The 72,089-nt window shown below is 36.6% G+C and overlaps 1 protein-coding gene across 2 annotated transcripts; it reads left to right on the plus strand.

Annotated features, from left to right (window-relative positions):
• Nucleotides 1–624: 624 nt before the first annotated feature.
• On the plus strand, nucleotides 625–59,916 carry AHR (aryl hydrocarbon receptor). 2 transcript variants are annotated; one of them, XM_027877918.1, is made up of 11 exons: nucleotides 625–781; nucleotides 8,401–8,588; nucleotides 37,096–37,211; nucleotides 40,573–40,662; nucleotides 42,448–42,571; nucleotides 46,830–46,960; nucleotides 47,807–48,009; nucleotides 49,824–49,933; nucleotides 51,426–51,567; nucleotides 52,344–53,622; nucleotides 56,865–59,916. In XM_027877918.1, the coding sequence occupies exons 1-11, from the start codon at nucleotides 726–728 to the stop codon at nucleotides 57,018–57,020; spliced, it is 2,595 nt and encodes an 864-aa protein (XP_027733719.1). In that variant the 5' UTR covers nucleotides 625–725; the 3' UTR covers nucleotides 57,021–59,916. The 2 variants fall into 2 exon arrangements, with proteins under 2 accessions (XP_027733719.1, XP_027733720.1); XM_027877919.1 differs by lacking the exon at nucleotides 8,401–8,588 and having other exon boundaries at nucleotides 656–781; nucleotides 56,865–57,331.
• The last annotated feature ends 12,173 nt before the right edge of the window (nucleotides 59,917–72,089 follow it).

The raw sequence follows: 72,089 nt of genomic DNA on the forward strand, positions 1-72,089 counted from the left end.
CATCAGAAGGTCGTGGGTTTTCCCTCTCCCCAGCCCATCCCCATCCCCATCCCGGAGCACTCCCGGCGCTACCCCTGCTGCCGCTTCTGTGCTCCCTTTCCTCGCCTGACCTTCCCAACATGGCGGCTCGGCCGCCCCCTCCTCCCCCGCCCCGCCGCCGCCGCGAGGGGCCTCCCCGGCCAGGGGGCGGCGGCGCTGTCAGCCGGGCGGGGCGGGGCCCGGCCGGGAGCGGGCGCGGGGCAGGGCCGGGCCGGGCGGGGCGGTCCCGGCGCCGCGCACACTGACAGGCGCTCGGCCAGCAGACGGCGGCCGCGTTGGGGTGCAGAGCCGGCCGTGCACCCTCCCGCCGCCGCAAAGGGAACCGGCATCGCTTCGGCGAGGAGACGCGGGGCGAACGGCGCTGGAAAGCCCCGACCGCCCCCGTACCTGTGCCCTCCGGGGGCGGTGAGTGGGTGTAGCCGCCGCCGATCACCTGGGATCCCGCCCCGCAGCGCCTCCGCCTCCCGTCCTCTCCCGGCCGGGGAAGGCGCCACCGCCACTGCGAGCAAGCGAGCGCACTCCGGGCGGCCGCGGGCAGCAGGAGCGGGGCCCGCAGGCAAAGGGAGGCGAGCGCTGCGGCGCCGGTGGGGCTCGCCCGCTCCCGGCAGCCGGGGCGAGGCGGGCGGGAGGGGCGGCGGCCCCCGGCCGGCGGCGCCCGCGGCGCGGGGCGCTACAGCCGCGGCAGGATGAACCCCAATGTCACCTACGCCAGTCGCAAGCGGCGGAAACCTGTGCAGAAAATGTAAGCGGCCCCGCGGGCGGGCGGGGGGCGAGGCGGGGAGGGCGGTGGGAATGTCGGGCTTCCCGGGGCCGCGCCGTCCTGCCGCGGAGGCCCGGCGGGGGCGGCCGGCGGGGCCGTGCGGGGCAGGGGCGCCCGGGAGAGGGGGTGCCGCGAGGTCCTGGCAGGGTTCTTACTGTTTTTAGGGGGAGGTTCCCCCCAAAAAAAACAAGGGAGTGCTGGGGCGCGGAGGGTCGCGGAGGGTCGCGGCGGGGGAAGCAGGGAGCGGTGCCGGCAGCGCGGCGCAGCCGGCTGACCTAGATTGGGAGGCATCTGAGGTGACGGCTCCGCGCGGTGGCTGCACTCGCCCCGCCGGAGCGGGTCCCGCGGGTGGTGCCGCGGTGGATGCTCGCTTCCCCCGCACCGCGCCCGCACTGCGCCCGCACCGCTCAGGTGTCTGCGCGGAGCGAATGGTCGGAGCCGGGAATGGCTTGGCCAGTTCCCACCGTGTAGGGCTGAACCCTCAGCATTAACCCTCCAGTACTGCATGAGATGCGTTTTTTTGCCAGAGAAACCCAAGTGCTGCAGAGTGGTCGAAAGAGGGGGAAAAAAAAAAAGTCTAGTTTATGGTATCTTTTTGTTTATTAATTTATCTTACTGAAACTGTGGGTTAGTAGCTGAGTAATTTTCTACGATGCACCTGCTTTAGGTTTGCATCCGAGGCTTTGTATGCTCCACTAAAAGGCTGCTCTCATGAGAGGGGAATTTTCAGGCTAGAGGAGATGCTTAACTTGCACTTTCGACCGAAAGTCAAGAATCTATAGGTCATAAAAAGTAGCAAAGCTAGACTATTGAGTTAAAAGAAAAATTAGCAAAGCTAAAACGGTCTTTATGCATTTCAGAGGGGTATTTTTGTAGATGTAAAATAACTGCCAGAACTACAAAAGCACTAAAGGAGAGAATGACAAATATTTAATGAAATCCTATTGTGAATGATATGTTTTTAGATTCACAGCAGACAACTGTCTTGGGGGGAAGGGAATTAGCTTGAGCACTTGCTTCATTATGGTTGGCATTGTTAGAATGGATGCATGTAACCCGACAAGTTAGCACAGAAAGTCTAAAAATGTATCTTTTTTTTTTTTTCTTAATTCCCTTACTAGAAAATGCTTTAGTTATCAAAAGAGCAGTGCTTTCTTCTTTGACCTTTCTTTTCCAAATAAAAATGTAAAGGTACTTAGATAAATTCACACTGTAGATTTGGACTTTTAAGAATGAAATCAGTGTTTTTTCATGAGGAAATGGCATGTATTTGTAGGCTATTAATAGCTAAAGGCAAATAGTTCTGATTGTGTAAGGGCGAGGTGTTCTGCCTTGCCTGGTAAGATAGCTTAATGTCTGGCTTGCTATTAATTTCTGGGTAGCCTTGGCTAGAAGATGTGAAACCTTGTATTTTACCATACTGTGATGTCTACATAAGTAATCCTTTTCCCTGTATCTCCTCGTTATGTAAGTTGTCTGAGCTGCTGTGATTAGTTGAACTTGAAGCCTTTTTTTTTTTTTTTTTTTACTAATGGGAACTGTTTATCTATTGAGGGACTGTGCACTTTAGGACCGGAGGGAAAAGTTTCTTCTCAAAATAAAAGTATTTATGTTGAAATAGTATGCTCACCCATAATCGAAGTGGAGGCTGATTATTAACTTACCTTGCTTGGGTTACTGGAAATTATTTTTATGCAAGACATTTATCTCACATGTGATGTTTACGTGTTTCTTTTCTTCTCAAAATGCCTATGCTCTTTGGCTGCTGCTTCTGTTAGGCCAACCTTGCAGAACATTTCTAGTGGGTCAGAGGGCTCCGATTTCTCACATAACTAGTTACGGACCACACCTTTAGGTCAAAAAAAAAAAAAAAAGAGACAGGTAATAAGGTTCTTTTTTAACCGATTGAGGGAGAGAAGAAAGATGTATTGGTGCTGGTTAATAAAGCTTTGACACTACTGTCATTTCAATCTGTTTGAAGTTGATAATGATATTTCCTACCCTCAGTAGAATTCACAGCTCTTAAAAAAAAAAAAAAGTGATACATTACTGGGACTAGTATCTTTTATAGAAGAGATTGTTTCTGTTGATAGTTGTAATGTTTTGTTTGCCATACATGTAACTCTGAATGGCACATAATAATTGGTAACCTGTGGTGACAGGCAGATAGTCTTTAGAAATGGAAGGAGGTCTTAATATAATGCCATAGTTGCCATTGAAAAAAAATTAATTGAAGAAATACTTCTTACTTCAGGTGCAAGTAACTTGTGAAAGCCATGGTGGTAACTCAAAACCAGTTTAAGAAACATCCCTTTTGCAACTCTCCCTTTTTATTATCTGCCATGTAAAGAACTGAACTTGAAAGGGAATCACAGGCTATTGCCTGACAGTGCCAAGTGTTGAAATGTGCTTTTTTGATTCAGTAGGGAATTACGGTATCACAGCTGAAAAAGAAAAGCAATCATGGAGGAACATAATAGGCAACTGTTCCTGCAATTCATCTTATCTTGTCATGTAGAGAAAAAAAAAAGGAGTATGCTAAACATGTGCACTCCAATTGCTTGTAGTATGTTACAGAAATCACTTTCCTAATACATTGGAGTCTTTCAATTTCCTCCCTATTTAGTGTTTGAACCCTGCGAGTCCCCCTGGTGGTAGCAGGGCTGGGGGGTGTTTCTCTCCCCACTGAGACTTGGGGAGCAATGGGTGACCCCTGACTTTGCTTTTTTTCAAGACTTACATTTCTTTTATCTAGCGATTATTATGTGAACTAATATAGTAGCATTGTAGTAGGAAAGATAAAATGCAAATTTTATGGAAATGAGGTTTACTGCAAATAGATTGTAACATGAGGTGAAGAGTATTATGTAAGTACAGCTCCAACTTGCAGTTTTTATGTCTTTTTTCCTACTGTCTCTGATTTGGGTTGTTTTCTTTTTTTTTTTTTCCGATGTTTGGATAGGAATTGTTTTGTATAACTGGATAAATGTAATACACAAAGAATGGGGTGGGGATTTCTAAATGTTTCATACTATGCAGATGCAAAAAGCATAATGTCTTGTTTCTTTAGTAGACTGAATAAAAAATTATGATAGGGTTTTGTTCTGTGTTATCTTAATATTTATGATATTAAGTACTCCAGAGGTTTGACTCTATCCTTAGTGATGAGTAGTCCTAGTAATGTAAGAAAGCAGAGCAGAGATATTTTCATTTAAAACATTGAAACAGTTTATGTATTCTTTCAAGGCAAACAAACAAAAAGTGCCAGAACAAGCTTTCAAAAAGGAAGTTCATCAGAAAAGAAAAATAATCATTGAAATATTCCTTTGTGTAAAGCAGTATTGGCTACAAACAGCAGTTTACACCTTTTATTTGAAATGAATGCAGTATAAGGCTGTAATTGTATGCTGAATAAACTTCTTATATATATTTGTCAGTCTGTATATTTGTCAGGTGTAGCTATACGTTACCTGTGGACTGCTATTTAAAATGCACTTGTTTTAAGGTTTATGGGTTCTTTTGGTTTGATTTTGTTCAATGTTTCTTGCAAAAGCATACATTTTAGGAAAGAATCTGCAGCAAATGGAGGTATAGGTATGTAGGTAACATGGTCAGTAGACAGGAATGTAGTTTTGTTTCTTTTTATTCAAGTAGGATTGGCTTGTTATCTTAAATAATAGTGAAATATTTTAAAACTAGGTGTTAAACTTTCATTCTTGATTGGTGTTCTGGATGTCTCTATTACTCTGCTTGAGTCCTTCATGCACCAAAATAACCTGAACAAACTAACTCTATTTTCTACTGGAGGACAAGCAGTAGCCCAGCATTGGACAAGTAGCATGCAACTGTTTGAGGTTTTTTTAGTAAATTGACTTTATCCCTTCAGCAGTATGAATCTTTGCTGGTTTCAGTCTCTGCTGAAAGAGCCGCTGGAAAGAGTATCTCGCTCCTTCAAGATTCGTTGATGACAACTTTAGATCTCAGAGCTTGGTAGTCTGTGTCATATCTGTTGCTTCCAAAGGAATCATCGGCTGAATTTACAGTAATCATAAATTTGGTGTGGGAAATAAGACTAATGCTTAAAAGTATTTTTCAGGTCTTAAAGTAAATAGGGAATTTTTTAGGATTGTAATACTTAGTGGTAACTGATGCATTTCATATACCCGAACTACACTGAATTAAATCATATGCGGATTTACTTTTAAATATGAGATGAAAAATATACATAGCTGAGAAGATTAAATCCATTCGCTAGGTGACTTGTATGTTCTTTCTTATGTCCTTTTTTCCTCAGCAATAAAACTGTTCTGATGAAATTCTAATTAGTTTTTTTAAGAAAATTTAGGTTTCTTTTAAACGTGTCACTGTATCTTTAGTGCTCTTCTTGTACATTCTTTTATTTTTTTGACTTCATTTCGTGGTTCTGTCTTGTTAATAAGGTGTCGTGCTTTTCAGTGCTTTGTTGTTGGATTTTTTCCTTTTTTTCCCCTCAAAGTTTATGTTGTCATATTGTAAAGAAAACAAACTTGTGCTTTCTTTGCATTTTCTCAAAAACTGCTTCAGTTTTCCTTTAAAATGATAAAATTAGCATGTAAATATTGAACTCAATTCGACCTTTTGATAATGATTAGAATTGGGTACGTGTGCACTTTCTAATAATTTATTACTGTTAATGTCTGTGAAGGGACACATGATAAACATGTCTAAGGGAAATTTCTGATTGAGCAGGCTGTAGAAGACCAGTGAAAACAGTAGTTTGCTTGTGCTGTGGCGGCAAATGCTTTAAAATTGTAAATTAAAAATAAAGTGTGCTTGCTTGTCCTGCAGTTGTTGGATGATAAGGGTTGTAGCTTAGTTCAGAGGTACTGAGTGTACAGGGACTTCTGGCCTTTGATTAGGGAATTCAGATTTCCTGTGGAAGGTAAAAGATTAAGAACTGAAAGATCAGCTTAAAATATGTTCCCTCCTTTAGTGCTTTTTTCTTCTTTTAAATAAAACACATGCATGGATTTAATCTTGACATAGTACATAATTTGCCTTGGAGATAATTTTCTGCAGTGAAGCTAGGGCTGTCTTTAGCATCGAGGGTTTATATAAGTGGATGGAAAATGGTTTAGCTTGCTGCTTATGCCCCTGGCGCTTCCGCCCTTATTCCCTTCGTCACTGAAGGATCCATTTTTATATAATGGCTTTTAGTTGGGTGACAAAGGGGAAAATTAGGGATAATCACTGTTTGATTTGGAAGGAGAGAATATGGCAAGATTTATGCTGGAAATAGTAGTAACGTAATATTCAGAAATACTTTCCACTAGTTAAAAGTAAAAAAGAGAAATCATTACAAAGTCAATGTAAATTAGAAAAACAATCAACAGCTAATAACCTGATGAGATGACTGCACAGTTGCACATAGTTTCAACTACTTTGTCAAAGTGTAAGTTTGAAGCAAACCAGTGGAAAGTTGTTTAAATAGAAAAGTCTGTTATTTAGTTCTGATTTAGTTTGAAAAGTTTGTGTGTGTTGAATGGTTTCTATGGGGTCCTCCACTTTTCAGGAGCAGACCAGTTTAATTGGATATTAGTTAGCCATTCCCTGATTGTTATACAACTGATACCTGCTTAAAGTTCGGAATTTATTATTCAGACATTTATGACAGTCTAATATGTAAAAAAAAAAAAAAAAAGAAGCAAACATTAGCAGTGAATTAAAAGTTGGTGATTTTGAACTTTATTTTGTTAGGGTTATACCTAAATTGTGTAATCCTATGACTTGTACAAGTTAGTATTCTGCCAACATAAGAGAATATGAAGAAAGCTTTGCTAAATTGTTTCAAGTTTAATATTCACTTGGGAATATAGTGAACTGCCAGTGTCAAACTCAGGACTTGTGACCAAAGCATACATCTAACCAAATAGCTTGCCATCCATGACCACTTATGATAAAGCTATGGGGTTTTTTCAAGAGAAAGACTTTTCATATTTCTTGATTCATTTTGCCCACTGTTCGAATGTATTTAGGATAAGGCTCTACTAAAACTGTGTCCTAGACAATATTTACCCTGCAACAAGTTAAACTTTATCTGTGGAGTAAGTTATTGCTGCTGATATATTATATTTTTTGTCTATTAATGGCATTTTGTATTATGGCACCTTTATGTTACCAGGCCCTTCATAAGACATGTGCCTCCTTTAATGTGCAAAAGGACAGTCATAGTGGTGGGGAGCAGGCAGCCAGGCTTAAGTGCAAGTTTTTGACAAGTGGCACTTGAATAAGCAATGGCTGGGAAAAAAAGGGCTTGAATTTAAACTAACAAGAAGTGTAATTGAGACATAAAGTAAAACTAAGCAAAAATTAAGGATATCCATTCTATCATTACTCATTTGGCTGGAAACATAAGATAAAATTATTTTTCTGTATGGTTTACTTTAGGCAGTGGCAAAAATAACTATTCATACTTTTGCATTTTCTCATCATAAAATTGATGTAAATATGACAGTTGGAAGCAGACTAAACGAAATACTAAAGAAATTAGCTGCTGAATGTCTTTATGCTCAGTATTTTGAGTGATGAATATTGCAGAACAAACATTCCTGTGAGAGGAGCACAAATTGATAACTGCTGCAGATCTCATGTAGAACCTCAATACTGGAAAAGTGAGAATGAATCACTCTTTAATTAGAAAACTGTTTAATAAAGATCATAAAACCTACTATGGCTTGTGAAGATAAATTAATTGGTTTCAGTATTGGCTTGTAATGACTAATTGTAATTCGAAGGAGTAGGGGCTTAAATTTGTTCCCAGACTTCTGTGTGCATGGTGCGGTGTGAGTATCCAAATATCTGGAATTGGAGCTTGGGGTGGATATGAATGGAAAATAGCAAGTTTATAAAAACTTCATTATGTAATTCATAACAAGAAAAGCTTTTGAAATTGTTCTTTGTAAGGTACAAAGGCATCCCTTTGTCATGCTGTACTCAAAATGCCTTCAGCTGAGAGGTGACTCAAAGGATGAGCTCAGTAGTGTTTGCTACAAAGATTTTATGTGCTGACCAACTGTATCTCAGGGGGGATTTTTGTGCAGTTTTGGATCCTTCATTATCTAGCACGTTACTAAAACTTTGGTTGTATTCAGTTGAAAATAGCCTAATCCGAACATTGACAAAAATTAGGGACATTTGTGAGAAATAATTATTCAAGTTAAAAAGTGTACTTTTGAATGTATTTGTACACAGATGCTACTAAAATTTATCAAATTATTATAATAATTATTATTTATTATAATACTAACATTTGGACGAATAAGTGACTGAAGATGTAGGAAGCTTTTTATAAAAAAACCCTGAATCTCAAAGGTTTCAAATGTTCATTGCACGTTCAAATAGACATTGTAGCTCAAACTGCTTCGTTTAACAGTATGTGTGTGTTGGAGGGGAGGTTAAGCCATCTTAGGTTATTTTTTTTTTTCTGATGGGAAACAAAATCACTTGGGAAAACATTTTGGTTGTTAAAGTTTGAGACAATTTGTAATCTTAACCTTGGTGAGTATTTGTCTTCATTTTGGAAAGGAACTTGTATTTATACTGTGTTTGTTTTATTGCCACAGAGTAAAGCCGTCCCCAGCTGAAGGAGTCAAGTCCAATCCATCCAAGAGACACAGGGACCGCTTGAATGCGGAGCTGGACCGCTTGGCTAGCCTCCTGCCTTTCCCTCAAGATGTTATCGCCAAATTGGATAAGCTGTCTGTGCTTAGGCTTAGCGTCAGTTACCTGAGAGCCAAAAGTTTTTTTGATGGTAAGCGTTGGGAATTTATTTGGTTTTGAACTGCTTGTAAAATTCAGTTTATACTGTATGTTGATTTCAGCTGTTCAAGTGCTTGAAACTGTTAAATTTATCTGTATTTTAATGGAACCTCCAGTTTTGTGGATATGTGCAATGTAACTGTATAAAGTAAGCTTTCCAGTTTCTTGAAACCAAATGTAACTACTTATATTTCACTTTCAAAGGTTTTCAAAGGTTTGCATTTGGAATTGATATTGCCTTTAATGAGTCCTCCAGTCCTTTTCATCAGACTATCAAAAATACCCATGAGATTTCTCTTTTCCCCCTCTGAAAATTGCCTTTGTAGAACTATTACTGTTCAAAATGTGTCATGTGAGTTCCCATCAGCTATATATTTTGCTTAATGATACATCAAAAATAACTTTGATGTAAAGTAATTGCTACTGCCTCTTCCTATAGTTTATTGCAAAGGTGACTTGTAAAGAATAGAGACAAAGTCTTTCCTGGGTCCATGCCCTGATTAATGCAGGATGTGAGGCATTAAGATGACATTTAAGGTTCTCCAGTTGTGTGGGCAGGTTTTCACTGACCCCAGCCCTGGCAAGGGTAATACAGCAGCACTTGGAATAGTCATCAGGCCGGAAGTGGGTGTCCTTGGCCACCTCAGAGCTGGAGTCCTACCCCACTCCATCACTACCTGAGCTGCTCTGTAGAGTGAGATATGCTAGCTGGCTTCATGCCAGTTTTCTCAAAGGCGGAAATAGCCTGATCCTTTTCATTGCTGGAATAAAGCAATGAACTTGTGTTGAATTAATTGTCCTTTTCTTGAACCAATCAATCAGATTTTACAATATTATATTAAAGATGAAATTCTGTTGATCAGCTGTAGCTGAAAGGATTAAAGAAACCTAAGATAGTTCCACTTTTTTTCTGCAGCAATACAGAACATTTATTTTCATTTATTGTGTCAACTGACTTCAATTTATTAATGCTCATAAATTCACATTCTGTGTTTTATTGCTTGAAGAATATATGCAAGTGTCTTGATTTCTGTGCTTGTCCAGGACAGTTCTTAATATGGAATCCACTCTAAGGCTAGAGTTGGGCAAATATTTCTGGCAGTGTTTTTTCACATGAAAAGGTTTTCTCCCATCAAATGAGAGAAATCTTTTGGCACATCAGTTTCATGAAAATCTTTGCAAGATATCTCAGGGGACTTGCTTTAAAAGGAATTATTTTGCTTGTCTGTGCTCTCCTGGTGAGCTGAAGTAGTTCTAGTCTCAATGAAATGTGTTTTGTTGTGGCTTTTAATATTATGATTTCTGAAATAACCCCAAGATTGCAAATTTTTGTTTTGCTTGGGATGGAGTGATAATAACAAATCCTAATTTCTCATGCAATGGAAATGCTGATTTTTATTCTTCCTGCCTCTTCCCTCCAGTTTACGCTTGAAGGTCATGTAATAAGGGGTTTAAGGCTATGATTTCTGTATAGGAAAAAAAATAAAAATCATGCCTTTAGCTGTAAAGAGACATTCAGAATTCTTTCACACCAAAATTTACATCAGTTGCTTGTTTTTAATTTGAACATATGGTTACTTTCAGCCATTTAGAGTAGTGTTGAATTAGATGTGTGTTAGTGGCACAGAAGTTGTATTTGCATTTCAAGTTGCAGTTTAACTACTGTGGATCTGGAATTGAGGCAAACAACCTGTGTTTTTAACTTAGTAGCATAGCACTAGGATTGTATCCATTTCAGCAAATGTTCATAGTTAATGCTACCATACTGGACAACTGCTGTAGAATATAGAACATTTAACTGTGCTGTAATGAATTAAGGCGCAGAATTTTGATTTACTTTGTAGGAGAGCAACAAGTGCATATACTAGGGTGCATTACAAGAGAATATTTTTCCTTTAGATTCCATAATACAAATCAGCCTGCTAAAACTGAAAAGATAAATGATCTGATGTTACTTACCTTGTGCAAGACATTTTTAATAGTATAAAGGGAAGCAAGTTTAATTTATACCTTCAAACAGAATAGCTTCAGTAGAAGTTGTCTTAACGCTTTTTTAGCAGAAACCTTTTTACTACTTCTTTTCAGACCTTTGAACTGTAGGACTACAAGCTAAGTTAGTCATTAGTTTCCATCTCAAGGTGTTTAAAGACTGAAATCAGTGACTTCAGTAAGAGTAACCAGTTTATGACCATGACAGAGACAGTAGTGAAAATCTGGTCTTTTATACTAACATTCCTAAATAATGTGCAATCTATTTCAGTGAAATTTAGCTTCCAAAAGAAAAATTAGTGCTGAGAATTAACAAAAAAACCCTGAAAACCCCTAGTTTAGATATTCATGATGAATCTAAGCAGTACTTCTCAGAATGGCTTTTTTTTTTTAATGTAATTGAATATATGCAGAAAACCCTGTAGAATAAATCTGACAAATGCACAAGTGAGCACTGATTGTCACCTTGAGTGTCTAGACTGAGCCAACTGCTCCACTTTATTAACGCAGCATGCTGAAGTAAAGGGAAACGCTAAATGAATAACAGGATGCAAATGGGGGGTGTGTAAATTCCTGCGGAAAGTAAAATATAAATGCGTAATCATATGATCTTGCTTGAAAGGAAACCCAAGTTTTTGCTGTAACAATAGATATTTTTTTCAAAGAAAACACTTGCATTTTTCCAAGTTTAAATAATCTAGAGTGAATGTCTGTTTTCTGAAGGCGGAAGTCTGGGGTGAAAAAAAAGAACTGTTTTGTGAAAGACGTCTCTAAAAGCTACGTCTACTTGAATAAATGTGCCTCACTTAAGGCACATTTAAAAGCTAAGTGTGTTTGTGTGTACATACACACACACACACATATATTTGTATATGTACATATATATCCCTACCAATAAAAAAGCATATTCCCCTTACCCTAGTCATTAAAATGGTTCAGGATGTTCTCCAGAGCTAAAGACAGGTGAGTGTTTCTATAGTGTCTACTGAAATGTGATAGACTTCTGCATGCTTGACATACTTCAGGTTGTAGGAAGTAAATGTACATATTTTTTCTCTTTCACAACTTCAAAACATCTTATTTTCTTGTGTTGGTGATTGTATTCTGTTAAGCAGTTGCTTTTGATTGTTGTCATTTGTTAGTAAAGTTATTGTGCTGTGAAGGGACCGTTTAGATACATTAGTTTTGTATGGTCAGGTTATTCTCAAGTCCACATGGTGTCAGAAAGCTTTTTGTATCCACTGTCAAGCACTCAGGCATGCTTTTATATGTATGAATTTGACCTTGTACTCAAGAAGGAAATTTCAGTAGTGGCTTAAAATAATATGTCTCAAGTCTGTTTCTTTATAAAGTCTTACGTGGTGAGTCAAAGCTAAGAAGTGATTTAGGGTGGTGTCGCTTGTCAGCAGTGCAGTGCTACCTGCCTGTACTCAAGTGGATTAACAGTCCTCAAAGTCAAGCAGGTTAGCTTAAATCACTTCTAGAGTGTTTATTTTGTGCATGTAAGATACTTTCTGAAAGTGGCTTAGGGCAAGCTTTTTATTTTTAAGAGACTAGGATAGATCAGGCAGGTGTCTGCTGACAATCAGTAAAGACTTTGTGTTGTCCTGGTATTATTTCAGTCCATTTTGATGCTAAGTGCCCATGCATGTGTGCATTCAGCAGTGAAAAATATAAAGTGGAATATGGGACAACAGCTCTTTGTGTGGATGCAGGTTAGTGTGAGCTCAGCATCTGGAGCACAACTGGACAATCATTTAGGCATAGACTGTGTTCCCCATGCGTACGAAAGGAAAAAGCCCTTTTGCCTCTAGCTTTGGTCCTTATATGATGAATTGATAATCACTTAAATACTTTACTGCAGTAAGGAAAAACATTTATAAAGATTTTTCTTGGGGTTTTGGTGAAACAAATTAAAGGGCTAAAAGTAGAGTTTGTGTGACTAATCACTTTTTTAATGTTAGTGGCATGATTTTTCTTTTTAAAGGTGTATTGAGAATAAAGGAGAGGCTTGCAGAATCAAAAATGAAGTAGCTGTGCTATGTGTGCATATCAATACATTAGAAACAAAATTCAACGTGTTGCTTATTAATTATCCTTTCATCCCTTTCACTAAGAATTTGTGCGGTTTAAAGTATGGAGTTTTTTTCCATCTTGCTTATTGGGAAGTATTCTGCATTTATAGAAGAAAGTTTCTGCTCAAAATTAGTTTAGAATTAGTTTCTTATGTTGTATGCTAGTGATTCTGGCAAGCACAGCAATAACAAAATAATTAATTTTTTTTTCCCAGTAAGTTTGCATTGCCTTTTTTTATTTTGTAGTATAATTAACACACATTCCTTGGCATAGCATAGCTCAAATTTGCAGTGCAGACATTGTCATCACATAAAATATATTCCTTGATAATGTATTTTTACTGTGATGCCCACTGTTCTCTCACTGTGTACTGGAGAAAACAGACTGCATGTAGTTCCTGCTCTGGAAAGTATGCCTGAGGTGTACAAATGGAAAAGACAGACCAAGTGGGAGACAATGTATTTATTCTGTTACACTGAGAAGGCCAGCAACGTATCTCCAAACTATAGATAAGGATAGCCTTTTTGCCAAGTGTCGGGTGGACAACTGATTTGAATCTTATCTGAGAGCTGGAAGAAAAAAAATTGGGGAAAAAAACCCAAAACAACCCAAACAAACGAATGATTTTTCTGTCTGCACTGGCTTTCCCCCTGGCCCCAATCCAGAATTATTACAAAATGTGAACCTTGGAATTGTTTAGGTATTTCAGTATCAGACTATCATACTATTCAAGTTATTTCCTAATCCATGCTTATTCTTTCACACTGCGGTACTTGGGGTTTTTGGTGTGTTATTTTTTTGTTGGTGGTGGTTTTTTTTGTTGGTTGATTGGTTTTTTTCCTCCAGACCTCCCCTGCTGCCCACAATCCCCCGAGATTCATACTGAGCATTTCTGGCTGTCTGCTACAGGCTATTTTAGCCTGTATTTTACGTAACAGAGGATAAACAGGGATTTAGGCTTTGAAGTCCTAAATTCTGATCTTCAAAAACTATGATTAAAGCCATGTAGCTATGACATCACCTTAAATCTCAAAATGTGTGTGTTTTTTATGTTACATACTGAACTTGCACAGAAAAATTTTATTTTGAGAAGTGCTGTGTCACTACGCATCTGGTGCAGCTGGGGCAACCCTGTACCCCTAAGGAATGATGCAATTGAGATTTAATATATCCCAAACTGAACATCTGAAATTGAAAATTCTGTTTATATCACTAAGTAAGAGCTTAATATGTCAATGCATTTGTTGGATAAAGAGGAGAAACCAGGTACAAATGCTAATAGTGAATGTGTTCTTGGGATTTTCTTTTCCTGTTACACTGCAGTATTTCAGTGATGGATGTTAAATGTTGTTAGAAGTCCCTTTGCAAGGAAAAGAAATGAAAAGTTATCTCTTTTTCCCTGCCCTATGGATATTATTTAATCAAAGGCATATGGAAAGTCAGTGTAGGAACCTCTTATGTTTCACAAATCTGCTGTAAAACTTCTTGAAAACCCTGTCCCAGTATGCAGAGAATTTGTTTTTTTTCTCTATAGGCCTTGTTAATAGGGAGATTAGTTTTAAGCATATGGTTTTGGGCTTTTCTCTGACTCTCTTGTTTGCAAGATCAGAGCCTAAAATATAATCTATCCTTTTCTAACAATGGAAGTGTTTTGGAGTTTGACACCGTTAGTGTTAGACGTTCAGACTCAGAACAGGTAGCAAGATAAAAACTTAGCCTCAGGAAGTACTGCTATTTGTCCTGCATAGTGTGTTCTTGGTCTTGTAATCTTTGCTAAGGTTTCTATTACTATACTGTAGCACCTAAAGATAATGAGATTTGGAGCTTTTTGGTTTTGTGTTTCAAATCACTATAACTGTTGATCCCTTCTCCAAAGGCAGTTGGAGTAGAAAAGTATAATTAGAGGTAGCACCAGGCTCTCAATATCTATCTTCCATGTACTTCATGATTCATCCATCTGAAGTTGTAGAAATATGGTTTGCTTGGCTATGACCTTAAAAGTATGTCCTGGCTATTTAAGGCTTCAGTATGAATACACATTAGAAATGTGTACAAATAATCTATTAATACTGGTATAGCTTTTACTGATGTCTGTGCCCTTATGACTCAGCAGTTTTCTTCCTGTGCGGGCTTTTCAATAGGAGAAATGCCTTAGTTTTTCCTTATTGGAATACAGATAAAGTCAAACAGGAAATAAGACATGCTTGTATGACTGAGCTCTGTAGATGTTTACACTTCTAGCTAGTTATAATGGTGTTTATTTTTCCAGAGTAAACAAAAACTTCAACTCTGTTAAAATAGTTTCTGTTCTGTACACGCTTTGATAGAGCACTAACTACTTAAAGAGTCATTGCTTTGTGAATTGTCTTGGAACTCTAGCTAGATAATTAGAAGCTAATTCTAGTTACCAGAGCTTGGTTGTTGTAATTGATTAATTTATAAATTACTTTTCTTTTTAAGAGAATCTGAGAAGGTCAAAAATAGTAAATTTCAAAAGTATGCTTCAGAGTTTACCTGAATGTATTGATAAATGTTTCCTGGGGAAAGTCTCCTTGGAGTTCCTGCTCCTCAGTGCAGTGATGGGCTGGCCTAACTGTATGCTTAATGGGGTATTTATTATGTTAATGATAAAACTTACCATAGATATTCTAGAAACTTCACTCTAGTTCTTACAGTTTACTTCATTTATCTGAAACTGCCTTAAGAAAATGTAAGTTTGCTGCCTGCCAGCTGTGAACATTAAAGGGGACCTGCAAATAGGAATTAGTCGCCCTCAGTGATGCATGCTAAATGCTGTTTTTAATTGAACAAAGATACACTAGTTTTTTTCCACTGAATAATTGCCTCTTAAAATTCAACCCATGTGCCTTTTGAATTGCTCAGTACTGCACACTTTATGCGTGGCATTGTATAACATCTTATAAGCTGAAAGACATACATACTTGGCCCCTCAAGACAAATTCTAACTGATCACATAAAGTAGGAATTTACTGGAGTAAGTCCATGGCCTGACTGGTCAAATATTTTGGCTTCCCTATCAAACTCCATTGTCACATCTTCAGCAGTACAATTTCCATGGCCCAGCACAAGACACTAGCTTTTTGTACTGAAGTATTCAGTTTTATTGAGTGCCTTTTTTCCTCTTGGTGTCTACATCTGAGTCACAAACTGAAGGATGATGTCTTTCCTTTATTGATAATTTTTTTCAATGTGCCGTATTTTGCATTTTTGGAGGAAACGATCATGGTAGCCTGTCAGCATTTGAAGGTAGAACACAAGGCTTATGGTCTCCTGCAGGAAGGTTTGAGTCCCATAACTGTAAGAGTTTTTAGGGCTGTACTAGCCTCTGTATTTCCAAAGTGTCTGGCTTCCCTCTGCTTGTCTTGAACTGTATTAGCTGACTGAGAACCCTGTGCTGGAATCCTTGCAGTTAATTACCCTCAGCATTAGGAGCGTCAGGTACAGTGGATCCCTCAGTGTTTCTTGTAACATGGTTTTACTACTCTGAAATGGCTACTGTCTTAATTACGTGAATAAGTTCTTACTCAGCTTTTATCCTGTGAGAATACATGTCTTATTCATCTGTATACAAATCATGCCTGACAGACCAACTATCTTTTATGAAGCGTGGCTGAGTTTGTGGACAGTGGGAGAGCAGTTAATATTTTTTCCCTTAACTTTATCAGAGTCTTCAATGTTGACTCTTGTAGTGAGTCAGGCTGGCAAATTAGGGTATCTCCAGAGCATTCTTCCAGTTCTGTCCCAAGCAATCCATTGCTCTTCCCTCTGTGTTGTACGACTGAGGTCTAACTGTTGACCTCAATGGCTGACAACATGCTTAGGGACTGACCAGAGGGTTCTTCAAGGGACAAGGAAGGAGTCATCTTTCAGACTGAGGACATGCATGTGACTTTAAAGAAGATAAATCCATGGGCTTTGACAGTGAAATAAGCTTGGAGTAAGTGCCATATCCCAAGCAGAGAAGAGGCAGTCTTGGTCTGGAAAAGAAACAACCCTTCAAAAGCCCACTTGACTCACTTGCTATACTTCAATCATTGTCTTCTGTTAAATAGCTGAAAAGTTTTGAGTTGGTATAAAAAATAGAGCTTCATCTCTTTTGGTGGAATGTATGTTTTGTCCCCTTCAATTTAAATAAGAGATTTCTGTTAGAAAGTACATATTCATTAATACCTTTACGTAGATAACAAGGGTTGGACTTGAATGGTCTTATAAAGAAACCTTCTAAATCCACCTCCATACCCTTTTAATACAGAAGTGGCAAAACTCAACATTGCCTTTTACTAGTAAAATAAACTCTCCTGTTACATATATGGAATGTAATTGACCATTTCCCTTTTTTCCAGTTAAAATTCTAGGGAAATTCCACAGGCAAAAAAATTTATGAACCTGCTGTTGAGCCATCAGTTCAGTGAAGAGAAGGTTAAGACATCATTTCAGTAAAGCAAAAATTAAAAAAGGATTTGAGTTAATTATTGAGTATGAGGTCCATGTTTGAGTGAGATGAGTTGGTCAATGAAACTGAAGGGTAAGAAAAAAAACTGTGAACTGTAAAGGGGATTTAAAAATCACTTTAGATTTCTAGGCTTTACATTAAAAACTATGATCAATGTACAAACTAGACAGAACAGTTACTTCAAAAAGATTGATTTTAGTGAAGAGTTTAACCCATTTCAGAATTGGTGATATAATTAAAGAAAAAAAAAACAAAACTGTGGTATTAACTGTCATTTTTTTACTCAGTATTGACCTGTCTTTTCTACAAATCAAAAACATGACAAGTGCCTGATGATTTTTAAATGATATGTAATGTCTGAGTAGCTTTATGCATATAAATGTTTTTCTTTGTTTAACATATGGAAAAATTATGTTATAGGAAAACTCTGATGTAGGAACCAAAGCTTCAAAAGTAGGTAACTGTGAATCTAGACTCAATTTCCCATAGAGCTTGTTCCACAAGGAAATAAATTGCTTCACTTTTTTTTATTTTTTCATCGCTCACCTCAAAAAATTTAGGAAGATTTTTTTTTCTCTCCCCCTTTTTGTGGCTACAGCAGTATCACATCAGTAGGTCTGACTGTAAGTTACAATTTACAAGAACGCACCTCTTGCTGACTCTTCTGTAGAAGCAAGGAAAGATGCACCCAGACAAGCAACTGAATGGGAAGTAGTTCAGAAAAAATGTCTGTGCGCTGAGATATGGTTTTGGTGATTCAGCAGGTGACTGTTGTCTCTGTGATAGTTAGGGAATGAGAGTTCAGTGCCTCTAAGTCTTGAAACCACAAACAATATATGGTTTGGTATGTGGTTGTTAAGCTTCAAAGCCCAAGTGAGAGTTTAGAAATTTGAACAACTGCATGTTTCCTGAGATTTACTTTTCTGTTTTAAAGTACAAGATAAAAGCAAAAGTAGTTTTATTCCTTAAGTGTGTTTGAAAAAAAAAAAAAACAATCCTGAACTAAAATTCTGTTATCAGGTGAATAGATACAACTGCCTAACTGTAAAAGCACTGCACATTAATTACTGTTCTGCTGCATTATATATTTGTCATGGGCAGTCATTCTTCAAGGTTGTTTTTTCTCAACTCCAGGCTCTGCTTTAAGTTGAGTAGAACTGTCACTGATGTATTGGAAACTCAGAAATTGCCACCCAACATACAGATACCATTGACCCTCCCTGACAAAGACACAATAGTTTATTCCTGGTTCTACACTTCATTGTCCTGTAACCTTCTGCCTACTGTTTACTCTCAGAAATGGCCGCTTGCCTTTCAGCTCCCATATAAGTCTCATGCTGTATTCCTTTTTCATTCTCCAAATCTGGGAGCCTGATGAGGGTATTCTGAGCAATAAGCACATGCATGTTTGCAGGCTTTAAGGGAATCAGTATTTAGCGTGTAGTGGTTGCAACTGCTTCTGACTCTTTTTTTACTTTTCTTTTTTTTTTCCTCCTCTTGCTTTCCAGCCCCCAGCTCAGGAGGGGTGGCTCCTAATGCCTACCACACACATAAAGTAACTCTGAAGTGTCTTGGATAGCACAGTCTGGGAACATCTGCTTTAGGCAGTGCAACTGTTTGTGTGAACAAAGACTTGAATCTTACAAATGCAGCGTCTAAACTCCTGGTTTTGTAGGTTGGCACATGTTGACTTACTGTGGTGTTTCTAGACTGATTAATTATCACGCTGTGAAATAAGTTCATCATCACTCAGTCACTTAATAAAAAAATACACAACTTGGTTGTTGGTTTTTCCTTCAACTTAAGAAAACATAGCAATGTGTTAAGTACCACTTTGTGGCAACTGAGGATATGTCCCCCATTTAAGGGAGACTACTGCATAAACACTTAACATTCCACACTTAATAATGTTAACTCTTTCTTTAAAAAACAACATTAAAAAGAATAAAAACATATAAAAAACTGAGTGCAGCTTATCTACGTAGCAGAGCTTGGGTTTGTTTTAATCAGTGTTGTGCGAAATTTAGTAGTGTATAATATTTTGTTAACTCTTTAACAACAGGTAACTTATTTGTTTTAATCTTTTAATGGTCTTAGGTGAAACACCGATCTGCTTCAACAAGTAGTTCAGGGCTTGCTGAGGTGTGTTTTGGGAATGGCTCAAAAGAAAGTATACTGTGAAAATTGAGGAAAAATTCCATACACAACCTGCTTCAAGTTCTTGGATTATGTACATATTTTAAAACAGGGTATGGTATGCACGTTAGGCAAATCTAGTAAAACTAATGTCTTCATTCTGTAAAGTGTTTTTAAAACCAGTAAGTGTATTACTTTAATGTTGTAACTTCAGCCAAGTTTAAGAATGTCATAGCTACTGTTAATGCTCTTAAAAGTGGATGTGATACTAGAGGTAATAGTTCAATTACTCTATAGCTAATATTTTGCTGTAAGCACGCAGCAGGCATGTTTTTATTACTTTTATTCATAATTTTTCTGTAGTTGCTAATGTAAATTTACTTTTTTGTAGTAGTAAATTTTACAGACAGCAGGGGCCATGGCTTCAGGACTGGGATTTAGCCAACAATGTATACATTTGTCAGGGTGGGAGGAGAAAACAATAGTAAGAGCTCAGGCATTTAACTGCTGATGTTCATGCTGTTTTTCCATTTTAGTGGGTCTAGCAGCAGAATACTAGATGTTAGGTGTGATATTTCTGGTAAGTCAAAAGTCAAGAGATCTATGTCAAGAGGTTTTTTTGAGGATAGAATGCTGATGTTATGAGATTTGTATATTTGACCTGAGTTAGGAAAAATTTAACAGAACACTGTCAGCAGGCTTTCCAATTGCATTTAACCTGATTTGTATATTTTGAAAACATTTTGAAACCAGCTTACATGTTTAACTCGCTTCAGAATTCAAGGGGAAAATGGGCATTTGCTTCACTCAAACCATATCAGAGGAAAAGGTTGCCAGGCACTATAAGTTTTTGATCAGTTATGGTTTTCTGTTGTTGTTTTAACATTTTTGCATTACTAATACAGAAAGAAACATTGATTCAGAAAATATTTTTAATAGAAAAGGTGGTTAATTGCCTGGACTTCTGAGTATTATGTTGTGCAAGGTGATTTCCTTCTCAGACACAATTGCTTGTTTAATTGAAAGTGCTTGCAGTAGTGGAAACAACCCTAAAAAAATAAATTATGTTTTGCTGGACAGACCAAGAAATTAGGTTAACTTTTGTAAACAATAAAATGACTCATTTTAGGAAAAAAATTTTTCTGAGAGTGAGCCTGTTTGTGCAAGCGGATCACCTTTCACCAAATGGATCTGTGCTGCCTGCTCATAAAATCTGATTTAGGTTATGTTCAAAATCAAAAGTTGGGGCAAAATTTCAAGAAGTGATGAATGCCTGACATGGATCAGTTTAGTATTTTTGACCTCTTTGTAAAATGCTTTTCCAGTAAAATGTAGACTGTAAAAAAATATGAAATTGAATTCATGACTGGATGAAAGTAGAGAACACTTACAAAATCATTAGGTTGGATAGTCAGAGAATTACTTTAGACAGACACCTGATAAGATAATGCTATAAAATGTGCACACAAATGAGAAGTTTAAAAGCATAGTTAGACTAACAAAAAGGAACATTTTATGTTAAGCAATAAGGAATCCTGCAACAAGATGAAATGGTGGAATATTGCAATAACTGTTATGAGCTATATAGGAAAAATTAATCAAGAATTAGATTACTAATAATGCAAAAAAATTAGTGAACCTTACACTGCCTCTTCTAACTTAGGAGAAGAAAGTATTGGAGATAATAATGACAGAAGAGGAAGTGCCTGAACAGGCAAACGTTAAAAAAAATAACATGACATTAGGCTCTACCTGCTGAGTGCAAGAAAACAGGTGGAATCTTTTAAGTTTGTTTCTTCCAGGATTTAAATTCATCTGAATTAGACAAAAACAGAAGAATGTGACAAAAAACTCCCATCAAATTGAGAAACATTGCTGTGTTTAAGAAGAACCTTAGCCAGTGTTTTTATTTCATGCCTTGCAACTTCAGATTAGTTTGACAGCATTGTATGTCACCAGCAACTGCCATTCCAGTCTGCAAAGGAGATGTGTTTCTTGTGCTACTATTTACTTGTGTTTCCATCAAGTTTCTATTCATCAGATCAAGTAGCAGTCATGATGGGCAGTTCATGTTGTGAAATGCACCTCCTCTCTGAACAGTATGGCTCAAACGAGTTGCTGCATCTGTATACAAAGACACGTTTTTGGGAGGGCTATTACATTTTAGAGATTGCTACAGCATCACCTTTTCCACATACATCTCTGAAAATAAAAGTTGCTGTCTACTTTCTGAATGCCATAATGGGCTACATGTTTCTCAAATTGAATTTAAAGATTGCCACCTCAGTTAGAGCTTCTATTTAAGAAAGCAATGTGCATAAGATAAACGGAACTAAGAGATGCAAATAATAAATTATTTTATAGAAGCTGGTTATTTTTGTATTTTTATGCTGTGCAACAATGAAAGTTGTAATCAGTTGTGATTTTTTTGTTTCATGGGCAGGATGAATGGTTTGTAGCAAAAGTTTTTGCTAGTGTACTTGCAGAATAAGTTGCTTCCAGGTTGGATGGAAAGTATTTGTCAATTGAATTTATTCTGCAAGGCTGGCAGCTATATGTTTATGTATGCATTGTGTAATACTGCTAAATGTTTGGAATGAAACAGTAGATTTTTTTGGCTCTAAGATCTAAGGATGGAAATACCATTTGGTACATAAAAGCAGAGAGCTGTAAATTACTACAGTACTAACTAGACTAAACACCCATTCCTTTCATAAGAAAGGAATTCCCTATAGTTTATTTATGCCAATTATCCTTGAGGAAAGAGACAAGTATTGATAGTTTTCACAGCCTTCCATGCATAGAGCAGGAAAACAAATCTGATATACTGTAGACATTACTTTTTAATAACTTCTTTTGTTGCTAAAAATAGAAGTAGGCTAGGACAGTTTGTAGCAATATAACTTTTTGTCTTCCCTGAAAAGCCAAGATATCCTGAAGAAGGAGCGCCTGACAGTTTTGTCTCTCTTTTGTAACACTGAACAAGACCAGTTCCACCTCAGAGGTTATGCACATGCTTTGTGCAAAAATGACCATTTCTATCCCACCTGCTATTTTATCTTTGTACATGTCAGGACCATGCTCTGCTCACACACCAGTGTAGACATTAGCAGTGATATGCCTTCTTAATTTCCTTTTTGCACTTGAATTTTTGTGTTTAAACATACCTGAGAACCCAGTCATGCTTTAGCAGGGTCAGTTTAAAATTATTTTGCTCAGTAGATGATATACATATATACCACAAAACTGGAATCACAACAGGCTCATTTCACTTTTCCTAAATTGGTAAAATAACATAAATCATGAACTTTTCAAACAGCCTTGCACAGCCTAGTTGTTTTAGTTGAATATTTCTTTCCATCTTGTTACTTGTGTTTTGCTATAAGAATGAGAATCATTCAACTTACTCATTTGGAATGCAGATATCTGAAGTTGCAGAATTAATAAACTATATAAAAAATTTTTTTGTATTTAAGTGTCATCAAACTCTTCTCCAACAAAAATGAAAAGTGCTCAGAAATGGAAACATATTTCTATTTCCTTTTATATATTGATGTGATTTGTTAAGTGCTTAAATTGTGATTGACAATTGTGTTACAGAAATGGTTATGTGCAAGGCAGTAATGGTGATGCATCTAAACTTTTGCCAAAAATTCTCATGTTGCTGTTTCTTCTTTATTACTGTAAGGTCATGACAATCAGGATGAAGCTGTGCCTGGAATCAATCAGTGCTCATTTGTACAAAACACTTCACAGTGGCAGTATATTTGAAAAAAAATATTATCATAATATACTGTAATTTACAACCACTAATTAAAAAAGCCTTGATAAGTTCAGAATCCTCCTGCATAAAGGGCTGGGATGCAGGAAGGAAGTGGTGTTCCTCTCAGTAACAGTCACCATCTGAATCCCACAGAGAGCTCTTTGTCATCTTGTAATCTGGCCTATATGCATCTTCCTCAGTAACATATTAAAGCTAATAATAGATTCTCATTCTGTTTTATCAAAACTAGTCTTTAATTAGATGGATTAATTTTAGAACTAAAGTAAATGTCTTAAACATGGAGGCAAGATTTAGTTTCTATTAAAAGATTAAACAAAGATGGTGAATAGTTGGAACTGGATTATTTTATATAAAAATGTATCTTTTTGTTAATGACAGTTGTCAAAGGAATGTATTTATAAACGTTATTAATAATTCCAATGACCTAGTAAAGCAGATGGAGTGAATTGAATGAAATTGTCAATAAAGTATTTCAAAGTATTTTTGCACTGCCTTTGCTTAAATTTTACATTGCTAAGGTATAAGTGCTTATATTTCTTTAGCTGTGTGTTGGGGCTTTTTTCTGGGGAACATAATGAGCAGAAACAGTTAATGTAAATCTTTTTACCTAAGGATCAATTGTACAAAGATAACTTGATGCATATTTTAGGGGGGAATTGCTCAACTACCAGAAGTGCTTTTGCTTTTCTTCCAGGCTAAATCCCAAATATTCTAAGCATATGGAACAATTTAGCAGAAAATACATAATTACCAAACAGATCTGTCTTTGCCACCTTGAATGTTATTTCTTATGGCAGGGTAAATGAAACCTCATGCTTTGATTTTATTTCATTTGATCATTCGCTGCTTTGGCAGCAGAATACCAAAAAAAATGACAGAGGGCACTATTAAAATATGAGTTGATTTGTGCTTACTCTAATATGAATCTGAATATACTTGATAAAGGCATGGCACAAACTTCTAACTGAAATTTTGAAACAAAGTACATTTATCTTGGTAAGAATGTGAACAATCTGTGTAACTGTAAAAACAAATTTAATATCATGCAGGTGTTCATAAGCAAATATATGCATATTATTCCATTCATTATAAATAGTCCTGCAATCAAATTTTGGCTCTAAGCTTGTTTCTGTTTCTTTTTTTCTATGCGGAGGCCAATATCAGTGATTGCCAGTTCTCTATTGCAGTGTCCATTCTGAGGGCAGATATCCTGGTCCGTAGTCTTACCTATAAAAACCATTTTTTACAACATAAGAAATGTGCTGTCAAGATAATATCAGTATGCTGCCTTTTATATGGCTTCTGATTTCTCTTTCTTACCTTACTAGATCTAAAGTCTTTTGAAAACTGAATTTTCTAGACCAGGGTATGCATTTCCCATGAAACATCCATGCCATAACAGAGTGGAATGGCTGTTTCAACAGGGACCGGATCAGGAATTGACCTTGTCTTTTGCAGTCAGTGCCCCAGATGCGAACCTGCTTTCTGATTTTAACTTTCGGACTTGGGAAAGTGTTTTGTGCTTTTTTTTGCTTTTTGTTTGGTTGACTTTGTGTTTTGGTTTGTTTGTTTGTGGTTTTATTTTATTTTTTATTTTCTGTATGGTAGATAATTTTCAACAGGAAGAATAGGTATTACCTGTAACCCCAGCTTTAAAACTTCTCCTGCAGTGGAAAAGAAAGGAGTGGGAACCACCTGTAGAAGACGAATGAGTAAAACTTAGGCTTATATCCCAATACTGTAAAAAAGAGCTGTATAATTTTCTCCAGACTTAGAAAAGAATTAGCGGCTACCAGCTGTCAGAAGAACCTGGATTTATGCCACATGGGGGGAGAGTCATGAGAAATCCAGTTTCTGCACAGTGCTTGGGGTCAGAATGAAGTGGGTGCCAAGCAACTCCTTCCCATCCAGAGAGTGTTAGGGCAGCTATACATGGTGGGGCTTACAGTGGAACTTAGGAAACTGAAGTACATATGGTATTTAGATTGTGATTATATTGGGTATAGTACCCCAAATTTCATGTATCAGATCCTTTAGATGGATCTGGCCTTCTGTCATTTTTGTACAGTACTCTGGCCTATAGCCATATCCATCTCTACTGCAATTGTCCATGTTAAAACAGTATTTCCTATTATGTAACTGTTTTCAGAAGTCTGGGAGCCAGACAATAACTGGCTAAACTAAAATGTTATGAATGTTTTTCACTTCAGTAGCTACAGTTAATAAATAATGATAAGAAGCATTTTTGTAAACTTGCAGTTGTTCTTGTTTCAGCTTTTCTGGTGGGACTAAAATACAGTGATAGGGAGGATTTTTCATTAAGTAGGACTTAGCTGTCTTTTGTTTCTCCCTTCTAAGATTTTGGTAGATTTTCCTGAAGCAGTCTTGGAGATAGTGTTGAATCATATGTTTCTGTAAAGCACGGTCACTCCATTTATCAAATTCAGTTTCAAAAAAAGAGATTTGCCAGAAGATCTGAGAGAGAGATGTCATTCAGTTTGTAAAATCAAGACAGAGTCTCATGAATATAATTGTAATGATTAGAAGGGCTAGAGAGTGTATATGACAGGAGAGGAGCCTGAGTTTCTTACATTTATTATGGCATAATGCAGGCCAGGGATTATTATTCCTGTCTGTTAAAATATCAGGTGGGGTAATACTGAGAAGGGAGAAGAGCTGTTGAAGTTAATGTTGCTACAGGAGGACATGGGAATAAGCTGGACATGATAAAATGTTCGCTGAAGATTTGAGGATTTCTAGTATCAAAATAAGCCTTACTAGAGTTTCAAGGAGGGGTTTAAAGAAAAAGGAACAAACTAAATATTCTGGAGATTTAACTAAGTATTTACTGTGGTGATGTGGTCCCTCATAAGTTTAACAGCAGTTATTGTCTGAAAATGTTGCTTTATCCCTTTTAAGACATTGCATCTTCCAGCTTAGCTCTCTAATGGCATTTCAGGTGTAGTGAAGGTTGAATATACTTCAAAGAGCATTTTGAGAGGAAATGGTAGTTACTTATGCAGAGCCTTTCAAATGTCAGTTTACTTAGAAATAAAAATATATGGAATTCCTAGACAAGAGAGGAATGTGTGTAAAATGAAGAGCTAGTGAAATGGGCCATTCCTTCTGTGCATCTAGCAAAGTATCGTATTTTCTGTAAAACTGTGGAATCAAGTTATGTGGAAACAGAGGGAAATCCCTTTTAAATTGTGGTGGTGCAAAGTACTGCAACAACACATCATGGATACCCTGTGAGCTCCATGGCTAGGTAGTGTCACAACTCTAGAAAGGTCCCTTGTGCTATCAGATTCTCAGACAAAGTTGTATTCATAAATAGTTTCAAAACAAACAAAAATCCCCCACAACACAAACAGAACCCCTAAACCCTCAACACCCCCTAACTCCTCTTCTCCCCAACCAAAAACATTCTGCAAGTCCACACAAGTCACATAGTTCTTCTAAAATGGGAAACTGCAATAAGAAAGTGAAATCTTGTATTAAAGTCTGAGATACTATCACTCTTTTTTAATTTTTTTTTTCTTTTTTTTTTGGTGTACATGTGTGTGGTTGCGCTCTGGGGCAATCTTATCATGACAGGAGCTTTCTGTGTTTATGTGTATCTGTGGGGCAATTAAGCTGTGATATTTACTGAATAATTTCTGGTACCTGTCTTTATTTCTGAGGGAGTTTATTAAAAGTAGAATGGAAATATTGGAAATATTAGAAATATTAAGACACTATTATGTAACTTTTGGTTTACTGAAAAGCTCATGCTATGAAAAGGACATATAATTTCTGTGTTATTGGGAATAGAGCCTTGACTGGAGCAATTATTTAAATAATAGGTAAAACTCTATATTTTAGAATCTTAAAAAAGTTAAATATGTTAAAATACTTTTGAGATATTAAAAAAAAGGTTCTGTCTGTGAGAGCTGGTAGATGAGCCTGGTAATGCACTAATCAAAATAATAGCCTTTTGCTTTATGTTTACTGTGTCTATCTTCATACACATTCAACTCAATTGAGCAATTATGTTTTTAAAAGATGAGTAAAAGAGTTGTCCCAGTATCAGACTTGTATTAGTACTCATTGTATCTAAGGTATATTTTAATAGTTAGAATTAATGGAATAAACTTTGTAAAACTTGATTTGTCTGTGCTTTTATCAGACAACCTCTGTCAGATTCACTTGGGGACAGACTAAAACAGACCCTCTGTGAAATGAATCCCTATTGGGAGAGCAAATGACAGAGGCAGAGGTTCCTGTTTCCCCCAAGTCCTCTTCTTCTAGTTTAGTGTATTGGCTCCAGTTTCCTTTCTTTGCAACATTCCTTGCCTTTCTCTTTCCCTCCTCCTAGGGGTCATCATGAATAAAATATAGTTTTCCTTTGCGTCACAGTCTAACCCTTAGCAACATAAGTTATATAATGCTTGCTGTTGCTATTTCTGTTTTCTGATGCTTGATCAGAAATACAGACCTCTGTCCTGTGCGACCTCCCAAGCACAGTGTTCAGTAAGAGTGCCTGGGATGAAATCCAGTCCAACCTTTTTTTTCTTTTTTCTGTTCTCTATATAGAAATCCACTGGAATTTTTACCTTTTTTGTTATATTGAGACTATAACCATTCATAGGTCTTTAATTCATAAACTTTACAGCTCAGCATAGCAAACCAAAACTGTCAGGAAAGATGATATTGAAGTACTGTGCAATTATTTGCTTTAAGCTGTTGGTTATCTAATATGATTTTCACATGGGGCACTAAAATCTCTCCCAAACCGAGATTCTGAACTTCCAAATCTTTACTGCATTTATCCTTGCAGTGCTGCTGGAGCTGAGGTACGCCTGTTCTAGTTTCATAGTTCAGGAAATGAAATGTATGATGCCTGTTTGATTTCTACCACATCGCACAGGAAGACGATGTCAGAACCACAAAACCATCCATCCTCTCAACTTTTAGGCATATTTTTGATAACTTCCTCCTTCAGCCTTTCAGTCTTTCTCTTTCCTGCCTGCCCACCACTTACTCTTCCCCTTATATACACTTTAATGTATCTTACAATCCTATATTTATTTGAAAAGTATAGTAGTGGCTGTTACCATGTGAAAAATATGCCTAAGCCACGGATGCTGCACTGTTTTTTGCCCTTCTTGTTTTTGGATTCATGGTTCTGCTGTCTAAAAATGCTATCATAACTAAAGCCGTGGGGAAAGACAGCTGTCACTTTTGCATAGTGTTGCAGTTAAAACATCATTCTTTCAGGATATTTAACCATGAAGTTTTGATGTTTCTCCAAAATAACAGTGGAAACCCAGTATCTTGTCCAAATTCCGGCTCAGGAAGTTGCTATGCATTTAGCCCATCACAAATAAACTCATTAGGTAAGATCTAATTCCTGTCCTGGTTACCTGCTGTTACCTATTCAGCTTTCCATAGGAAAGGGAGGTTAAGGTTCATTTCTTCCAACAGCCTTTCTGCTGGTATAAAAATAATGCTAGGGAAAGTTAGAAATGTTTCATACAGGCTTCCTCATATTTCAGATGCTAGAAAGAAAGTGTTTATGGTTTTCTTCTTCCTTTTTGGTATTTACACGTGTAGTTATGCACTTAGCTGAACAATGACTTGTTAGTACAACCAACTATTTAAATATATCTCCTTGTTTTATTATAAATGAGTTTTATGATTTTAATTGTTCACTGAACACATAACTTTACATGGTATAAAAAAGCAAATAAGTTGCCAGCTTGCTGGTTCACCTTGTGAATTTTCAAGATATTTTAAAAAGTAGCTCATATGGGTTTGTTTCTTTTTTTCTATATATATAATTTAATAAAAATTTAAATGACAAAAAATACAAACTTAAATTAAAATCTTATTCTGTAAAAGATATGTACTCAAATACATCCAATGTTCAAGTATAAAATATCAGAACTGGACTAAAGGTGAATTAAAATAATGTGCTACAATATCCCAGGATATGGTGGTTTATCAATAGAAGTTGTACAGAAAGGTTTTGAATTAATTTTTTGAAAGTTTTTTTTCTTGCTTCTGTTTGTTGTTAGTGTTGATAAATTTTACCAAACAGCAATATTAGATTTTTCTCCCCACAGTAGAACTGTGTGCTCATTTACTATCTCATAAATAATGTTGTGATCCAGAAATGTAATTTCTGGGAAATTTGTGGCTCCGTTTGAGTCTTGGGCGGTGAAACTTGATTGAAGTTTATGTACAAAAAAGGTGATTATCCTGCCAACTTTTTGTCTATTTTATGATTTATAACTCTGAATGTTGGAAACGTATCCTTGCCATAGACCTGGAAAACAAGTAGAACTGATCTGAACTCACAGACATGTCAATTTTAAAAGGGCAAGCAACAGACTTCCTTATGCCAAAAATAGCTTTCGTGCTAAAATATTTAAGCATAGTGTTTGATCACAGATAAATGAAAAATAATATTTTGCACTTTGGACCTTTTTTGTATAGTAGCGGAAACCCAAGGTCATTTTAAAATTAGATGGGTTTTGTTGGGTGAATCTGAAATACCACACATTCAGAAACCATGGTACTTGGCATTGAGAAAAATGCTGTGTCCTGTTTTTATTCCTCATGTATATTCGTTATATATTGATTGCAATGAAGAGACTATTTTAGACTCCTGCAGCAGTTCAAGTAATGTCTACCACTTCTGTGCTTTTCTCTTGTTGAGTGTAAAATATGTATGAAGACATGTCTGAAGTGTAAGTACAGCGGGGCCCTTGGGAAGTTCTGAAGCTTTACCTTGAGTAATTTCAGTCCAATGCTGACAGAAGGGTTTATTTTTGGTCTGTAGGTCTGTTTTCATCCACGGTCTGCGACATGTTCAAGTAGTGTTCTTAACAATAGAACCTTAAATATTGAAAGTTCTTTATCTTGATTATGTCAGAGTATAAATATTTCTATATAGTCTAGGGAGCCCCCGGTGGTCTAGGGGAAAAGGCACTGCACTGTCACTGCAGAGACCCGGGTTCGATTCCCGGTCGGGGCCCCTACCCGGGCAGATGGAGCTCATTAGCCCGTAAGGCAATCCATCTACGTCCTGAGGACCTCGCTGCCACCGTCCAGGCGTGCTTGGCCCCGGCAGATGAACCTCAGGATTAAAGGGTGGGCTCAGTTCCACGCACACTGTGTCCCACCTAAAAAATCCAATGCGCAGGCTGGAAGGTGTAAAAACCTTCCCCGGTTCTTCGTTCGCGAAGACTGGCCATTTACATTACTATATAGTCTAGCAAACACATACAGATTTATTGTATTAGTTGCTTTGGTGGCATTCACCAAAGCTTCCTAACAGTTTCTGTCAAAACCATTTATATTAAGACACATTTAACCTATGGAATCATAAGCTTTAGAGATGAAAATTTCCTTTTTTTGTTATTCTCTCAAGCTTAAGCATCTTTGGGCAAATCCTACATTTCTTTCTCCCTTAAATAAAATTTATTATATACTTGAACATCCTCACAGCTGGGTAGACTTGTACTCTCTCTGCCATGTCTGACTGTGTAGCTGATGAATTTGCATTTTACTGGGTTTGAATTTGGGTTATAAAGAAAGTACTGGATGACTGGAAGTGGAGGAGTACACATGCACAGAAGTTGCGATGTGTACAGTGCAGGTCTGTGGCACTGTGGGGCTCTGTTTTGAGTCACTTGCAAAGTCTGCACACATAGAAGTTCCTGATTTCTAGACTTGTACATCAAGAGGCAATCTATATCTGTACAGCAGTTAAGTTACTGCCTCTCAAAAGCCCAGAAACTGCCCAGAACCTGACCACTTACTTTTTACCTCCGTTCCTTTCTCCTTTTTTGATTAGTGAAAATTAATACTTTTTAATCTCTGTTGTTAAAACTTATTCTGGCAAAAGTGTTATTTCCCCTCAATCTCTTTTTTTATTTCCTTCACCTACCTACATAACCTACTAATATTTCTTTAAAATATTCACGGTGGGATGATTTATCCTCTTGTGATACCTGCTTCATGGCATTTTCTCTCTTGAACCATGAACGATTACTTTGAGGCCAAATCAAGAAATACCTGTCATTTGTGGCTCAGTGCTTCTTTCAGTTGCTTTCCCTAAATATGTAGACATGTTTATATGTCTCCACATTAGCTGAAAATATGCTTATGAGTAAAAGTACTGTGTCTTCTGAGGCTGAAGGTTGGTTGTTACTAGTTTTTAAAGCTATTTTGGCCTTTTTTCTGGAAAACATAGGCAGCTCCTATTAGTGTTATAAGAATTAGTGTGACAATTTAAGTGTGAAAAATAGAGTTAAAACTTGCCACCAATGCATGTAACATGTTTTACTTGTACGTGCAGTTTACACGGAAGTTCATCTTGCCTCTTTGTGTAGCATAGCTAAAACTTTAGGGCTACAGGTATGATAATTCTGAATTGTATTTATTTTCTCTTGTATCTCTGAATATGGAGCAATCCTTCAGAAGTTTTATTAGTCAAATGTAGTTTGCACTATCTAGAAGTGTAGCTGTTTACAAAATATGCAGTCAGTGCATCTTTTATCTTTTTAGAAAAATAATTCCATTTTTTTCTTCATGTCACTTAACTTCTATAAACATTTTTGCCTTTACAGTATCAGAGATTGCAGGTGCAAAATGTGGGTGTGTATAATATTTTCTCCCACTTGAAATGGATTTTTCCCCAGTATAAACAGTTCATCCTATGTTATTGATTTAGGCAAGAGTTTAATATTAATCACTGTTTTCTCATTAGTGCCCTCCTTGTCTTGTTTTGGCTGATGAACTTCATGTTGAGGGTTAGCATTTGTTGCCGAAGTAAGACCACCCCCCTCAAGAGGACTGTTGGTTTTTCAAAGTAATTCAGAACAGACTAATAGAATTTATAAATCTACTGAAAAGGTTATGAAACAGTCTCAGTTGGCTTTGACTGCAAACTTTGACCTGTTTGGCCGAACTGTGGAAACTGTGCCGAGTTTGATATACAGCAGTTCTGTGAGACTTTTTAAGATTAAATTTCAGGGCTGCATGACTGATGTGCTAGCAATATACTTGTGATATTAGGCAAGTGTTACTTCAATACAGTTTTAGACTAGAAGAGATCATTCACCTAAAAGTAAAAATTGTCTTGAGCCTTAAAGAAATTCTTTGTGTCTCAATATGATTTTAAAAGGTCTGGTTAAAGCTTGGCATATTGATTTTCCATTCTCCACACCTCTCTGCAGTGAGCTACTCTGGCTCCTCTAAAACTATTTACTATGCTTTTTCTTTGGTGAAAAAAATGTAGGAAAAAGAAAAGTTATAACCACAGAGTACCTTCATATGGTTTCTGTGAAGTTTTTCAGCCAACAGTTGCTGAAATGGTTTATATTCAGCACTCTAATAACACAAGGCAGGTTTAGATGAATTTTGAGATGGAAACTTTAATCGTACGTTTCTTCACTCCTTTGATAATAAGAAGAGACATTTGGTTTGCGAATGCTCAGGTTTCAATGGAGAATATTCTCTTCAGACTCCACGGCTGAGCACTAGCAAATGTGTTATATTTTCTTGATTTATGTCAGAAAAATTTCTTTATTCACTCAACACAGAAAAAACACCCCTTTTTATTTTTCTTGTTTATTTTGTTCTTTCTAATGCTTTGAAACAAAATGTTTGTTTGTTTTTTTCCAACTCTAGTAGTTTCTCGATTTGAGGAAAACAATATAATAAACTTGATTTGGATGAGCTGAGTATTGACAGGGTCGCTGTGATAAATACTATCTCTTGTTCTATGGACAGACAACTGATTATTGCATCAGACATTAGTCACATGCATGTTAGAGGCATTTTTACTGATATGTCTTTTGAATATTTGTATAAGTATTTGTAGGTTTGTCACTCCTTTCATGAGAAGGGGAACTGGAACAGTTTTTAAATGTCTCTTTATTACTTTAAGAAGTTTAACTGTTAATATTATTCTCTTAAAGTAATAGTAAAGTCGACATCTCAAATATTTGTGTGTTAAATCAGGCTTCTACATAAATGCCCATCCGAAACTTGGCTAATAGTTGCTGACATATACCATATGCTGAATTCTCTGCATCTCCAGTTACAATTTTTTAAGTTTGCAACAATTACTACAGGTAGAGCCCTACTGAAGAAATCAGTAGAGTGTATTTGCACTTCCTCTGTGACAATTTTATGATTCTCTGCTCTTGTAACTTCTGGTCAACAGAGTAAAGAATCCTCATTTACAGTATTTCTGCTGAAAGTGCTCTGATAGGTACAGATGGCTGCATGGTCATTGATTTTGCAAGCTGAAATGGGTGAAATAGTGGAGCTGGGACTTTGGAGCAGCTGGCTGTCAAGTGAGGAAGTCATGACAATGGCTGTCATGGAGAACAGGGGCTACAACCTGGAAGCAAGAGGACACCAGCTGTGAGTTGAAGCTGGAGGGAGGGGAGCATACCTACTAAGTAGAAACCCTAGAGATCAAGGTTTTGAAAGTGAAAATAGCCTTTTTCATCCTGGACTAGGACCTTTCTTTGAGGACAATGTGGAGGTTAAATGAGACAATGGATAGACTTTTTTTTAATAATTTTCCTCATATTAGATTAACTTCTGAATATCTCAAGAGATAATTCATTACATTAATCTATCATATATTATCAGTCCATTCAACCTTCAGCTGCTTTTAACTTATCCTTATAACTGACTGTTGGTCCCTGGAAAGAAGAAAGATTCCTTAATACCTGTTGTCCTTAGGTATGGAATATAATTTTTTTAATAAATAGTTATGCGGTTTTAAAATTACAGATGGCTTTTGGCAGTAGTTAGAACTCAGTTGCTGGAATTCTCTCTCAGACCTGAAGAAGTAGTTGTATATCAAATTTGGGGGGTGTTTTTCCCCAGTACATACTGTTAATCTAATAAAGTACACTTCATCTCCGTAGAAGTCTCTTATCACCTGAGTGTAACAGTTAGAACCAGAGATAAGAAGTGAGTAAACACTGATGTCAGCGTTGTTATTTAATTTATCTTTATAGAAAAAATGTAAAACCAACTGTCTTTTACATTTACTGTTTTGGGTGCTAAAGCATTCCACAACTATGAAAATGTACCAGAAAATACAATTGTTTTATGTCTAGAAAAATCTATCAAAGCTCACTATCTAGTTTTATTGTCTTTGGGATACAGCTTGTACTTCTAATCAGGAACATCTAGGCAATGCAAATGATGCTTATTGCTGGACATAGGATTAAATGACAATCATTAACTTGGAAAGCAGCTGCATACAATCCAGTCCTCCTGCTAAAACTGTGTAACAGATATTTTTTGGTTTAGGTTTGGTTTTGGTTGGTTTGCATTTTTACAGGTATAAACACCTTTGATTTATTTTTGTTGATTTTAAGTTATTAATGGGAAATTCTGAGAACTAGTTTGATTATGAATGCATTCTAGAGTATGTATACAGATTTTTTTTCTGTTTACTCTGTGGGAGTATTCATGTTTTGCTTTCCCATGGCTAAAAATTAGGAGGGGGTAAATGAGGCTGAAATGAGTTGTACTTTATTCAGAGATTCAAAGATTATAAAGTAATGAACCATTGGGATTATTTTGTCTGATGACATGAGTAACATAGACTTTTAGAACTGCCAGAACACATGGCTGATTTTAGCCAGGTGATGTTGACTGTAATATTACCTTTGGGTAAGTTCTGCTTTTCAGATTTAGTTCTTCTTTCCATTACCTGTTACTGTATCTCCAGCTGATATTTCCGAGGCCACATAATTGTGTGCTGTGACCACATCTGTTCAGAATTACTACCTGGCAAGGTGACCCTTCCTTACTGTGAGGTCCCTTGTTTCTGGTAGCCTTCAGTTTGACTGTATAGAACCACACACTGATAGTGTGCATCCACATAGCCAGGGTTGTTCAGTGCCGGGGACTTGGATGTTAGCAGGCCTGTGGTTTATCTGTCAAAACAAGGTAAATTTGGATTTGTTACCTTTTTTTTTTTTTTCAGGAGCTATATACACCCAATGACGGATACAACTCTAATTTCCACTGTACCTTCCATTTTTATTAATCTAGATTGTCAGCGATTTTCCATTTGCCTCAGTTTACAACAACTTGATTCCATTTACATTCTGATCTCTGCAAAAGGTGTAGGTTCTAATTCAGGAAAATGTTTAACTTCATGTGTACCTCTTGTAAGCTTAGAAAGTTAAGAGGAATATAGACACCAGTGCATCATCTGTGTTTGAGCTCTAGAGCTCTGTTAATTGATAGATTTTATCTGTCAGATTTTATTCTATAAGACGTTATAAAAGATAAAGATACCACGTGTATACCATTATGTATGGTATTTTTCAGAATGACAATTGTGATTAGACATCTTTACTTGGCGACTTCCACAGCTGAATGGGGCTTTTTCAATAATCATAAAATATAAATTAAAAAGATAATAAATTTTTTTCTGCTGATAATGGACTTCAGTGGTGTTTAGGGAATATTCTAGATATCCTTTTCAAATAATGCTCAGGAAAAAAAATTGACACGTATCCCATTCTCTTGAATTCAAAGTGAATTTGCAACTGCAACTCTGTGTGGCCTGTTGCAGAACTTTTTGACTATGTGGTAGGAAGAACAGCATTATCGTTTAAGTTTCAAAGCAAACCCTTATGACTCTGATCTGTTTAATCGGTATAATGTCTTTTTAGAACACGTATTTCCTCTGTGGTGCCTTTGAGGGATATTTTAATGAAAACTCTCTAGCTTAAAAGTTGTTAGCTGCAGTGTTAGCTTAAAAAAAACCTGAAAGGCATCATTATAGGTGGTGTAAAATATAATTTTGCATAGTTTAAAAGCAAGTGAACAGAAGTTCTTCAGGATTCTTGACTCAAGTTCTGACGAGTGGAAAAATGAAAGTTTTCAGCAGGTTGAAAAATTGGATGGAATTTAGGGTGGATATCTCATCACTACAGGATGAACCGTAGTATTTTACATAAGTGCAATGGTTTTTATAAATTTCCCTTACTTTGCATCTTAGAAATTTTGGATTTGGGGTGGGTGGTGACCTTTAGCTTTAGGGTAACGGTTTAAGTTAAAATTGCTCAAGTAATTTTAAGCTGTTGAGGCACTACCAGCATACTCAGACTAGTTTCAGATTTGAAGACTTTTTTTTTTCTCTCTTTTTTGGAACTATATAAGGTAGGTAAATTCTGAGTTATAGATGATCTGCTAGTGACTAATTTTACTTGACAGCATCCTGCTTATTGGAAGAACGCAGAGATGGGAATGTCTTTTGGAAACTTTGTAGCAATATGGTCTGATTCTCGATCTCTTGGTCACTAAGTAATTTTTTTCTTTCAATTGGATATATTTGTGACCTGAATACTGATGATTCATAGTTGTAGTATTTTATCTGGAATTGGAAAGTTTGCTTAGTTGTTTAAATGATTAAAATTTAACTATGACAGAAAAAAGAAACCCCAATCCAAAACTTTTTGCTTGAAATACCTTTCTCTGTCTTCTTTAGTGTGCATTTAGGGTTCATGTTTCTTTCCTTCCTTTCCCCGAAGGGAGCTTTATGTCTAGAGCAGGTTTATGTATCTGATGAACCATAGTTTGATGTCTGAAATTAGATGGGATAAGAATAAGTGCAACTGTTTTCATACCTTAACACAGAGTTGTTATCAGGTTATAGGAGGTTGGTGTATGAAAACAAGTGTCATTTGTCACAAGAGTGACAGGACTAGAAGTGAGTCTTATAGTAAAGACAAGAAGAAGGAAAAACAGAGGTATAAAGTAATTAGATTTGGATTTATTTCAAGAATTCTGCTTCTGTAGTGAAAGTATTATAATATAGAACTGAGAAGGAGGACAGATTTGGGGGTTAGGAAAAAGTTTGACATGGAAACAGAAATTTTCATTAGATTGACTTTATAGGCATCTTTTACATACATTTTTTTCTTACATAAAATAGCACATCATTACGTACATTTCTAATGAGCCTTTCCAAGATAGCTCAACACTTTTCTTTCTTTGTTCTAGTTGCATTAAAATCTTCTAACTCTACAAGACCAGAAAGAAATGGCATTCAGGAGAACTGTAGAACAGCGAAGTGTGGAGAAGGGATGCAGATCCTGGAAGGAGAACTCCTACTGCAGGTATTTTTTGCAATGGATGTACTGTACAAAGATTTACATTAAAAAACCTATTGTATGTAGCATATTAGATTCACAGTAAGTTTTCTTATTGTAAAATCCTTTTCTCATTTTCTTTAAGGTAATATTATATAGCTTATGCACTTTTTCTGGTAGTGATGTAGACTGGTGGTAGAATATGGGCTCCACTTCAGTGTTTCCAAGTAATTTATTAGAGGTTTCTTTCCCAGCTCTTTGCATCTATTGATAATAAAGATATTAATATAAAGTAAGGGCAGATAAGTTAGTAAGTAACCCCTTTGTAAGGGGCAGATAAGTTAGTAATTTACTATCAATTTGGTGACTAATTGTCTAAAAGAAACAATTTCTCTTTAAAAGACCTCAGGGTTGCTGAAATATCTAACTTTCTTGGTAGTTTGAAACAACTCAGCATCCGTAGTGTAGGTACTTTCAATAACTTTCAGTATTATGAACTAATGGAAAGTATTAATAAAAAGCAGTGTTGGTGAGTTTGTTTTTTTTTCTTAAATTCTTTAGCCTGTATTGATGTCCTAGAGTGTCAAAACATATGAATACTGATATAATACTAGGTCCAGATTAAACTTGGAAAATTACTAATAAAAGTATTCCAGTGTTCTAATTAGCTTCACAAAATAGATTTTACTATGACCTGCAGCTTCATTTGAAATATGCTGATAATTATTCTTCTTCACAGGTTTCCCACTGATGTTTCTATTAGAAGTGGCAAATCATTGCTTAGAGCAAAATTATTTCAGTGTTCAAAGAGTAGAAATTAAAACAAGTTCTAAGAATCCCCCAAAACAATTACCTTAAATTAATACTAGTTTAAAATTGTTTTCTAACCAACTAAAAAACTAGGACATGTATGTAATTTTCTAACCTTAATGAAGTGTAATGAACTGTTATGGAGTTACTGCGGTGAACAGCTTTCTTTTTAAACAAAAATTATCTGAAAAGGTAAATTACATAGTTTATATTGGAGGCATCTATTTTATGTGAAATATAGGGGGTTTTCTCTGACTTCCAAGTGGAAGTGATATGAGGGAACTGTTTTCCAGTATGAAAATTAAATGGATTAAATAATTATTTTACTGTAAATTCTGCCCATCCTGTGAGATAAGTAAATTAACTGAACTTCCTAAAGGAGTTTGTTTTGTAAATATTTTATATATGTGAAAAAATTTATGAGAATGAATATGCAGATAGAGTTATCTTAGGTAATAAGAACTCATGAGAGATGAAAGTGGGAATTTTCTAGAAGATACTGGGAGTACAGTAAGGTGTAAATATTGATAAAATCCTTCCCTTAAAGTATAATTGAGTTTGGGCTTTTTAGCAAAGGTGGTATGAATATACACCATGTTGTTTGTATTTCTTTCTGTTTGTTCATCAGATGTTTTGTCTTGTTTCCTAACAAACAGGAAATTGTCTTAAATTGCCAACATAACAATTACCTTACCAGTTCTGTGGTAAGGCAAGTGGAAGTAGAGATCAAATACAAAAATGTGCCTTCCTTAAAATCAAAATTATGTCCTTCATAATTTTTAAAATTATTTCCAATTCTTATTTTGAACACATGATCTATTACAATCTAAGCAAATTTATGATAAAAAGTGCAAGACAAATGATGACCTCTAAGAAATTTTTAAAACTTCTCATCAGTAATGAACAGTTTTGTAACTGCCTTTGTATTAGGAGTATTGAGAGCATTTTTTAAAGGCACATATTTTATCTTCAGTGCTCCAGAGTGTTCACTGAGAAACTTCATTATGTCTTTAAAAATAATAATTTTTGGATTGCATTTTGCAAAAACCTTCATCAGAACGTACCTCCCCTTTATTGATATATCCGGATACATGCATTTTACAGTATTTTTGGCTTAGAGAATGCATGTTTTTTTTAATTAGCAATCCTGGTTCATGGTGAACTGTGTACCAGAGCCACAGTAAAATGTGATTGAATTCCAGGTACAGGAAGTGTATGTAATTTTATATTACATGGGTCAGAATAACCAATTTTAACGTTTGAGACAGATACTGTGCAGCTTGCAGACTTTTTATATCCAGCACTTGAGGTGAAATGCCCTGCAGAGTAGGTCAGCAGAGGACACAAGCACCTGCCATTGCGGCATTCTGCTCTCTGGAAATTACTGCAACCTTCATCAAACCCAAGGATTCTATGTAACAAATCAAGATTTCTTGGATTGGCTTTGCTGTTTAATTTCAGATGGTTTTTAAGGGTTTTTTTAGCACACTATTCATGTAAAATTTACTCAGCTTATATAAGGAGTTTTTACGGAGCACACAACTCTAGAGAGTAGATTAAGAAATGTCTACACATTAAATAGGAGTGGTTTACAACATTTAAAGACCAGTCATTTAATCAGATAATTAACTTCTATATTATTAGGTTGTTACAGTAAGATATAGGATATCCTTCACTTACTTAACATTTTCTGTGTTACAATTATTTTGCATAATAAAGTTTTTTAAAAAATATTTTGCGTACGCTGGCCAAATTTCACTTTGAATGCAGCCGAGGAAATTAAGTGGCACAATGTACTTAATCCAGCCCCTTGAGACAACCTTTTGTTAAATCTTGACTGAAATCCATAGAAGTAAATCGGCACCTTTCAGATGAGCTGCCAAGTCACAAATGTACTGTTTGCTATCACAACAATTGCCATGAAACATATTGATTGGGAGTTCAGATAAATGCCCTTTGCGTGACTTTGAGTGTGGAGCCGCCTAGTCTGCTGCTTCATGGAGGGGGAAATCTCTTCAAAAACATTGTTTACTTGCAACAGTCCACTTGTGCAGAGGTTTTCTATTTTAAGTAAGCTATAAAATGTTTTCTTGGACTATATGGGTGATCTTGATAGCTTGATTTCCTGTTCACAGAGGCCTGTCTGCGCTATGAATAGAGTGGATTTTGGGACTGGGTTTGTGGCGTGGCTCTTTTTTGTGCTGCTGGGCAGCTGGGGGTACCAAAGGCTTGAGCCACACAACCATTGTGAACTGTGGTTGATATTAGAAAAGCTTATAGTTGTTCATACTGTTGTCCTCGTCCATAATGAAAAGTATTTAAAACTCATCAACAGGGTTTGGTTCCTCCCCTGAATTTTCCAAAGGAACCTTTTTTTTTTGTTTTCATTAGATCCAGTTTTCTTCATCGTAACAGGTAGAGAGATGCAATAAGGAATCGTTTTTATGCTGTTAGGTAATGATATGCTTTTGCATGCTTCATGTTTTATTGGAGAGCAGAGTATGGGTAGACTTAAAGCCACAATAATTGTCTGGAATTTTGTCTGTAAAGCTGACAGATTGGTGTGTTTCTTCCCCAGGCATTAAATGGGTTTGTGTTAGTTGTTACAGCAGATGCTCTGGTTTTTTACGTCTCTTCTACCATCCAAGACTACTTGGGCTTCCAACAAGTAAGTTTATTTTTTCCTCTGTTTTTTTCAGAGGTTTTGCTTAATTTCAGAGAACATCAGTATTTGTGTTTAGGGTCCGATAGTTTGTGTAATAAAAATCTCAGTTAGGTACTTTGGGTTGGATCACTTTGAAACTGTATTACTTTTCTATCAACTTTACATAGCCAGGATGTCAAGCCAAGCACAACAGGAATATAATTTCCAAAGTTGAGTTAGGCAAGATAGGAAGTTTTCACACTTAATTAGTCTTCACTGTAACAACTGTTTGAAATTTATACTGTGGTGTTACCCAGTTTATGATGCTGAGTGAGCCATAATTCAATGGGAAGGTAATTATTTTAATGGAAACCTTTCATGCAAAATTATTTCCATATGGCTTGAGATTTTAAGTATCAAGTGAGTAATTTTAGTATTTTTAGAATTTTAGTGTTCTCTTACTCATGTTTATTTATTTAATTATTTCTTTCAAAACAAGCTTTTTTTTTTTTACTGTTTCTGGTGCAGATCACATATGACTGACTTTAGTGGGCTTGCAAGCGAGGTACCAAAGTAGTAAAGACCAAGGCATAGCAGGCAAATGTTGCCTTCGTTACGGAACTCCTGAGATTACTTTATGTGGAGATGATAGAAGCTTAGTTATGGTTATCAGTGTATATCTGTGGATACTGAATGTTGATAGATTCAGTTGCTGTCTAAAAATAGGGAGAAACTCTGGTTGGTCTGCCATCTGTTGAACTGGGGAATGTTTGTGTAAAAGAAAATATTTCAAACGAAACATCATTATTCCTGGGGATACATATTCTTTCAGTGTTGTGGAATGAAGAAAGAGAAAAGCTTGGAAAACAAATTGGGCATAAAATTTATATAGTAATACTAGTAAATCAAGTACGTGATAAAGAAGTGAAGTCTTAAATTTACAAGAATTAGCATTTCTGGCAATTTGTTTTGGAAAGTAGTGATTTTTTTATTAAATTCGTCAAAGCAAATTTTGAGTTAGACTTCTGCTTTTGCCAGTTCACCTCAATTGCTTTAGATCTATGTTTTATTTTAAATATTTTCTGTTTATATAATAGTTGGGTCTTTGAAACACACTGAAAGCAGGGAACTTAACTCCTCTCAGTCAATTGAGTCTTTTCTTGAATATTTTGGGTGCTTTTTTCCTCCTTAATTTCCTTCAGTGACTGATCCTCACTGTTGTACCTTTGGCATTTAGATCACATTCCTAACAAAACAATTGGTGGTGATATAAGAGCTTAATAATTACATGTTTTACACATCCTTAAGGAGTGACAAATCTTTCAGGCAAACAAATCCACTATTCATAACCTACTTGGCTTAGTTTTGGAAGTTGTTTGGTTCAGTCTTTGGCTTCTTTTGTATTCCTGTAGCACCTATAATGGGTCAAGTCAAGTGCTAGCTGGCAAGTACTTTATTTACCAGTATGTAAAATTAAATTACTTAAACAGAAACTAAGCATAAAAGTTACAGCCTTTCTTAGATAAAAGCAGGTAAAGAAGTAGTTGACATAGTGTTATTTTCTTTTCCTAAGATAATATTTTTATTATTGTTTCCCATGTTTGCAGTCATGGGTGTAGCTGAATTCTCTGTGCTGCTAAAAACTGTTTTGTGAAGCTTTGCCAAGTGCATGTGATTGTATGTATTTATCCCTGAGCAAAATGGATTTTCCTGTATCCATAGCAGTGTTGTCAACCAGACAACTTCTATCATATTGTCATATAATTTTCTTATTCTTGTTCTTTCCCACCTTTTTCCACTTGTCCACAGTCGGATATTATACACCAGAGCGTATTTGAGTTGATTCACACAGAAGACAGACCTGAGTTTCAGCGACAGCTACATTGGGCATTAAATCCTGCCCAGTCAGCAGATTCTGGACCAAGCGTACAAGGTAAGAATGCAACCAATTTCTGTGTTTGTGTGTCTGATTAGCTGGGGTTTTTTTTTAATTTTTGTATGTAGAAGAGTTTAGTTAACAATATGTGAAGAAAGGAAGGAATAACATCTTTTAAACTTATTCGAATTTTATGTATGTATTTAGGCAACAGTAGGAATTACTCTATTTTGCACTTTAAATGGGCACTGCTATTCATAGCACAGCATCATAAAAATATTAATTATATTTTAAATTGGGAGATTTTAATTTGGAGCACAAATGGCAGTGTCTTACATGTCTGATCAGTCTAAGAATGTGTTAGCGATGGTGTTAATGTAGGGCGTAGTGCATTCCTTGCCACAAAGACCAGCACTTCTCTTGGGCATAAAAGGGATAGAGAAATAAAAGATGAAATAGGTGAGCCATTGAGATCAAATAGTATGCTTGTTAGAGCATTGGGTTGTCACATTATTAAGTGACCTGCTGTACGGAGAAACAACTAAGGGGAAAGGCATTGCCTATATATCGGAACAAAGAGTACGTACAGATAGTTACATGCAATCCAGGAAGCATATGCCTGCCTTATAATGACAACAAAACCATTGAGACAACTGGTGCATTTTAATTCTCCATTTTACACAACTGCTGATGAAATATGTAGGTTAAATTCTCTGTTACTGTGACTTGATTATAGATAATTACTTTTTAATCCATAAGAAGTCCATAGTGTTTTAAAATAAATCTACCATGCATAAAGTAATTTGATTTAAAGCTCTTAGCAGTTTCATATTTAATATTTTAGAGTATGGAAATGCCATGATTTGATAGAGAAATTAAAAACAACAAATGTTGTGATGCTTGAAACACAGCTCAGTATATTTCATTTTTTCATTTAGTGCTCAATATTGTTGTATCACGTATGGATCAGTCTACACAGTCCTGCTGCATATGCTGCACAATAGTTAACAGTACAGTTTAGTATAGCAAACAGCTGCTGGCACTCAGAAACCAGATTTTTATGTGATGACTTATTGTTTGCTTTAGAGTGAAATGGTGTTCTATAGCGCTTAAGCAAGTGCATATGAATTTATGAAAGGTTATGTTTGAAAAGTACACCACCAGGTTGAATTGACTGAATCACTGTAAGTGCTGAGCAGGATTACAATTGTTTTTGTAGTATCTTGTGTTTCTAGTTTACTAAAAGCTTCTAATTGGGCTCCTTCTCTGAAAGTGTTCAAGGCCAGGTTGAATGGGGCTTTGAGCAACCTGGTCTAGTGGAAGGTGTTCAACCCATGGCAGGGGGGTTTAAATTAGGTGATCTCTAAGGTCCTTTCCAACCCAAACCATTCTATGATTCTATGACTTTTGAGCCTTAGGTAGTGTAAAAGGTTTGAATGGTGAGGATTTTTAAACTGAATTCAGATTTATAACAAAGGTTAATGCTGTGATCAATAGGATGCCCTCCATTTTTGCTAAGTTAATTAATTTTCCTTTTAATGCATTCAGCTAGCATTATGTAGATATTTATAGATAAAATTGTTCTCAGGCTTCAGCACAGATTCCAGCCTGAGTCTGGGAACTAATACTGCTTTCAATTAGCCTGGACTGGTTATTTCTCACTCAGTACTCTGGTATGCCCCTAGACCACTGGTTTCCTCAGCTGTTACTGTGCTTCCCAGACAATCCTCCCAGTCCTGTCTAATTCCCAGAGAAGTTTGCAAAATTGTTATTTTTCAGTCTCAAATATCTGCTTTGGGACCTTAAGTCAGGATTATCTTTGAAAGTTTGCATGCTGTGCAACCATGTATGGTCTTGAACTCAAAGACAAGACTTAAGGCACTGCATGTGCTGCGCATCGCTCCATGGCATTGATGAGATCCACTGTGAGCTTATGAGAGATGCGAGTTCTAGCCCCTGCAGTGTTAACTGGTAGTTTTGCTCCAGGGATTGCAGATGCTCTCTAAGACTCTTTGCCTTCTTACAGTAAGTCACTTCACCAGGGTCCTGGCAATAAAGCACCTCTGCCTCCTACCTGACTGGGAATATGCAGCATTATTCCTTTCTCAAATGTAGGAGGCTTGGGCTTGAAGCCTTATGTTTTGAGTTCAGTTCCTCTCCTCTCAAGAGCTGCTTCTTCCATCAAAGCTTTGCTCACTCTTGGGAACTGCCCATTTTACCATGGAAGTTGACAAACACTTCGGAGAGCCCAGCTGAACCTGCTGAACCTATAGATTTCGTCTCTGTATTTACCAAAAGGATAACACTGAGATTCTTCTGTGGCAGAAATGCTGAGGGGCATACCAGCACACCAGTGCCAACGATGCCAACAGAAGGACTTGCACTTCTTGTTGAGTACTAGAGCTGCACTCAGTCAGAGTTGGTATCTTTGAATAATAAGTTAGGATTTGCAAGCTGTTTCTTTGCGCTTTCTTCATAATCATTGCTTCTTCAGAGAGCATCCAACCTGTTTAATCACCTCTTAGAGAAGCACTGTCTCAGAAGTGTTGAAAATTTCTCTTCTACATTTAGGGAATTAATTAAAAAAAAATAAAATCTGCAACAGAAGAAAGTAAGGAAGTAAATTTGCTTTCTCTGTTGAGAACCACTCATATGATGAGTGTGGGAATTTGTTATTTTTTGATATCAAAGTTGGCCGGTAGCTATCTTGGACTACAAGTTTCTGAGTTTCTGGGCCTGTGGGATTAGCTTATAATGGTGGCTTTAGCCAATACACAGTTCTGCAGATGGCTGTAATTTCAGATTATCCCTTTTTGTGCACACTATAACCTAGAGCGCTTTTTATCTTTTTCTCCATACCTTGAAGTTTGTTCAGCAAAAATTGACCTTGCTTATCAGTTCTTTTAAGAAAAAAAAGATATCTCCTGATTTTATCTGAAAAGCTGTATAATTCAACATTTTCTGTTAGATTTAGATGGCCTTAGGTTGCGAGGCCTCTTGGTGAGCCACCAGCAATCTCATTTGACTCCAGTTCTGACCCTTGAATTAATAGGAGATTAAATTGAACTGGCTTTTGGTAAGGATTTGTTTTCCTTTGGGTTTGGTTCACCATTGTGCAAACCACTTAAACTATCTGTTTTTCCAGCTGGCCAAGAGACAAAATTATGTTCCAAAAACATAATGTGGTGCATTATTAAGTGATACGCTCTCTCCACCTCATCTCCAACTCTGGAAGGTCAATATGGGTTCTTAAAATCTGTGCTATTCTTTTGTCCATACATGACAGTTCTCTCAGAGTATGTGGATTATTTTTTTAAATAGCAGAGCATTTAACACTCTAGAATAGCATTTTAAACTGTTTTTTCTTAATATTCTACATGTATGAAGTCCTAGGGAATCAACAGTTTGTGGGGTTTTATATGTATTGCAAACACAATCATTTTGCTGAATTTGCTGTGAGTAAATGTGCTCTGGTGTTTCTGTATATGTACTCTCATGCAGACCACATGTATTCTATCAGAAGATTATTGACTTATCTTCTGTTTTTACCTTATATTCCAAATGTTTAAGTCTGTTTTCTGAATGCTTTTCTTGAAGGATACCATGTTGTTATCCTAGCTGACAGTCATGGTTTTTAGTATTTTTTAAAACAATCCACAGAACACAAGTACTCCAGGTGCCTCTGGAGAGGTAACTAGGGTATTTTGATCAGTAGAGCCCAGAAATATTTTCACTGTTTAGTGGAGTGGTTTTGCATCCATTAGAGAAATGTTGATTTATTGTAGTGGTTTCTTGAAGATGCTTATTTTTATTTATTACTACAGTTTTCACCTGGCTGTCTGGAATGTAACTGTTTGATCTCCTGAATTTCTGAATACTGAGTTCCTGTAGTACTGTACTACAGGGACCCTTTTTACAGACCCTACTCTTGTAGGAACATGGACGTGCTCTCTGCTGAGAACTCTGCTCTCTATAACTGATTCAGAATCTAGGTTGTTGACAAACATAATGAATAAATTAAAAGCACAAAAAAAAAAAAAAAAACCCACAAAAAAACCCCAAAGAAAAAGTTCTTACAAATAAATTATATGCAGTTTTCAAATACCGTAGCCTGTAAAACATAATCCCATCAGAAGAACTGATAACTAACCAGTGTTGCAATCATTATAGGTTCTGAGAATGTTTCCAGTTTACATTGTTCTTGCTTCGGTCATGACCTAATGCTTTGTTTATGAGACGGAAGATCGTTTGTTATAGATAGCCTTCACTAGGTGTTCTTCTAAAAATAATCCTTATAAATAATCCTTTCCTGCAGGAGATAATGGCTTTTCACAGCCAGCAACCTATTATAACCCAGACCAACTTCCTCCAGAGAATTCTTCCTTTATGGAAAGGAATTTCATCTGCAGGTTACGATGCCTCCTGGATAATTCATCTGGATTCCTGGTGAGTATAGAGTTATGTAAAAACTTCCACATATGCTTAAAAGTTGGACATCTGCATTATCCTAATAAGATGTACAGAAACTTATTTGTTAAGTCTCCAAAGATATCTGAGCTGCTTGAATGAGAATGTTTCAGTTAGTGACACCGAATGTGCCTCCTTCAAGATGTTGTCACAACCAGGTAGAGGTTCTCTCATTTCTCATGGCTCACTTTCCTCAGAAATACAAATAAGCATCTGCTTTTGTAAATTACTGTGTGATTTGCAGATAAAAAAGCATTACAAGATTATTTTCTGTTGGGTATCTTAAGATGCGCTAAGTTATTAGAACTAACAGGACCATAGTTTTCCCTTATTATGGAAAGTCTGTGCTTGTTCTTTTTAAAGTGTTTTTCTTTTTTTTTGAAGTCAATTATGTAGATTTTGGAACAAATATGTTATGATCCTCTTTGTGACTTTCTACAAATAGAATTGTTTACAATTGCAAAATCAAATATGTACATCTGCAAGAGAAATGTTATTATAATTGCATGTATGTATAGTGCCGTGTTAGCTAGAATATTAGAAGCCCCAGCTGAAATTTGCTATTACATGTTTGGGGGTTATTTAAGGAACAACCTTCCGTTAATTCCTTTTTGAGTGAGTTGATTACTAGATCTTGAAGTGTCACACTCAGGGGTGTAACAACAGTATTCTGTACTTGTTAGGTAACTTTTATGTGCGTCATGCTACAAAGGTTGAATCTGATGATCTTAGAAAAAATAAAAATATATGTTTTATGCCATAACAGAAATACCTTACTCTTAAATATTTCCAATGTGTAACAATTACTTTTTTCTTCATCCTAAGGCTATGAATTTTCAAGGAAGGTTAAAGTTTCTCCATGGACAAAACAAGAAAGGGAAGGATGGTGCTACTTTGTCTCCTCAGCTTGCTCTGTTTGCAGTAGCTACTCCCCTGCAGCCACCATCTATCCTTGAGATACGAACCAAAAACTTCATCTTCAGAACTAAACACAAACTGGATTTCACACCTACTGGCTGTGATGCAAAGTAGGTGTAAATTATTCTGCATAATAGTCTAATAGTTTGCTGATGAGATAGGTTTCATGTGTGTCTTTGAAATATAAAGCAGGCTACTCTTTCAGTGTATATACTGATTCAGTGATGACTGCTTAGAAACTAACAAGGCTTTTCTTCAGCCCTATTACTAAGTAAATAGAAATGGCATTGTCATAGTCTACTTCCTTGAAATGGCATACTGCTTTCTGACTTTCAAGTGTAAAAAAACCAGAACAGCACCACTGACTCCCTCAAAAAAACCAAACCAAAACAAAAAAAAAACCCCACACAAAAAACCACCACCACAAACAAACAAACAAAAACCCAAAAAAACAAACCAAAACAAAACCAAAAAACCAACATGGTGAAACCAAAAGCAAAGAAGGCACTAACCCAACCCAAAATAAAAAGCCCAAAAGACAGAATACTATTGAGTTAAGAAAAGATTCGTGTTTAAATCTGGTTTGAAATTTGGTTTTAGAACTGATAAAGTGTTTTATTTTATTCTACATGCATATTTTCTCCTTCAATTCAAATAGATGTAAAATACAATGGAAATGTCATTTTCTTCAAAATAAACAATTTAAGTCCTTTTTTATATTATGACTTTTACCCATTTCCAAACCATTCTTTTCTCTGTGTAAGATTTGGAAACATTACTGCCTTACTAGATCAGAATAATGTAACTATGCATCAACATGGCAAGAAGCCCACAAAGATGCTTCTTTATCAAAATAAAAGCCTCTGGCCTCCTTCCTTCCCTCCTTCTCCTTTCCCTCCTGTTTTTGAGTGACAATGCTTTCAGATTCGTTTTCAGTGGAATCTCATATGGATTTCTATGTCTACTTGTAGGTTAGATTCAAATTACTCAGTATTCTGTCTACCGTGAGACCAAAATGTTTTTTTGACTTCTGTAAACTGATACAAGTAAAAGTTAACAAAATGTTAACACAGGCATTTCTTTCTTCTGATTTTTTTTCATTCACTTGAAACCTTCAATTTTTGTAACAGTTTTTACTCTTACATAGATTGTTTCCTATCCCTACTTTTTCCTTTTTTTACCATCCTGCCTTTGAATCTCCGTTTCTTTGTTCCAAATCCTGCTTAAGTCTCTTTTTGACTATTTTATTTTATCATGTATCTCATAGGGATCACATGAATGCTGTTAAGTTTTTCATCTGCCTGACATCTAGTAAAGTACTCTGATTTTAGCTACCACGGTCAAACATGGCTCTTGACAGTACTCCTCTGAGGCATATCTTGTTTAAATGCAAACACAAGGGTCCCAGATCAGTAAAGAACAGAGGGGATATAGTTGTGAGATGTACCCTGTTTTGAACTCTAAGCTACTAAAAATACTGAGTTAGGCAAGAAGTTTTAGATAACTACAGTTAAACCCCTACTTAATTCTACATGCAAGCACCTACAGGTAAATGCTATGAAATAAGGCTAAGAAAACAGCGTCTTTCTTTGTAGCAAATGGGAGCTGCCTGCTAGGAGTGAATATGTTCAAAAGTATGGAATTGAGAGTCCAGCTGTAGGCATCCACATTTTTTTTTTATGATGTAACAGCTTTTGAAACCATTTCTACTCACCAAAGGCAACCTGGCAGACTAGTTAAGATTTTATGATTTGTTAACTGTATTTTTTATTAGAGCTGTCCTGCTTCCGCATACAACTGATATTGCAACAAAGGGTAGTTACCACTTGCGTCTGAAATGTGCTAGCCATAATTAACTTGCTTGGCATTCATTCTGTGAATTGGTTCATCAGCAGCGTTGCAATTTTTTGTTTTTAACTTCCAGAGGAAAGATTGTCCTGGGATACACTGAAGCAGAGCTGTGTATGAGAGGAACAGGATACCAGTTTGTTCACGCAGCTGATATGCTTTATTGTGCTGAAAATCATGTCCGAAGTAAGTTTCGTTCCCCAAGAAAGGCTGAAAAATCAAAGTGTGGAGTATTTTTTCAGAATGAATGTAATATGAAGGACTGTTTAAAAAAAAACTAACAAAAAGAACACTATTTATTTCATGTAATCTTTCCCTCCCTATAAAATCTTATAGTGGTTGAAGAAATATTTAATATTTCTATCTAGACCATTTTAGGATATATATTCCAGTCTCTCTTACATCTTGCTCTTCTCACTTCCTTCTCTGCTCAACCCAACTTCTGCTATTTCAACAACTTCCTTTGGGCAAGGAGACTTTTTCAAAGATAGCTTTCCTGTCAGCAAGTTAAATGAAGCATTTTCTTTTGATATAGGTATAGGATTTTTACTAAAAATAATCTGTGATTTAACATGCTAGTGTCCTATCCATTTCTGGTTTTGATTCTTGGCAGCTTGATTTGGTTTAACTATCATTTTATGGAGAGGAGTATGGTGTTTTAAGCTAAGGAAATAAGTATGAACTATCTAATCTATAACTATTTAGTGAACTTTGGTTTTACTTTTTTGTTACCTGTAACATATTTGTCTTTGGCATTTACAGAGTCATCTTCAGGATATTTTGGTGCTTATTCTGTTCTCTTGACTTCTCTTGAAAGTGGTTTTTTTCTTTTATCCCCTTATATAAAGTTAAATAGTTCCCTCAGTAGGTTAGTTCTCAGCCTTTATTAAGCGCATTTTCTATTTCAGGTATAGCTCAGTCACTGTTGCCTATCAGGGGTTTTGTTTCTTTCATAAAAAATAGGGAAGAAATGGTTCCAGAATAAAATGGGTTGAAAGTTTAGGATGAATGGTTTGAAAGTTTGTCTTAAAATTGGTTTTACTCCACTTAGAATGCTAAGATTTAAAAAAGAGGTCTTGTAGCAAAGATTATTTTTTGTTAGGATTCTTAAGCTTTCCTAATACTTTTTACTTAATTTTTCTATCCAGAAATAGTTTTTTTCAGCAATGTACAATGAAAATGTAGTTTGTTTATGAAGCATTGTTAGTCAGGTGATAGTGTGAGTGAAAATTAGATTTTTAAGTTCCTCTGCATTAACTAGTCAAAATGTGGAAGTATTAGATTCAGAACTAATGTGTTTTCTAACTGCTTAAGTAACAGTCACTTTTTGGAAACAGGAGAGTCTTAGGCTTTTCTCACTGACATGTTCTATTATTTATTAATTTCTGTTATGGAAGAAATAAAGGATGAAGCTCAGTACAGAATGCTGCCAATCTGTAGTGGATATCCTACAATTGCTTGCACTTTTGACTTTTATTTTACCAGTAAATTAAACATTTTAAAGTCATCAATCATCTTGTTTAACTGGAAATGCATTAGTGCTACACGGAATTGGGTGATGGAGGACATGGGATTTGTAAAATTGCTATGCAAATGGGATTCCTTTCATGACTGTTGTACAGATTTTAATGGTTTTGCTTGCTGGACAGTAAACAGTATGCTTACTCTTTAACTCTAGTGATGAAGACAGGTGAGAGTGGAATGACTGTATTTAGGCTTCTAACCAAAGAAAATCGATGGGCCTGGGTACAGGCAAATGCTCGTCTTGTCTACAAAAATGGAAGACCAGATTACATCATTGCCACGCAAAGACCTCTCACGTAAGTCGTTGCTGCATGAAGTTGCATACTTCAAAAACTGAAACCTTTTGAGCCTGTTTATATTCAGAAAGGATTTCTTTGTTTTTAATAAGCGCCCTTTAGATTCTGAATTCCAAAGAGAAAACCTTTCAATTTGCTAACAAACACTTAAAGAATTCTGATATTTCAGTACTTAAGTGGCATAGTTGTTTTTGAGTAAAACTTTAGACATTGATTTCATGTAGAGAGTAAGGGCAGTGGTACAAGGACAAAGTTATTCCATCCACCCTGTTTTTAATTCGGTATCCTCATTAGCAAAAATTGACCTCATTACCAACAAATAATATAAAGAAATTCAGTCCTTTATGGTGAACTGAGTTCTACATAATATGGAATTCAGCATTTTCATACAGGTTAAATAATTTTGCTAAGGAGTCTGTAAAAATGGAGAAAAAGTGATACTTAGAGTATTCATTTACTTGCTACACCAGGAAAAGCGTAATGCATGTAACAAAGCCCATTTATTTTAATTTCAGCCCATAATGCACAGAAAATGGTGTATGCTATCTAGATTTAATTAGAAATGTAATATGTAAATGTGGTATTACAGTTATAAGCTCCTTATTTCATAATCTGCCTCTTGGTTTAACTCAGGCAAGTTGAGCTGGAATAGGTAGGAATTTGAAAAATGCCTGCAAATAGAGTAGTTCATTTTTTTATATAATTCCGAGACACAAAAAAATTATGATAACTGTTTAGTACTGCAGTATTATAGTATATATGTGCTTTATTTTCAGAGATGAAGAAGGGGCAGAACACCTACGGAAGCGTAACATGAAGTTGCCCTTCATGTTTGCCACTGGTGAGGCTGTGTTATATGAGGTATCTTTCCCTATGTCAAGCCTTATGGATCCCTCTCAGACGAAGAGTAAAAGCACAATGGGAAAAGGAGCCAAAGCAACGCTACACAACGATCCTGTTGATCCAAACTCCCTCCTAGGTGTCATGTTAAGGCAAGATGAGTCTGTTTATCTCTGCCCTCCAGCATCACATAAACTTTCCTTTGAGCGGAATTTCTTTGCAGACAGTAGGGATGAACTGGGCGACGTTGTCAGCAGCGGCTGGACAGATAATCTCCTACCTGCTGGAAGTCACAACATTCTCAAACGGGAGCTGATGGAGTGTTCCCAGGAAAGTACTGTTGAACTTCCTGAAGACAGTGCAGCACTCTTTCAGGATAACAAAACCAGTGATTTGTACAGCATCATGAAAAATCTGGGTATTGACTTTGAAGATCTAAAGTGTATTCAGCAGGATGAGGAATTCTTTAAAACTGAATTATCTGATGTGGATGACATTGGGGACATCAACATAACTGATGAAATCCTGACTTATGTTCAGGATTCCTTAAATAAATCTGACTTTTTATATTCGGACTGTAACCAGCAGCAGCCATTGGTCCAGAATGAAGGTTGCTTGGTACAGCAAGATTTAGATCCACATCAACTTCATCAGCACCAAAAACAGCTCGTGGAGCAGCAGCAACAACAGCAACAACAGCAGCAGCTCTGTCAAAAGATGAAACACATGCAAGTCAATGGGATGTTCACAAATTGGAGCTCTGGCATCAGCATGCCTCTTAGCTGCTCACAGCAACAGCCCCAGCAATACATGTTCCCTGGCATGCATGCCACTACATCTGAGTTCTCTTACAAATCAGAAGTGAACACTTCTCCTTATGAGTGTAGGCAAGAGTTTATTCCTTACAAGCAACCCACAGCAGTGATGCCACAGCTTTCTAATTTTGCTCAAATGGATTTCCCTGCAGCAGGTTTTGACAGACCGAGCTATTCCGCTTCTTCCAACTTTGAGGATTTTCTCAGTCGTTTGCAGCAAGTCCCTGAAAATCTCGAGTGTGGGATAAACTCTGAGTCGGTTATGCTAACTCCTCAAGCATGCTATGCAGGCGCTGTTTCCATGTACCAGTGCACGCAGGAGGCACAGCCCAGCTGTGTGGACCAAATGCAGTATGATCCTATGATGACAAATCAACAACAACAAACCTTGGTGAACAAGGTATGGTAAACAGCATTGCTGCATTGCTTGCATTTTGAATCGAGTTTATATTGTTTTGTGTGGCTACCAGGGTGCAGTGTTTGTCATGAATGACTTGCTGAGTTTGAAACAGATGGGTTAGCAGTGTGTGAATGTGTTTGCTTTATTGGTTCATTAGATTGAAGAGGGTTGCATTTGATCAAGTTTATATGTATGTGTATCGGCAACCTGATAGTTCTCTTTGGCATTATTAACCAAGAGTGAGTGAACTGGTCTACTGTACCTACCAGTAATTTTCCTGGTAGGAGCAAAACAAAAGTAGACTGGTCAAAAGCTTGGAATTTGCTAATACACCTTTTTTAGAGGAGTGATGTCAGTAATATTGCTTGGCACATTGATTTTCATTAAAAATGTTGTAAGTATCCAAAAAAACCACTCTTGTTTTCAAAGTATTAGTATTCTCTAGCTACTCAGATTTCTCAATGATTTTAGGATTGCTGAAAGTATTAGGTTCCAATATATTAATGGCATGAAATATGAACTATTGTACTCCTGCACACAATGTTACTGCAAAAAAAATAATTATATATTGCTCTAAGGGAAAGTCAGCTAGTTCTTCAAGCTGCTGTCTAAATTATCTGCTGAAGATAGGAGAGAGGAAAAAATTATATTGCAATAAGATAAGCTAGACCTTTTTCAGAAAAGAGAATGCACAATAAAAGCTGTAGAAGAGTGCACCCTGGCAGTAGCACACACTACAGTTTTAAACATCGTTCTTCATAGGTAAAATTAACTTAGGAATAAAACAAAATAATTACAGATTCCTGATATGAATAATCTTTGTTGAAGTACTTTCAATTATACCATTTATTTCTGTTAATGCTGCTCAAGTACAGAGCGACAATTCTTTTTTTTTCTTCCTCAATGAGTTAATGTTCTGAAGTACTGATCCTGCAAATGCTTATGCACATGCATAAGCATTTACAGAATTAAAGTATTAATTGGCATTTAACCTGTGCAAGGCAAAGGTGAGGAATGCAATTAGAACATATCCAGGGTTTTGATATGCTTAATACAAATACAAAACGTACCCTTTTTAAAATTGCTTCACTATGGGAAAACAAATACAATTGCAGCATTGCAGAAATTTACCTAAAATACAGAAGGGTTCAGCAAGATGAGTGGCTTCTCCCTGAGTGCCCAAGGGCTGAAATAGCATGAAGTGACTTTGACAAACTGCAGTGTGCAAACTTGAGCACTGCTTGGCTTGATATTGCCTGACTGTATCAGTGTTATTAGTCTTTCATAGTGCTTGATGATAGGATTGCAGAGCAATTCCAGGGTCATCCAAGTTTGCCTGTGTAACAACAAAGAATTGCTCTTTTCACAAAAGCTATACTGGTGTGATGCATCAGTTTTGAATGACCAGTGCATTCACAATTCCATTTCTTTATTTTTAATATTTGGTTTCCATTGCATTCATTTTGTAGATTATTTTGTTGTTACACCGCCTTAATCATGACCCCTTTTTGTTTTTTCTTCCTTACATTTTCTTCACATCTATCTGTAAAAAGTTTAATGACTAAGACAGGACCTCTGAAAAAATTTTGGTCCATTGTTTCATATTTACAAGAATGCTGTGCTGCAATAACAATATTGCATTTAGTTTGTTGTCACGAAAAATGAACAAAGGCCACTTTGTGAAAAATTTTCCTTACTTAAGGTGTTCAGAGGCAAATTCAGCCCCTCTCGTTAGGGTATTCCTGTGCTTTGCGGGGCTGCATAGCACTGCACAAGCAGAAGCCTCATGCGACTAAGCAGATAGGATACTGCTGTCTGAGCCTATGTTCACACAGCCAAACCAAAGTAGGACAGTCTTTGTGGCTGGATTTAGCACACTGACATCCCTGTCAGTGGTTAGAGTCTAGAGAGAGGACAGATGTTGCTGCACAAGCCATGATTGCTATCCTTTCCTCAGACTTCTTACTCCCATTGATTTCTACATGAAAAGACTAAGGGATTAGAAAGGCGGAAGGGTCTGTTGTGGTCATCTGCCTTAACCTTCTGCCTAACTTGTAATTGTGGTAGGATCAATGTAGTCTAAAAACATTTTCAGTGATGGAGGTGGACAGAAAGGTCTTAGATAGTTAAGCTGCTTGTTTGGGGTCAGTATTCCTTTATTAAATAGGAGAAACCTTCCTAAGTACTAGATTCTGTGTCAAGAATGTTCTTAAAAATTTTAATGAACATGGTCATCCTGTTAATGAAGAATATTGAAATAATCTGCTTCAGTCAAAACTAATCCTAGTATATGCTGTTGTAGCTGTCTTTAAAAGGATGACAACTTTGATTAAAAACTTAATTCACATGGCTATAGTCTTGTTGTTAAAAACTTAGCAGAACTCTGCGCAGTCACATTTCAGTGCTTACGTTGAAGGAAAAAAAGAACCAAAACCCAGCATATTTTGATAGGTGAATGAATGTGTAAGACATGTTTTCGAGGACAAATCTTGAATGAATTAGTACTTAGGATATAAGTACTTATTTAGGATATAAGCTGCTCCAGAAGAGATGATGGAAATGTTTAAAATACTTTGTTGTACTTTCTTTGTGTTTGTCTTTTCTTTTACTGAAGGGAGTATTTTGTAGATAAAGTGACTTTTCCATAGCATGACAGGAATCATTACATAAGATGAGTAAAATAATCCTGTGAACAATTATGTTAAAACTGATGAAAACCATTCATTGCTCTTACTTGGCATTGTCAATATGAAGACTGTTTGTCAGAAAAAGCCCACCCTCCAATGGTTCAGCCATTTGAACACTGCACTTCAGCTTACCAATGTGCATTCATGTGCGTTCCTGGAAGAGCTGTAAAGTCTGGATGCCATTGCAGGCATGAAAAGATGTAAATAGGTTGCTTTTAAAATGTATCAGCTGGATGTGACAATTAGGAGTGCTCAGTCAGACTGTATTTTCTACAAATGGAAACTATATTATGCTTTAGATAATAGAACTGTTTCTTTACTTAGCCAGAAGTAGGGCTCCCACGGACCTCAGCATGGGTAAGTTTTCATGATGATTCAGTCCATGCTTCAATGCAAATTAACTTCTCATTCATCATTAAAAAAAAAAAAATTTACAGCTAATCTATGTATATTAAGATTATTTTATCCAACGTATGTCTTTAGTAGGATTTTATATACTTATAAGTAAATTGGTTTCTGATACTAACCATTTATATTCTCTTTATTTCCTGCCAGTTCCCAAACAGTTTCAATGGAGGAAACGTAAATGAATCATATCCCTCTCAGTTAGATGTGATCAGTAATGCACAGACTGCCACACACCTCCAGCCACTTCATCATCCGAAAGAACCCAGATCCTTCTCAGATTTGGCATCTAGTGGATTTATGTGATTCAGATCTAGAGCTCCATCTGTGATTTTGTCTGGGCGTCAGGCTGCTCTGAGGAAAAGCTTGATAAGTCTCTCTTTGATTATCAGACTTTAACAGCTAAATTGCATTTTGAGAATATGAGGTTGGTTGCACTATATACTGGTGGATACGTAATCTAAGACCTGGGTTTTTAGTGTGACAGGTGGAATTAAACATCCGACTAAAAGTATGCATGTGCTGTTTTCCATCAGATTGACTTTGTCATTGCAGTATGGATTACAAATGTACTACAGAGGATGTCATACTATACAACATAAGATAAGGCAAATGGTTTTGTTGTTTAGAAAACAATTGGGCACTTTACAAATAGCATCGATGGCACAAGGAAGATGATTTCACACGTGGATTATTTCCAGACTTTATTTTTGAAAATCTATTAAAAAGCTCTAAATTCATAAAAATCAAAAGCACTTCATTTTAATGCATACTAAGCTCTTTAATCACTTATTTTATATTTAAATCCTTTTGTTTTAAGTCTCCATTTCTAGCACTTTAATAGAAGGCTTAATACAAGGATATGATATGCAACTTCAGGTTTTCTATGAAACAGACCCCTTGCATTCCTCCTTTTCATGTCAACCTTAAGTGCCTCACAATTTAGCTACCTTGTTCTGATGGGAGCTTATTTTAGCAAAACTCACTATAAATGTCATCTGTAGTCTGTGAACTTTTAGCTAACATCTACAGTGCTACTGGCTGTATCTTTTTTCTTTCCCTCTAATGATAATTTGTTTAGAGAGTGACTTAACTCTTCATCTGTGGATTTGTTACACTATTATCAGGAGTTGTTGATGTTCTGAATTTAGTTCAGCTAAAGAGTTTGGGTTTATTCTATACTACTTTTCTGCTTTCTTCAGGTAATACAGGGTATATTAAAAAAGCAGATTTTGCTGAGGGGGAGGAGCAGATCCTCAGGATTAGTTCTAGATTATTAATGCTGAAAAACATGTGCCTTATCTTGTGTTAAAACACTCATAACGTTCTTTAGAAATAATACAAGGCTGCTCTATGCAAATATTTTCATTAAAATGGATATTGAAAAGGATTGCATTTTCAATGATAGTAGTGGGGAAAGAGTCAGTTTTGGTTTAAACTTTATCCCTGGCAAATTGCACTGAGAAGAGGTTATTCTTTTTTGTGTATGTTGATCCATTTGAAAGCTGTGTGCAAAATATGAAATTGGAGAAAGAAAAATGTCATTAGAGAAATTCTCCTTGTAATAGGTTTTATTTTCAGGAAAGGAAAAAACCTAAACACATCCCCTAAACATTCTGAGGTTTTGTTTTGCTTTTATCTGAGAGGATTGTTAAATTGCAGACACCAATGTTTGGTGCAAAATAATAATCTACATGAAAAATACAGAAGTGTGTATATGTTCAAAATATTTCATACTCTTGTGTGTTGTATAGTTCATATATAATAAAATGTCTTTGTAAAATATTTTAAACAGTTAATTTTAAAGTGTTACATCACTATATGTTCAGAACAATTTTATTACATTTCTTATATGTAATATAAAATGGCAATTTAGCCAGTTTGTTTTAAACAGGCAAAAGTAAATTGACTCTCTCCAGACAGTTGTTAATATTGTTTAATAAAGGACAATCACATAAAACTGGAATCCTTTCAGAGCTGAAACATGCTTTCTTTGAAGAATAGCATATTTTCTTCATTGTGATATGATATGCTATGCCAAACTTCTAACTCAGTTATAAATGGTCAGATTAATAACTTCAGCAGTTCTTTTAAGTAAAATTACCATAAATGAAAGGGACATTAAGGATGCAATTACTATTCAGGAAAAGCCCATAAAGACATTGTGGGTTTTATTACGAGATTGCTTTTTTCTTTTAAAGTTTCAGAATTTGTTTTCAGCACAAATTACATCAGTAACAGATTTACTTAATATCATTTGAATTTATTTGTGATTCTGTCATTTTTTTAATTGAAGATCTTGTTTTAAACCAATAACTCAAATGTCTTCCATATCTAGCTAGTGTATCATGTTGGCATTTGAACTTGAAAATTAGAATAATGCTGTAAAACTGGAAGATTCAAAGGGATAATGTATGTTTTCCATCTTACAAACCAGTATATATCCTGTTTCTGAATTTAGTTAAACCAAATACATGTTGTCCTATCACTAAGTGCCAAGGATGCAGTACTAAAACTGTGCTGCTCTACTTAATGTAAACAAATTAGTTGTTTATATGCATATCAGCGTATTTTGTGCATTATCTTAAGCGTAAAATGTTGACTGTATTAGTGCACTCTTGATCTGCACCAAACTGTACCTACAGTGCACAGGTGTTTCTGAAATTGGATCTCTGTTAGCCCTTCAGGTCTGTTATAAGTAAGATTTATAACCCAGTGTTAGTCAGTATTACTGTCCATTTTTGTACAAGTTTTCTTACCTTGTTTTTCTTTCCAGTTCTTATCTCTCCCTTGCTATGCCTGCACATACCATGCAATACACCTCTTGCGTTAAGGTATGGTTCTGTAGCGCTCTTGCTCATCTCCACTGAAGTTTGTAAGACATAATACATGGTAATAAAATAATCACTTGAATGTAGCTGAAATGTATGTTCTTTTACTGCAAAAATATTTGATTTCAGCAGTATACAACAAAAGTACGTTATCATACCATTACTAATATCTTTTGAGAGCTTGTCATCTAATAGTTTACAAAACTTGTTATTTACGTCACTGTGGACTTTGCACTTCTCTGAATATTAGATGCAAATGCAATGTATATAATTTAGAGTGGTGAACAAATGTGTATTTGTCCATGGAATTAGTATTTTATACATGCATGAAAATGAGTTTATAAATAAAGTTTGTAAATAGTAAGCCACAATTAGTAGTTGGAAGGCTCTTATATTCTTTGCTTAGTCACAGTAAATTCACAGTTTAGCAGTTTTGAGGTAGTAATGATTTCTGCATAGATGCTGCTAGAAAGAAGCATGTTCTCTTTTGTGATCTGTATCTGGAGATTAGTAACCTATTTACTGTTTATTGCCAGTTCATAAATAGTGACTTTAAGTTAAGAAAATAATTATTTTCATTTCTTTCTATTGACTAATATTACTGTTTTCTGTGTGCTATATTGTCTTTGCATGATAATCTGTTAAAATCAGGTGTAATGCTGAATCAAATGTTTCAATGTAACCCCACATGCAGTTTACCAAATTTAATGACAAGATGGATTTAATTGGTTTCAACTACACTATTGTCTTGTAATGCGTTGACACATCTTATCCGGAATCAGTACTAGGCTGTGAAATTTGTATGTCAGTCCTGTGGCTTACTGTTCTTGCATAGTATGAAAAGACATACCAAGGTACAGGAATAATTCAACAAGACTTCAAATCTATTAAGCAACATCTGGAAATAATCAAGCAATAATATAAGCAACATTGGTCATCCTTTTTTTGTAGTCTGTTGCATTTGTTAAAAGTATACTTTCAAGACACACATCAACCTATTCCCAGAAGCACAAGGCCTCACTGTCCAGGTTTTTTTGAAGGAGAGAGATGTTTTATTCTGAAGAAATCAGTTTCCTTCATGATTAGTGAAGTTCAGTTCTATTTCTAATTCATCATGAAAGTTAACGACCATCATGGTCCCTAATCTGCAGTAGGGCATTGCATCAAGAGCTCAGGCAGTTTGTTGGTGGAAGTCATCAACTTACTCAAGGCTCCGTAAGAGGGAAGCTTTCCCAAATAATTCTTTTAAGCTATTTGAAAAAATTTTGAAGCTTTAGAAAACTTTTGAAGATTTTCCTAGTGAACAACCATTTTTTCCACTCACACACTTAATCAGAGAGCTGTTTTATTTTCAGGTGATTTTGTTTGTCTGAGAACTGGCTTAGTAAGTTAGGTTAAAGGTTTTGTCTGGAGTAAGAGCCTGATTCCACTTTTAATATTTCTATTCTTTCACTGATGAATTTGACAAATTATCTTCCTACCTTTTCCCCTCTCTGCCTAAGCATTCTTCTCTATTGCTGACACTTGTAGTCCTAAATAAGTAATACTAGGCCAAAACAGCTTTAGACATCCGGAATAAAAATTGACATTTAAAACTGATCCTGAAATTCCACCCACTGTACGCTTTACAAGATCTGAACATGTAATGAGTTCTAGTGTGGGGCACTGTTTGGTTTCCCCTATTTCATTTTTGGTTTTTTCAGGGACCATTACTTTGATTACTTACCAGGGAATCAGAGCCAGCTCTGTAGAGAAATATCCTTTCTTCCACTCTAGCAGACTCTTGCAGTTTGTCTTCCTGACAGGTAAAGAAGGACCATAATAGTAAACCATCAACATCTACGTGAATTTTAGAAGATTCAGCTGAGTATGTGAAATCGAAAATGTGATCAGTTGATGGGATAATGAGGTTTCTCCTCCATAACCTGACCTTTTTACCCAACATCCAACAGACAATGTTATTAGCATTAAATAAAGCTATACACACTTTAGTTTCCAAAGCAGACAGTCTTTGAGAAAGGGTTCCTCAACCCGAAATATTTTTATGACTTATGCTGAAGCCAACAGGCTCTTATCTTCACTTGAATCCAGCCTGGATGTAAATAAAATTGTGAGCGACATTCAGGAATTAATGACTTCAGCAGATATTTTAACACTGTTTTGAAGGTTACGTATAATCATAATTGTCTGGATGTGCCCAGGGCAGTCTCTGACCCAGCAATTAGGACACTTGTTCAGCTCTTCATCAACATCTTTTTTTTCTCTAGAGGGGAGAAATGTAATCCATTTTGGATGGAGGTTTAAATGTAAAAGCCCACAAACAGAATAAAACAGCATGACTTTCATACTTGGTTTTATATCTGCAGTAGATGAAGGATCTCTGCAGCTGAAATATGCTATAAATGGCTTTATCAGAGAGTTTATTCCTTTTGATTTTAACTGTCCATGCTGCTATCTATGTTTTTAAAGCACATATTTTCCAAATTCTCATCAACATTATAAGTGTCTCTGAGACCTTTTTCAACAAAGCTGCAAGTTGCTCTTCCAAGTTATGAACAGAACTGTGGAGTAAGCAGAATGACTTCCTACCTGTAGAGCTTCAAATACAATGCCAAGAGCTGGTCAGGACTTCACAGTAGTGCCAATCATTATGAAAAATACAACAGTCCTTTGCTTCCAGAAGTCCCAAAAGTTACTGGACAAAATAATTTGTGTGCAGTAGAAGCATTGCTGCAAAACATGCACATGCATGCACACAGAGCAGCCTGTGATCCTGAAGGCACACGATCTGTGCCAAAGAATGTTCTAATTATACTGGCATCTAATCAAACCTTGAAAGGGTAATAAGAGCCTGTGATGCCTCATTCAGTATAAAGAAGGATCTGCATTCAACTTCAGACCTAGACTTATTATTGGTACATAAATTTTCTGTGTTTAGCTTTATGGCTCAGATCTATTTTCAGCCCCCCATTATTTCTTAATAAAATAAATAAAAGGAAATTCTCAGGCAAAAAAAGAAGTTTTGCTAACTTTTTATTTCAACTTTAATATTGCAAAGTAAAATAACAATCACAGGACCTTCAGACCGAGAATATTATTGTTAAGCAGAAAAAATGTGGAAATGATCAGTTTAAAGAATGTAGATAAACTTTATCAACATGTTTCTGAGCTCTTGCTCCTCCCCTCAAATATAGCTGTGTGAAGTCCCATTCATCAAGTTTGTTTCATTCCCTCCTTGTTTTGCAAGCACCTAAAACCAGCATTTAAAATACTTCTTGCTACACATGAAAAAGATACAGATTTTCTGACTCAGCTGTGACTTCAAAACTTCTGAAAGTTAAAAGGGCTTTGAAGTCAGCATGCCCACTGCTCTCTAATGCTAGAATCTGGACAAAAGTGAAACATGTGGCAAAAAATCCAGATTTGAGTAGATGTACCATTGGAACATTTTTCATTGCTTTTATTTTTGTATTTTTTATTTTTTTTATTTTTTTATTTTTAAGACTAGGATATTTGTATATTAGCGGACACACTTGCCTCGCTCTCGGAGGACATATAAACCTTACACAGAACCTGCTCCAATAGATAATAGTACAAGAAGATCAATTTAAGCTTACGGTTTAGGTATTATCAGTGTTGTTTGTAGCCCTCTGCTGCTTCTGAATGAAGACAACTTTGTAGCTTCTGCAGAAAGGACCATAGTATGAAAGTCTCTTCAAATCACTTTGGCAGATAGCTCCCAGATGGTAAAGGCAGATGAGTTTAGCCTAGGGGAGTCTGTAGAGCAAGAACAGTTGCCCATTTCATCAGGGAACAAGGTAGCTAGACTCCTGCCACAACGCTGCACAGTAGCTGAAGTCATTAATAGGATATGCAAAGGACAAATATGGCTCAGAATTGCTGCCAAGGCTCTTAACTCCTGTACAGACAGTGCGAGGAGATCCGTAGTGCTAAGTAATGCTCACACCACAGGGCCCAGAGCCAACTGTAAGCTCCTAGACCAGACTTGTCTGACTGGTGACTCCCTTTTATGCAATAGCCTTGTGGTTCTAGTACAAGCTTTCTGCCAGGGCTTGACTGGCATCAGGAAGGACTGCATTCAAATGTGGAGCATCACAACAAACACACCAGTTGAGCTTGCACCTAGGAACTTAGAATAACAGATCTGAATTGATGTTCAAAATGAGCTGCTTGCAAACACAGATCACCTAACATTGTTATTTAGGGGTGGGGATAAGAAAGAAAAATTCCAACAAGTTAGATAAACAGGATGATTTATAACACCTAATGCCTAAAGCAAATACCAAACAATTTTAGAATCTCTTTTCCTCTGATGTGGCAACTGCTGGGTCAGTTCTTGTCCACTTTGAAATATCACTTAAATAACAGTTCTCAATTGATAAAATCGGTTGGGTAACAGGACCTAATCTGAAGAGCTGCTAAGTTGCCTATCTGCTTTTTGTAGCTTTGCCACACTTCTTTGCTACTGTTCTTTGCAACTTCTCACTGGCCTTGTTCCTTGCTTTCTTTACTAGCTGCTCTCTTTACTGTGGCACATAATGAATGGTTCCTGCTACAGCAGCTCAGAGCACTGGAAGTAACAGTCATCTAACATACATGTTTGTGTGTGTTAGCTTAAACAGCTTTTCCTACTTTGCAGCATAAAGGGAATTTTTGAATAATACTTCTTTATTCAGCTTTAGAGGAGAGATTGTTTTTCTTGTTTTAGGCCTTCACCATCTGTCTCACAGCAGAGACAGCACAGTTGGCAAGTAGACAGTCTTGAGACTGTCCCTTGTCATCACTGTTCCTCCTCTGCCCCCTACATGCTGGGAACAGGGACCTTGCCCCGGTGCCAGACTCAAAGCAATAGTTCAGCTCTCTCCTTGCCAGTCGCTTCTTGAGTCATGTCTTCTCTCAAGCTATCTTTCTCAACTTTTTGGCCTGTCAGTCTTCATGCAGCCCTGAGTCAGTTCTGCCGAGGAGGAACTGAGCTGCTGCCAGTAGGGAGAGGTAGGTAGCAATTCCCTGGCTAAGATAAACATACCCAGTCAGGTATTACAACCCACTCGTATTCACTTGTCATTCTGCATGTTAGAGGAATAGAACTTGTACATACTTCTCCCACCTATTACATCTTTGAAACCTTTTATAACTTCCTAGTTGCAACCCAAAATTTGAGAAACACTTCTTTAGAAATTGCATGCAACAAATTATGAAGTAACCTCCCTCCATCCCTCAAAAGCCAGTATTTGACCTCTCATTTACCATACTATAGTTTTAGTGGTATAATTTCAGATACAATTATCTACACTAAGCTTCTTAAATCATGCATGAAATGCTTTTCCAGAGCCACATTAACAACCAGCTGCTCAGTTTGCTGGAATTAGAAACCAGATATGTTGTTTTATTTACAATATAAAATCAGACTGTGGTTTTGGTGTGGATTGCTATAATAAAAAGGAAAGGTCCCTTTGGTGTTCTTTAATTTATGACACACTATAAAATGTCCAGGCACATTTTGCCTAGTAGCAGAAGGAGAAAATATAGTAACTCTTGGCTGGAGATTAAAAAAGTCTCACCCACCATGAATGCACATTTGGGAGCAAATCAGCTACTTATCTGCTTTGGGGATCATACTCCTTTGTAACCACAGTGCAGGCTCTGTGGTTTGTTTGGGGGGTTTTTTTGCCTTTTTTTTTTTTTTGTTATTCTGCCTAAACAAAATCATTCACATCAGATGAATGTCAGTACAGTGCCATTAAGATCACATTAAAGAGATCTTTAGGCTAACATTTCTGGCCTTGCATCCTGTTCTGATTTTTTTGATTTTAAATGTTTCAAAGCCTGTTTTTAGGCACACTAGAAACTAAAAATAGTCAAGTGCTTTGAATTATGTCTATATTGTGTTCTTTACCCTGCTCATATAAAGTCTTGTCATCAGTCTTCTGAGCATTTTCTGGGGAACAGCATAAACAAGCTATGGCCTATGGTTTTCTACAGCTTGTGATCAGACTGTTTAATCACTGCTTATCAGCGAGCAACCTTCAAAATGGCTATTTCACAGCACAGCCTTTAGCAGAAGCAAATCACCTGACTAGCTTTATTCAACTGCGTCAGTAAACAGAAACATTGCTAGTGAATCACAGAATGATACAAAGACCTCTTACATCATGTCTCTTTCACTGACAGAACAGGATTCCTCGTTGTTGTATAAAAGCTTCATCTGTCTGACTGGGATTACTATGGTACCTCCTATTCACTCAAGAGCCCACCAGGCCTGCATGAGCTCTCCCTGGGAGAAAGATTTCCCTTCACTCATCCTTTGTTTTTCTGTTCTTCATTGCTTCCCTCTGGTCTCTTTATGTAATGTCAAGATACTGCTTTCCAGACAGCCACTCAACAAAATTTTTCTTGACTATTACCCTTAGTCAATTTGAATAATATGTATTCAGGGACTGGTATTTCCGTACACCGTGCTATAAAATCATTGGCATGAAGAGACAAGTAAAAAGAAATAGACTGATCCAGCAGAAGTAGCAGGTGACAAGCTGCTATTTTTTTCTTGATAGGATAATTCTTCAATCAAAATCCCCAAGGCTTTCCCTTGTAACATTTTTATTATTGTGTTTCCAAAAGCCTTTTGTTTCAGCAAGCTGGGGTGTTTTGGGGGAGGGAAAGGGGTGGTGTTTTGTTTGTTTGTTTGTTTTTCTGAAGGTGAATACAGTCTGTTATGTCAGTGCTGGACAAAGAGACATAGTTGAATTGACTGTTCATCATTAGAGACATATACACATGGGAAAATCTCTTGCGTCCTTCTTTGTATGAAGAAATTCCTTATGTGTGCCAAATTTGTGTTGCTTTGGTTTTGCTGAATGTTATGTTGCAAACTCATGTCAAGTGCCTACCCAGTGTCTCTTTCTCCATCACTAAAAATTCCTTTTCTTCTTCGGACTTTGAAAGAGGTGACAGTCTGCAATTCCAAAGCAATCAAGATAAAAAGGTGAGGGAGATCTGTTTTGACAGAAGAGGATGCAGCAGGGAGCTGTTAGATAAAATTTTGAAAGAAAGATAAAATACAATATTAAGGAAGCTTGGGGAGTAATAGGACATCCAGTGATGGTCTCTTGGGGGTTAGTTAGAGATGCCATTGTGTACGACACTCAGACCTAGACTGAGCTAGCTTGTAGTCTGGGAACAATTTATATGACTTAATGGATTTCTCCCATCTTTTATTCATGACTGCTTACTCCATGACTGGGGCCTTTCATTCTATGGAAAAAACATGTGTGCACAGCCCAAGAGTGGATGCTTGCTTTTGTGCTTTTAAAAGGCTCATAGTTGCCTGCCAAATTGCCTTTGCTTTTTGTTTTCATGTGTTTTTGAAAATCGTACAAAACCTTTGGTAATTACTCACACAAACATTTCAAAATCCATCCAAAATAATTGGAGAGAAAAGGTGTTTACTTCCTAGTTGACAGCCTTTGTGTGTCATATCTCAGCCTGCAGCAGGTGTTCTCAGCTATCATCAAAGTGCTCTATAGCAGCTGAACATTCATCTTCCTTTGCTCCTGATACTATTTTACCTCGTGGAACTTGGCAAACTGCAGCATAAGGTATCTGAGATTCTTCACAAAAATTGCTTGTAAATCCTGTTTGCCAGTTCTCAGTATTTGTGACAATGTTTCATGGAATCCTTTTGGCCTATAGGAAAAACAAACAAACAAAAAGATAAGTGTAGATTTACCCATTGACATTCTGTGTTTCCCTCTATCCCTGCCAGTGTCTGTACCTTTGACTGTTTTTCCTCACCTGGAGGCCCAGTCACAGTGGATTTAGTTCAGCCTGCAAAGTAAGAAAATTACCTTGTTTAAAGCTGACAGGTGAGTTTAAAAGTGGCCTACCTTATTTAGGAACTAGATGCCTCAGGAAAGGGATCATTTCTGCTTGCCCATGTAGAAAAATACAGAACATATTTGTGAAAATAACTGTACTGTCCTCATACACCTAAAACAATTCTGGCAGTCTGGCATTGAATATCACCTCTGGGTCTCCTAACTTTGTTCCCATCCCAGCGGTAGTAGTTACTGCTTCTGAAGATGGAGATGATTGTCATTCTTGCAAAACAGAGAAAAGCTCATGTCCATTTAAAAAGTGAATATATATATATATATATATATATGTATCTTGGAAAGCACTGACTGTGGTATTTCTTAACTTTATTCTTCTATCTGTGCTAGAACAGTTTCAGCATCAAAGAAGGGAAGATAGAAACTGATGATAATAGAACAAAAACAGGACTCTTTCCACATTTCAGTCCTACCACTCCTTGGCAGATGTTTTTCTTAAATGATGATATACTATTTAAAGAGGTTGAGGCAATAGAAAAAAATGTGCTTTATTTTCTAAACACCTTTGGAAGATTATCTTTTCTACAGGTGGAGAAATAAGCTTTTTTATTGTTCTTAATTTCTATTTTTTTTCCTCAGCCACTCATCCTTTCCTCAGCATCTGTGTAGTTTTAAAGAATATAGTCTCTGCCCTTCACTGAGAAATTGAAACCTTTGAAATCTCCTGACACAGCAATTAGCAATCTCCTGACACAGTCTTACTGGTATGCATATTTTCCTTCTCACTCAGCGATAATGTCATCATCCATTTTGCTCTTAAGTCTGAGGAATGAAAAGTGACTATTTGAAATACTTCACTGTTGCAAAGGGAAAGGATCTGTTACCCGATGTAAAGCTAGATGTACCTTTCTTCTGTATTTTACAGAATATCAAGAGCATGACTAAGGTATAAGTTGTTCAGTTACTTAGGGTGTACATAGCTAGTGGTTACACAAATAAATCTTGAAATTCAGAACTCATAAATTCAATCTCCTACCCACATTGATGAATGACACATTGGAAGATATTCAGGGACCTAAACACAGGCACCCAGTGCCATTTTAGCTATAGGCTATACAATGTATCTACACTAGCAATTTCACAACCCTTTATAGAAGCAGTTGGTAAGCCAGGAGAGATTGGTGCCTATTACATATATATGAATCACTACCACATTGTGGCATCTACACATTGTTGAGGAGCACTAGGGGAAAAAAATATGAAATAATTACATCTCTTTTACATTCTGACATGATCAACATGTAGATTTGCTTAAGATGTTAATAGGCAATCAGTTTGAGTTAAGTACCTTCTCACAGACATGAAAATCAGGAGGGCAAAACTGAATTTAATAACATCTTATCTTTTTAATTCACCTCCAGGTCACAGTCTTTTTATGTTCATAACTGGTCTATGTTGTACTGATAATTTTTTTAAAAAAAATTTGAAAGAGATAATTGTATCACCAAAGCATCTGGAATGCAGAAGCAATTTACATTTTTATGTGCAAAAAATTGACAGTCTCATCTCCCTGAAGAAGACATAGCACCTATGTCCAAATATGACCACCTGATAACACATCAGTTCTGGCCTCTGGTGCTCAGCCTTCAATATAAAACCATTCTATCAATTATCCAACACATTCAACTAGGTTGCACCCTGCTTCTAAGTGTTCTGGGAGCAACAAGATCTTTGGAATCATCCATTTGTTGCTGCTAGTGACATCTTGCCTCTTTCCCTCTCTGTGGCAGGGAATAAGAAAGTCGATCACAAAGCTTTTACAGTGCAGAGTGCAGGCTGTCTGCCAGTACCAGTGGGTGCTACAGCAATTGGTCCAGGCTGCCTTAGGAAAGCACAAATACAGTGAGCCCAGCACTTCAGCTCTGCTGAAACTGCTGGCACTCAGCTTAGTTTTCTACGCTCACTCTTCTTTCCCCAGGTCTCTGGCCTGGTAAAGAGGAAGAAAATTTCTGAAGAGATAATGTTGAATCAAAGTCTTTCAAAGCTCGTTGTGATTCCTCAGGAATATCCTTTACATGTTTCTGGGTAGCATCAGCTAGCTGGAACAGTGCTGGATATTTTTCATAGATGATGCATCCACTTCTCCAATAGGAGCTCTGCCATAACTGGTCCCCTCTTATCTTCTATTTCTCGTTCTGAAGCATCTTTCGGTTTGCAGATGAGGTAATTGGCTAAAGACGAGTTTGCTGACCAGGCCAAAAATTCTCTGGACAATACCTCACAGTTTTACAAACTGGCTGATCTGTGACTGAAAAAATTCCAACAACTCACCTGGGACATGTGCACAGTATAAGCCCTCATATTAGCTGTTGCAAGTCATTAAATCGTTCAGACTATCCATCCAAGAGAAGATTTTACTCTAAATAAAGTTTAAATACGAGCAGAGAGGTTCCAGGAAGTGTACTGAAAATCTGCCTCTCCCCTGCAAAGTGAATAAGTTTGAGAACTCCTATCATTCACCAAGATATCTGGGCTCATAGGAGAGTCAGGCAGTTTTATATATATATGTATATATATATATGTATGTATGTATAAATGCACAGGAACCAAATCCCCACTGAAAACATCTTGTTAGAACAGATGCAGTAAGAATCACAAATAAAACCCCCCAAAAGATTGTACTTTATAGAGTTCTAATCTTTAGAAAGCCCTCCTATCACTTCTGCCTATAAATCTGCTCCTTCTATAGATTTTCTCCTGGCCAAATGTCTGGTATCGTCAATAAAAGGTATTTTATTTTCAAAATACATGCAATTTACTTGATGCATTAAATTGCCTTTTAAAAAGTTTGGCTTCAAAGAAGTGCAAAACAATTTTCCCTAACCCATGAAGTGAATAGTAACTTCAATTTTTCTGAAAAGCAGTGGTACAACATTTTTCTTTAGTTTTATGCCAAATGCAGAAGCACTCATTAAGGTTTTACTGCGCTTTTTTTGTTTTTTCTGTTTTTTTTTTTTTTTTTTTTTTAAGCACTATCTGATTTACCTGAAATACCAACATGGTTTTTACCAGAAAGGTCATTTACTTAAGGGGTTTTCTTTGTGCAACACATTTTGCTTGGGGACGACTGTCCCTTGAACTCATACAGCCACTGACCACTTGTACTAGACTCTGAACATTACAGGCATGATCTGACATCTGGATCCCAACAGATTTCAGGTAGAATCAGGTCTTCAGACTCCTTTGTGTTTAGCATAAAGATAGTATAATATTTTGCTTTATCCCCTTGACCCACTTAGCACTCTTTCCCCATTACCTTGACTAGTTTTGTGAAAGCCCCCTCTCCTATTTGAATCTATGTTTATCATGATTTACTTGGATTCTGCTGTATTCTGAGAGCCACTGAATTATACCGAGGAAGAAAAGAATATCTACAATGTCTCATCACACAAAAGTGATTTCACTTAGTTTCATAGTCTTCTTTTAGGTACCAAAAAGGGAACTTGAATGTACAGTCACTTCCTCTGCCTACTGCAGTGAAAGAAGTGTGCTTTGTCCACAAACATGAAAAATGAAGGCTTAGGGTATAACATGGTCCTTTATGGGCTCCTTCCAATGTGAGATACTCTATGATTCGATGATCTCCTGCATCAAAATCATTTTCAGTCCCAGGCTAAAAATAAAATGTAAAGTAATAAATGTAAACGTAAACTAGTTTGGGGTTCTCTTACCTACATTTCATGTTTTGCTAGGCATTTCCTGTTTTTTCTGTACTCACAAATATGTCAAAATAGGTTCAAAGAAATGTAGCTTATTTGATGTATTCACAGAAGAGCTCAGGTACTTTCTCTCCTGACAGGGCCAGGCGCAGTCATAGAAGCTGCTAGAGATAGGCCTTTCTGGCTTGAGCAGGGAGAATTAGTGGGCTCCCATGCAAAAGGTTACCTATTTTCCTTTTATTGCATTTGCAGCAGCAGATTTTGTTCCAAAGTGAGCTGTTCACCTTCTCTCATAAGTATGGCTAGCTCTTGATGGAAATGGGGAACCTGCACTCCTGGTTACTTACTTGTGAAGCACTGAGTCATGTAGCGGGGCTCCCCCAAAGCATAGGAGATTACTACAGTGATAAAATGATCCCCACTTAGACCTGAGGCCCTTTAATTAAACTTGAGTAAAAAAAGTGTTTTCATATTCCGTGTATGCAGACCTCAGCATATGAGACTGAGGTCTCATATTTACGGAGCATTTGAAACTTCTTTTGACTTACAGACTCATGGATGAATCAGAATGATCCGCGCCAACAAGTCTGCATGGCCATTACTTAGTGCTGTTTTGACTTATACAACTGAAAAAGTGCAACAGCAGCAACAGCAGAGTGAAAGGGTGGGGAGTCAGCATCAGCCTAATTTTAGAATCTACATGTGAGCATAATGTCCATACTTCAATTATTATTGTCTGCAAAGATCTTGACCTACATTCAAGTGAAGTCTGGAGAGTGATTTAGATACTGGAGTCTGGTCTAGTCTAAACAAAAAGGCTCTCCAATATCAGTTGAGAAGAACTTCTAGGTCACCAGAGCTAGACCTTCAGTGTTAAAGGAATATGATCATACAATCCCCCACACAAAATTATCAAGCACCATTGAATTTTTCTGACGGCTAGGACAAATTTTCTAATCCCTCACCTAGTTGTTG

The sequence above is a fragment of the Empidonax traillii genome, unplaced genomic scaffold, assembly GCF_003031625.1.
Source record: "Empidonax traillii isolate 1590-97213 ecotype Southwest subspecies unplaced genomic scaffold, ASM303162v1 scaffold35:size4298261, whole genome shotgun sequence".
NCBI lineage: Eukaryota > Metazoa > Chordata > Aves > Passeriformes > Tyrannidae > Empidonax > Empidonax traillii.

Coding starts and splice junctions, on each gene's coding strand:
- AHR (XM_027877918.1), top strand. CDS start 726: ATGAACCCCAATGTCACCTACGCCAGTCGCAAGCGGCGGAAACCTGTG. Junction 782..8,400: donor CGGAAACCTGTGCAGAAAAT/GTAAGCGGCCCC, acceptor TTATTGCCACAG/AGTAAAGCCGTCCCCAGCTG. Junction 8,589..37,095: donor AGCCAAAAGTTTTTTTGATG/GTAAGCGTTGGG, acceptor TCTTTGTTCTAG/TTGCATTAAAATCTTCTAAC.